This window comes from Olea europaea, chromosome 16 (assembly GCF_002742605.1).
Source record: "Olea europaea var. sylvestris chromosome 16, O_europaea_v1, whole genome shotgun sequence".
In the NCBI taxonomy this organism is placed as follows: Eukaryota; Viridiplantae; Streptophyta; class Magnoliopsida; order Lamiales; family Oleaceae; genus Olea; species Olea europaea.
Window position 1 is genome coordinate 13426518 of NC_036252.1, and position 66395 is coordinate 13492912.

The window sequence follows — 66395 nt, forward strand, 5'->3', positions numbered from 1 at the left end:
AGGCCTGGGTTCAATGCATCTACGTCCGACATTCATTTTCCTAATCCCCATCAAGATTTTAAGATGTAGCGAAATCATTGAATAGAATATACAATATTGTTTAGCAGCATGGAAGATTGTGTCACGAGATTGTAGATTTTGATGAAAAGATGTTTAGTCAAGAAATGTCTCATCACTGATGATTTTTAGCCAGGTTTTTGATAGTTTGAGTGCGACCATTGATTCCTTGTACGAACACAGGCAAACCATTTTTGACTGTAGCAGTCAGGCCCGGCGTGAACTTAAGAGTGTGACTTGGGTTAGCCATTTGGATATCAAACTGCCTAATGAAAGACAAAGCAACATTTTTCATTTCCACCAATGCCATTTCTTTACCCAAACAAACCCTAAACCCGGCCTGAAATACTGGGTACTTGAAAGGATTTACTTGCTTGAAAATCCCATCTTGTATCCATCTTTCAGGCTTGAATTCAAGGCAATCCGGGCCCCAAATTGTTTCCATTCTGCCCATTGCATAGGGATGGTATGTAACCCTAGTGCCTTTTGCTACAAACGTACCATCTGGGAGAATATCATCTTCTTGACAGAACTTTGAATCAAATTGAACTGGTGGAAATAGTCTCATGCTCTCATGTACTGCTGCTTGAAGATAATGCATTTCCTTCAATTGCTCAAAACTCGCAACATCTTGAGTTTTCGACCCCATTATTCGGTCTGATTCTTCTCGAATAGCCAGCATGACATGTGGATGATTTGACAATAGCCAGAAGAAAGTGGTTAAGGCTGAGGCAATGGTGTCTCGACCTGCCAGGACAAAGCTTATGACAATGTCCCGGAGGAATTTGTCGTCGTCTATATTCGCCATAAATCTCGACACTAGGTCTTCATGAGAGGAGACATCCATGTTTCTTTTGTGCTTGATCAGCTCCTCAGCTAGGACATTAACCAATTTAATGGTTTCTCTCAGTTTCTTCTCACTGCCTAAATTGAAAAATCTTTTCATTTTCCAGATCAATGGTGATACCGTCAATGCGCGCTCAGCTGATAATTTTGATGTAAGATCAAAGGCCACTGCAAATTCTGAATCCGGTAGTGACAATTTTAGGCAGCCGGGGTCTAGTCCGAATGAAAATTTGCAAATGCTATCGAATGAAAATCTTCGAAACACGTCTTGTAAATCAAGAACACCATTTTCTTTACCAGAAAAAGAGGAAAATAATGGAATTAGTCTGGAACGAATTTCAGACACTACAATCTCAAATGCATATGATTTTACAGAAAGATTGCTTAGTTCTAGACTTGCCATTTTCCTCTGGAACTTCCATAAATGGCCATCCACGTTGAAAATCCCTCTCCCCAGAAGATCACTCAAAATGGATGAAAATTGTTTGCCTTTTGGGTAATTATCAAACCTTTTTTTGAGCATGTACTCAACATTTTCTGGATTGGCAGTGATAATATTACCAAGAATGTGAACACGAATTGTTCCAGTTTTTGATTTTTTCAGAAGATGAGAGTACCAATCACACAAATTACTGAATTCCAAGGACCACCTTGAACTGACAAAACATTGACAGATTTCACAACTACACCATGGCTTCAATCTCAGAACAAAAACCGAGAGAGAGACAATACAGAAAGAGGCTATAGTAACGAAGAACAAGAACAAACGTAACCACGTGAAAGCTTCAAAAATCATTGTTACAGAATAATTTTAGAGAGAGAAGAAGCGGAAGGATCTGAGAAAGAGGCAAGAAAGAATGAGATTGATGGACATCAAAGGCTATGGTTTTATATTGTTGGAATGTAGCCTATTGTCATTTTCACTTTTCAGTGTAAAATTATACAGTTTTTTTCCGTGTATTCACGTAAAGAGCACCACTTTGGATTTGCTTTCAGAATTTGACACCAGTTCTTGGCACGAGGCCAACGGGAAAATCGGCATAAATAACGCGTGCGTTAAATAAATTAAAATGACGTGTAGCTTATGTCCGTAACTACACAGGAGTTAACGTGCATTAATTATGACCAAGTAGACTGCAATAATTAAAGGTTAAATATAAGTAAAATATATTTTAATTGCATGAACTGTCTTGTAAATTGTTATATTTATGTTTATACTTTTATTTATCGCATTTTTCATCAATCATCTATTATTTAATATATCTTCTTTCATACAACGATTTTTGTCCAAAATTATATCAAGAGAGTAAAAAAAATTATTTAGGGAGACGCTATATATATCTACTTTTTAAGAAGAAAAATATATTTTATTTTTAACTTTACGTAATTTACTTAAATACACACATATAAAATTATATATAAATATATCGCTCTAAATCCATCCACTAATATTTATTTTCATTAAATTCTTTTGAATGTTTTATATTCTTTTCAAATTTATGTTTAACCAAAAACTGTAATATTAATAAAATATCCTCTTCAAATAAAGCTAAAAAGATAACGAAAGAGACACCATTAAAGCAAGTAAATGCAACATAGCAATAGAGGCAAAGTTATGGAGCATTTTATCGTTTCTTTGAGGGTTCTGGTCACATATTATAAAGGAAGGTCCACAAGGAGGAGAATTACATCACAAATGTTTGATCCAAGTGTATATAAACTGTGACCGTATTCGCATTTACCTGAGTGGTGAATCAGAAGGAAAGACAACCACTCCTCAAGATTAGTCAGACGAAACTCGGACATCCGAGTTACAAAAAAATAAATATATGAAGAATGTGTAATTAAAATGATATTAGATAACTATTTAAAAATGTATTTTTTTGAAAGAATGAGAGTCAAATTGGGCCTAAATATAATACTCTCTAATTTAAAGAGTCAATCCTTAAAATTTTGTTCTATAAAACTTTTTAAATTAATATTTTAAAATAAAATGTATTTGGAGAGACAAACTTACTCTCTATAATGCACTCATTGGAAAGAAGTTGGAGAAAACAAAAGATAGAAAAAAATAAAAAATACTTTTTGAGAGTAGTAAAACTAAAAGAAAAATATAAAGCCTCTTGAAACATTTAAAATTTTTGGCTATCTAAAGTTATAGATGCTTTCTAAATTGCTAAATTTGCTTTTTAAAAATAGGGAATATCTTGGAGATATTCTTTAAATAAACACTTTTTAAATTAACATTTTAATTTAGAGAGTAGGTTTGGTGCTCCAAACTCACTCGTTATAATTAAATGCATTCAAAGTGTTTCAATTTTCAATGTAGAAAAATACTAAAATAATCTAAAGAAAAGGTAGTTAAAATAAAAGATAGAGAAAAATAATAAACATTTTTTGGGAGTAGTAACATTAAGGGTGTGTTTGATACACCCAAATTTTTCATAGAAAATGGAAAATCAATTCCAACTTCCACTTTTGCATTGTTTGAGAGCATTTTTTTCCTAGAATTCATTTTTCACTTTTTTTGCTACCTAAACTAAATTCCACATATTCCTTGAATTGGAATTCTCACCAATATATTTGGCAATAGAAACGAATTCTGAGAATTATTGTAAAAAACTATTTCCATTTAATTGACATTTTTCATGTAAAACAAAGTCAAACGAATATCAAAAGATAGATGATTTTCTTGAATTTTTTTTGGCAATGGAAACAAGTTTCATCTCCAATATCAGTAAATTCTATCCCCTTAATTGACAATTTTAATATAAAATAGGGCCAAACGAACACTAAAAAATACTTTCATTTCAACATTTTTCTCGTGAAAAATTACACCAATCAAACACAATAATTTACAATTCCTAGAAAACAATTTTTAGGTAATTCAATTCTCTGGAATTCGTTTTCAATTCAATTCAATTTCATCTTCGCAATCAAACGGACCCTAATTATTAAATATAAAGAGTTTGTTGGAATACTTCAAAATTTTAATTATCTAAATTTGTAGATATTCTTCAAATGATAATATATACTTTTTAAAAATAGAGTCTCTTAATGACACTCCTACTCCCTTTATATACTTTCAAACCTTTGAATCCAATATTCCTACTTTGGTTTTTACGAAATGAATTTTTAGGTGTCTGTCATTGCATCGAACTTTTTTTTTTTTAACTATTATTATGTTAATCTTCTACAACATATATGTCAAATTTCAAGGATAAATTACTGTTATTTATACTATGAAAATTGTCATACCTAATTTTTCTGCATTGAGAACAGCTTAGAAATTGTCACGCAACATTATCAAAAACAACTATTCACACCATATTTAAATTAAGGCCAAAACATCTTTTATTACTAACTTTAATCTTATTGAACACCAGATTATATTATATGCTACTAAACAAACAAAAACATAAAAATTTGTTTTGAAACTTATTCTGCATTTAGCTTACCATAGTTACGTTATAAATTTTAAGCCTCTCCGTATCTATTCTTTCATAACTGCTGCCTAACATCTACAATTTCTAAGGTATAATCTCACAAACTCGGCATTCAGGGTGGTGGTGATTGTTCATGCTTTATGGAGTTCTATCTTTTAATTTTTTGTCTATAGAATTAGTTATTAAATTGTGAGAAAGTTGATGTTATATATAATGGGGATGAATATAGTCTTTCTTTTTCTTTTTCTTTTTTTTTTATAAAGAAAAATTAATATTGTAATATGGATAAATTTAGAGTAGGATAAATATATATAAAAATAGTATGTATGTATAGTATTTGCGTGAATAAAATTAATAAGGGCAGTATTGAAATGTGATTTTTTTTTAAATTTTAATAGAAATAGAGTGGAATAGATATTTAACATGGTGAATTTAAATAGCGGCTCCCATTATTTATCCCTCAATTTAAAGCACGGACTAATAAATTTTTTGGACAAAAATAATAATTAAGAATAACATTTGTTAATTGATAAAAAACTAAAAATTAAAAATGTGATAGAAAAAGGTACTGGTTATATTCACACCATTTTTTTTATAAATATATTATATTTTAATTATATTGAAGGTCATTAATTTTTATTCATTATTAAATTTATATCCTTAATTTTTTCTTTATCACATTCTTTTTTTTTTTGACATTTTATTAATCAAAAAGTATTGTCCTTAATAATAATTGTCGTCCAAAAATATTGTTAACATGCTTTAAAATAATGGTCAAATATTTAATTGTATTATTATTATTATTATTATTATTATTATTATTATTATTATTATTTAAAAATACTATTGATAAATAACTCTATTTTACTCTATTTTAATGAAAAATTTGAAGAGAAATCAAAATCAGGAACAATTTATTTTAATTTATGAATAAGAATGCGATGAAAAAAAGTTTGAAACATAAATGTGATAATATGTAAAAAATCATATTAAAAACTGTGGTGTGACATACTTAGCAATATGGAAATACTAACCAACATGATTTTGGGCTAATTATCTTGACAAGTTTGACATTTTAAGATAGAATCGTAATACATAATATAATATGAGAGCCGATAATGTTTAAATGTGTGATTTGATTTGTTTAGAAGCTTAAATGACTATCAAATTTCAAGTTTAATATTTCAGAATAACCACCACCATACGAGGAGTATTTTAAGGATAAAATCTCACAAAAGTCATATAAAATCACTAACTAAAATATAATGACTTGAGTTAGTTAGAAATGTTAATGGTTAACCTTTTGAATTGGAACACAAATCTAAAATCCTTAAGTGAAAATAAAAAAAGTTACTTATGATGTTAAGAAGTTAATTTTAAATCTGTATGAATAATTTTTTGAAAGTACTTTGTGTGATTAGAAAAGTTTTTAGATAAAGTTTTTAGGTAACTTTTCTACTAGGACCAAAAGTATAAACATAAATGACGCCAACAGAATCCTTAATCTTCTAAATGACTTTTGAATTCCTCAACAAACAAATTATGAATACATATTATTCTTTTGACAAATGGAATAGGTCATATCTTTGATTAGACCAAAATACATTTTGGAATAGTACTTTGATAGATACTGTGTGAAAAAATAAGGAAAAATTTTGAATTTGTTTGTAAAGTTATTTTATTAAAAAATGTGTTATTGAAAATAAAAGAAAAAAATATATTTTAGAAATAATGGGATCAAATGAAGGTTTAGTATGATTAAATAAAGAGGAATTAATTTGAATTCCGCTAACGAGGAATGCGTATTAATACTCTTCTGTATGCAATGAACCAAATTTGCAGGCCACTCCAAAATTTCATGCACCAATAAACTATTATTGTTCATGTATTTAATCAAACGGTGTTTGGTGAGAATTAAAATTAGATTTTTAATATAAATTTTTAAAATGTGTGGTTAAAAACAAAACAGGCTCTAAATTTCTTCACACACACACGCACACCTCCAATCTTTGAAACAAGGTGGTCCAGCATTATACATTTAATAGATACACTACTACTCCAATGTCGTATTCAGAAAAACCAAATTCACAATATACGTACCATTTTAATGGTAAACAATTCAACCCTCGGAATATGCTAAAACTCCAAACGGCAGAGCCGACATCGAGGTGATTTTCCTTCTGTCCCACTTAAAAAGTCATCTTTTGGGGCAAGAAAGACAATCCGAATGGAAAGATATCTAGATAAAAAGACGATGGTGTGTAAAGGCAATTAACGATGTGTTTTTAAACTTATTAAAAAAAAGGAAAAAAAAAAACAAAAAAAAAAAAACTTATAACTGACTATAATGATCTTTTCTTCAGTCACCTCTTGTTGAACTCTTTTTTATCGTATATTAAAACTTTGCTAATCTTTGATTACTTTTAAGGATTGTGTTTAAATCCTCTTAACACTTTTCGCGTGGGGTAGTAAACTTTTCTACTGGAGTGGGCGGGGAGAAAAAACATGTTAATATGAATTTGAATATAACTTGTTCACAGCCACAATCCCAATTTCCACATAGTTCGTCTGATCTGTTGTTGTCGCAGTCGACCTAAGCACATTTTTCACATTTTCACCTCATTTTCGTATATATTGAATAATATTGAGTTTTGGCTGTTGAATGTTGTGGTTCTAAAATGTGCCAAAGCTGCGAATGGCGCCATCAGACAACTTAGGATTTTATTCTGTATGTCGGCCATGACTTCTTGTTTTTCTTTTTACTTTTTTATCGTCTTCTTTTGTCCATCATTAAAAAAATGAAAAGAAAAAAGAAGAAGAAGAAGAAGAAGAGGAGAAATCCTAATATTTGAATAAGCCTTCCGTATTTTTCTAGACACTGCTATCTTGCAATTAGGATATCACAATACTCAAATATAAAAAGTTGGAGTAATAAGTCTAGAAAAACATTTAGAATTTTGACTCAAAATTTTTCAGTGGTAAGATTTGTGCATGCTACACCTTGGTCTATATATTTGTCCTTCTTGAGAACGAACTGATTTATATTCAAGAATGCAACTTGCTAGAGATATTAGTTGATCGTCTTGAACTTCTAGTATATAGGCTTAAGATGAAACTCTTAAAAACATAAAATAGGTATTGAATTTTGCCGTTGATGAAAGTCCTCCGATACATTCACAGAACAAAGTGTCCAGCAAGTTTCACTTCACCATAATATAAAAGAGCCTAATTTTGGGCACTATTTATGTTGAATACGTATCGCAATTTCCTATTGTCAACATCTTTCTTTCACTTTTTTTTTTCCTTATAATCTCATTTTCCCTTATTTATACTTTACTATTAAGCCTCCGTTTGGTAGCAATTTTTCACTCCCAAAAAGTCAATTTTTTTTTTACAATTATTTCTCTATTCAAATCGTCATTTTAACTTCTTCACTCATGGGTGGGACCCATTTTTCTATCTAACTATCAAAAAATCAATTCTCATAATCCCCACTAAACAGACCCTAAATTTCATTTAATAAGAGAAAGGGTAATATGGCCTTCTTACTCATACTCACAATCTTCTTATTGTTGACTTGCTTAGCGTATAAGTTTACTTATTAAATTAATTAAATTCAGTAGCGGCTTCAAATTTTTTTTATCTTTATGATTTTAAGCTATTCTCCTACAAAAATATCTTTAATAGATAACTTACACTTAAAAAAGTTGGCAATGAAGTTGAGAAATAATTTTTGAAGTTCATTAACTCAAAAAATTATGACTCAATGTTTTTCTTTGCATAAGCACTATTCATATTGGACACATGTCAACACCTCCTATCGTCAACCTCTTTCTTTATTTTTTTTCTTCTATTCCCATTTTGCCGTTAGTCGTACATCACTATTAATTTTCATTTGGCAAAGGAAAGGATAATATGGCCTTCATATCATACCTATGATCTTCTCATTGTAGACTTGCCTTTTTTTACGTCCTCATTTTTTTATGAAAGTGTATGAGTTTGTTTATTAAATTAATTAAATTTATTAGCAACTTCAAATTTTTTTATCATTACGATTTAAGCCATTCTCCTACAAAAATATCTTTAATAGATAGATAACTTACAATTAAAGAAGTTGTTAAAATGAAGTTAAGAAATAATTTTTGGAGTTCATCGACTCAAAAAATTAAACTCAATGTTTTTCTTTTAATATTCTTTGCGTACAAAATTTGCATCATATTAATAATCTTGGTTCAGAACATTAATATGAATGGAAGTGCATACGTTATGCATATGCAAGATAGTAAAATCTATCACTAAATTATAAGTATTTTACACCCAATGCTGAAAATTTTACCTTCTAAACATTTTAATTTTTATCAAAAATAAATAGTAGCAGGTTCAATCTTGATCAATGGAGGAAAATGATCCCTTTTTTTTTTTTTCAATAAGATCCCAAAATAGATATTATATTATACGTTTGGCAAATGTTAACAATGAAAATAAGTACAATAATATATTTTATTTTATTTTTTATTCAATATTATTTGGCCATAATGTTTGATACAGATTACTTGAAATTTATATTTTTTCATTTTCAACCACACGTTCTATTCATTTTTTCTTACTTTTTAACAACGTAATCGTCAAATTTGGAGTTACATCCTAAAAGGTAAACTTTATTGAGAGGATTAGCCCAAACTTTTATAAGTTGGTCTATATATTTATCTTTACTTGATATGTGATTTATTCATTAACATATCTCGGAAGATAGTGGCTCTTTAAAGTAAATCAACTTCGAAATTTGTGTCTCATTTTTTAGTTTTAATAGGATCAAATTGCTCGTTGAAACTTTTTTTTTTTTTTAAATGTAACTTTTATTTATAAGCCTGCACTTATGGCGGAGGCAGACCGTGGTTGCAAATATCAATAATAATAAACTCAATACAATAAAATCAACGAATACGAAAGGAAGGACAATCACTATAGTCTAATACGAAACAACCTTTTGTAGTCTTAGGGAAGTCTCTAATATAGTAAGAAAATTGAGAGCGTCCATCTGTACCCAACTTAGCCAAAGAGTCAGCAACCGAATTTGCCTTTCTATAGACATGGGTGACATTTAAATCGATGAGGTCTGCCAGATCAACGATGTCATCCCAAACTTGCTGAAGAGACCAAGGAGTATTTCTCATCCCATTAAACCAATGACAAACCATTTGGGAATCAGTTTCAACCCATACCTTTGAAACCCCCAAAAGATAGCAATAATACAAACCCAATTTCAAAGCCATTGTTTCCGCCATGGAGTTAGTGGCTACCCCAAGAGAGTGGGAAAAGCCAAAAACAAATTTTCCTTTCCAATCCCTAAGCACCCCACCATAGCCAGCTCTACCAGGATTGCCACAGCTAGCACGATCAATGTTAAGTTTAAGAATATCACAAGGGGGACGATACCAACGAACAAGGAGAGGAGCCTTAGTTGTCAAAGGAGTTGGAGCCATACCAAGACAATGGAGAGTAGCATGAAAATGAGAGGGAGTAGCACGTGATGGTCGCAATAATGAATTTAATTCAACCATCTAGCATTTCACTTTGGAGCAAATTTTATGTCCATTGACCAAACCTTCATTAAATCTAGCCTCATTAAGTGCAATCCAAAGCTCCCAAGCAATTGGCGTAGGGGTCAAAAGAGCAAGTTGATGAAATTGCGAAGAACCATCAAATTGGTGCAACCAATTAATAAGTACGACACGCCATGAGCTAGCAAAAACAATTCGAGCTCCAACGATGTTGGCAAAATGAGTCCAAACATGAGTCGTTGCTTCGCTAGTATGAAATAGGTGCTCAACATCCTCCACTTTTGTATGAGAACAACAATAACACTTTGATACTAATGGGACACCACGACTTCTAATAACACTATCCACTGGTATTATACCAAACCAAACACGCCAAAAGAAGATTGAGATTTTTACCAGGAGCAATTTATTCCAAATCAATTTGAAGAGATGAAGTTTGTCCTTGGTCTCACGTAAAAGATTCCAAGTCGTATTAGTAGAGAACTCTCCTGTTGGAGTTGGACACCAAATCAGTTTGTCTGGCATTTGCTTCAAGCAGATAGCTAAAGTATGAATGTAAGCCATCAAATTGTCACTTCCCAGCTTATGAATAAGATCAGTATTCCAAGCATCCTTTGCACAAACATCTTTCAACTGTAACCTTGGTTCATTAACAATCCAGCCTTGGTCATATAAAGAGCCAAAACCTGTCCAGTTTGCATACCAAAATGAGATTTTTCCTTCCCCGATCATCCACTTGCTGTGGTCATGAATAAAAGGAAGGTGTTTACTTAAATTACACCAACATGGAGATGAACCAAGTCCAGGTGAGTAAGAGTTCATGTTAAAATTTACAATCAAATATTTCTGCCTTATGAATGCAGCCCATAAAAACTCACCTGTCAAAACTCTCCATAGCATTTTACATTGGAGTGAGTATAAAACATCAAATAAACTTCGGACACCCAATCCCCCTTCTTAAGAGGGGAAACAAATTTTCTTCCAAGAAATCCAATGATATTTATGCTTCCCTTCATAATCACCCCAGAAAAAATTAGCAAAGATCTATTGTAATTCATGAATCACTTTATCTGGAGAGCGTATCACTGACATTAAATGCATAGAGGTTAATACCGATCGAATGAGGGTGAGCTTACCTCCCCAAGAAAGTAGTTTACCTTTCCAGCCTGCAACCTTTTTACAAACTTTGTCGACCATCGGAGCAAATAACGAGGAAGTGCAGCGATCATAAAATAGTGGGGCCCCTAAGTAGCTGAAGGGTAGAAAGTTTCTTGAAAATTAGTAGCAGATGCAATAATCCTCCGACGAGAAAAGGCTGTTTTTCTACTATAACTTAAGAATTTAATTTTGTAAAATTTATTATGTTTTTAGAGCAAAGAAATTGGTAAAAAGAATGTATCATATTAGTAGTTAGAAAAACTACAATAAATGGAATATCAGCAGAATTAGATTGTATAAATTTATTTATGTTATCTGCATTATTTTAAAATGAACATGCTTATGGTATAAATGTAGGTTAAAAAATATGAAAAATGAAAATGAACACACACTTAATAATTTCTTCACAACTGGATATGCATAGCTAACAATTTTAACGAATCAAAGAAAGTACTATATTGACAAACTTTTTTACAAATGGTGGAAATTTGCTATCAAGAAATAGAAGCATTTGTCATCAATATATAGCCACAATTAGAAGCTCAGCAAACTAACTTCTAGTTTCTTTAACCCACTTCAAAACCTCCAAGTTGAATGTTTAAGAATCATCAATACCATCGCAATTAACCTACAAGTACACCACTGTCTATGTAAGACTACTTGAAAGTAAATACTATAGCAATAGTTAGTCATGCATTAAAAATCAAATATTAACATTTCACTCATAAATAGATTGCCAGATAATAAATCGAAAGTATTTGGTTGTACTTCAAATTTCAACTTTTCCCTAAACTAAGAGAATCACGAAATTAATATCCAACATTTTGATTTCCATTATTCATTTAAAAAAAGGCAAATTGTTAATAAAAACATTATGATACTCCCATGAGCTGAACATCAAAATGTGATCTCGTTGTGATATTTATGAGCTTCACAAAAAGGAACAAAAAATTGATATGGATGCTAAAGATTCTATAATACAGAATAAATAAAGGTTCAACTGGTTTTTTTTTTATTTTTATTTTTTTATCTATATTTGGAATAATTTGCTCTCATAGCTCATATTGTTGCTTGAAACAGCCTCTATAAATATTGATTCAACTTATATTAGAGGATAAGACTATAGCATGATATTATAAGAGTTTGCTAATAAAAATTTTTGAACACGAATATAAATTCTTTACCAGATAGAAGGAATATTGTACCAAGAAATATTACGCAGTGGGTTTGATATTACTTGCCTAGTGGTCCCAAGCCTAATATTATGTGGGAATATGGTGTAATTATAGACGTTGTTGTGTCCATGAATAGCATTAAACCCACAAATCATAGGAATCCCTAGATGTGTAAATAGAGACCTTCTCTAGACATTCACCATGTTAACCCAGTCTGCAGCGATTGCATGTGAAAATGGTGTACTTCCACCACTGCTTAATACATTCCCAGCATAAATGTGCTTTTATAAGAAGCATAAAATCTTAATTATCCTTTTACTTTTAATAGACACTGCCAAAGGATAACAATATCTTCAAGTCTTATACTCACGACAAGACAAATAGGGTTTTTCTAAACTATAATCAACAAGATGCACACATGATGAATTGTATCAAAACACATTTGATATTATGCAAGTAATATCACATGAACGTTCAAATTAGAGACAAACTGGAATCTGCACAAACTTGGTCAACATACTTTCATTCTCGACTTAATGAGCAAAAATATGAAATTTTGAAACTTATGTCCATTTCTTACATTCTAATAAATTACTAAATACAAAATGTGCATGTAAACAAAAATGTAGATCCTTTTCAAGTTTATAGAATACATTTACAAAGTCACAAGGTGGCAATAGAACGACAAATTTATGGGAGGTGTGAAAATGTATATGATACTTATTGTTTAGAAAAATAGTTAATATATAATAAAACAAAATAAATAAAACAAATGGAAGTTAGATTGAAAAGCTCTATCTGTCAATTCTTAATGAAGTTACTCTAACGACAACTTCAACAAAGATGAAGCCAAGTGCAAAATAATCCAAACCTTGTGTTACTTCGTAGTTTGAATTGCTACAAGAAATCATATTTATGTCTTGTTAACATATTAGGTTTGTCAAACTCCAAGTCAGGTTAACAAAAAAGAAAAATCTTTTATTATAATCTTACCATTTTAGGACTTCCCATCCCACCTTTCAAGATTAATAGCAGCAATATTTCCAACGTAAAAATGAAATACACCCTAGTTTTGTCCCTTCCTAAGAAAGCTACAATTTCAAGTGGATGAATAACTATATAATATAGAAACAATACTTTATTACTTGTGTAATCGTACATTTCCTTGCTAGGAATTGAACTCTAGTTATTTGAAATCATTTATTCATCAAAACAATACCCGTAGTTCAAACGTGCAAGATAATGTTCTACAAAAAGATTTCATTTGGCTAAGCAAAGACATTTTCATGTAACTATGAGAAAAGCAACTTCAAGAACCTATCCAACTGTTTGAAAATATGCAACTCTCAGTTTGAATCTGCAAACAAAAGCCACATTTTTAACCCCAACCACATCAGTGCCTAAGTTGACACAACATACACATAGATTCATGGAAAAACACAAACACAGTAATCTCATTTACTTTAGAGACAATAGTCCAATCAGATGTAGATTGATCATAATGAAAACAAAATGAGTTTATTGAGCAGCTAACAATACAACATATTGGATAAAGAAAATTGAATGAATGATCAAAAGATTAATACATAACACACTAGAAGCTGCTAGTCTTTGAATTAAATGCATGATAATTTTGAAATGATATTCCAAGGTATAACCATTATAAGAATGCCTGGTTTTTCACTTTTTCACTGATCAGTATAAATAAACTAAAAGAGTGCAAATAATTCATAAAAAAAAAAAGGACAAATAAGTAAAGTGGGGAAAAAAATATTTATGCGATAAAAAAAGTCTACCTAAAAGAATATATTTTTTAACTTTCTTTTTTCAATTAGGTTTTTTGTCAAATTCCTCTAACAAGATTCTGTTACCATATTTTCTAATAGCCCACAAGAGTGCCTCACCTACTTGTTTGGAATTCCACATGGAATCTAACTCAGCATCTGCCTATATGGTGCTGTGTAATTCAGGTATATTGGCGTGTATCATATCTAAAGCATCACCAAATCGGGTCTTTGTTACCAAATTGCAACTGTCATTGCCTCAAAAATTTGCTTCAGGTAAAATGCAACAAGTGTATTTTTGACAAAGAACCAACAATGAATATACAATTTCAGTAAACTCAATGTCATAACTTTGCATAAATATAATTGTCGAGATGTTAATCCAAAATACCACTTAATAGCTTATTAAAAGAATTTCATATAAAACTATTTAATCCCTCATGCCATATATGTAATCATATGCACACTTTTGAACGACAATGTTGTTCTCATTTAATTTTGACTTCATCGACTATACAGAAAGGCAATTGAATTTCACTTTCATACTCCTGTGACCTTGAGGAAAGTAAAAGAGCTTATCTCCAACATGCGGTATGTTAGGTATGGGATCGGCACGGTCGAGCAACAGTGGCACACAAATTGCTTCTTTCTTAATTAAATACATGAATCTCGATATTATTATAACGCATAAATAAAGGACTTGAAATTAGAATTTTTTGTCAATATAAAGACAATAAACAGCTAATATTTTGTACATTATAGTGTTATACTTGAGGTTCGGGATAACCTCCTTGAGGCCATTCAATGGGCCACTTAACATCCCTTTTGCAAAAGGCTGAGCTTTTGCTCAATACCATACCTTAAATGTGAAAAATATAAATTCAACGCATCAGAAATTCCAAATTTTTTTTGAAAGAAATCATATTACAATTCAATTCTCAAAAATTATTACCATGTTTTTCCAGTAGCAATATCGGGATTGCTAAAAATCTTGACTGAATTGTACTGCTTGTTTGTTGGAGTAGGATCACCAAATAGAGTGTAAGCATCATACATGACCTAATCGAGAGAAATAATCAAGTAAGGTATGATCTAAAAACATAAAATTAAACTTCAAACCGACATAATTAAATGCATAATCGATGATAATAAGAAGCAACTTACCAATGTATTATTTCCCCTGCAGGATCTTTGAAAATTGCTTGAGGATTTTATCATTCAATAATAGAATGAGTAAAAAGTTCAAAGAAGTGAGAGAAGTATACCTTGGATGAGTTGGATGCCATCTTAAATTCCAAACCATTCATCACAATGACGTTTTCCATAGACATGTATACAAAAGATTCATCAATATTGGCAAATTTACACATGTTTCTGCACGTGCATTACAAGCAACACCAGACAATGAAATCTATCAAATAAAATGTCATCAAACTAATGAAAATATTTACAGTTTCTTAAGCTCACGAAAAAAAAAATACAAGAATTATATGGCGCGTACCATCCAAATAAAATAGTTATGTCATATGAGATATTCCTACTATTGATGCTTTTTTCTCATCCTTTTAGACAGACCCTGTTAACAGTGGCTAAACCTTTTCTTATCTTTCATTCTAACAAGTAGACTGTCAAAATTTTCTATATTGTGCAACTTGAAAAATAATGATGATGCCACTTTGCAGATGACTCCTTTCTGTCACAAACAACATAGATAATCATTGTGTGGATAGTTTACAAAATTAGGTTTCATGGAATCTACCATAACATTATACTTTTCATTTCCATTATCCACAGACAAATGTTTCAATGAACATGTCCCATTAATGCCATATAAAACACATTTTTGTAAAGTCTCTATTTCATTGAAGAAGAGAAACTTTCAGTTTGCGAAAATGCTGACATAACCTAAAATAAATAGACCAAGGGGCATACAAACATAAAGATAGACCTTGATATAATTAGCGTGTATCTAAACCAAATTATAAATGATTACTAAAAGTAAGGAGTGTAAAGAAGAGGAAATGAAGGATACCTAGATCTGATTTGGAGTTAGGCTGGAGAGTTTCTCGATGAAGCTACTAAACATTGGCGTTTTTGGACTAAAAACAGCACAATTGTGGGAAGAAGCCGTGGAAAATTAACAACCCGAGACGTAAAATTAAATTAAACCTAAATTTTTAACCAACTGAAATCATATTTAAATTAATTATTGATAAAAACTAAAAAAAAATCGAACTTACTCTTTGAGGAAGATGATCCTGGGATGGGAGTTGAAGAGACGTAGGGTTGAGACTCGAATAGAAAATCAGAGTCGGGCCTTCCGTAATTGATGAAACCGTAACAAGAAATAGAAAAGAAGGACAAAATTGAACAAAAATAGAAAAGAGAGAAGAAGAAAGAAAAAAACCTATAAAATATGTTGTGTATAGAATAGAGCAATAAGCATGGGAGGTTGTGTGAAGAAATGGAGAAAGAGAGTGAGAAGGAAAAAACGTCATGCTTGAGAAAAAGAAAAGGTAAAATTGGTACAAAAATGATGTAAGCATGATGTCTTATGAATAGTGTTACAACTTTCCTACTTTATATATTGTAGTGATTTAAACTATGAGCATAGTTTCCATCCAAAATTTCATCAATTGATGAAAGTCATCGTTTGATCATAATTTGACCAATTTTAGAAAGCTAAGACAGTCTCTCTCTCTCTCTCTCTCTCTCTCTCTCTCTCTCTCTCACATTTACTAGTAGTAAGCACGTGTGTTGCATATCTTATGTATCGGGTGAATGATGCATGTAATATTGTTTAAGTACTAATAATATTTTTAAAAGTAGTTGATCAATCGATATTGCTAAAGAAAAAATTAAAATTGTTAAAAAGAATAAACACACTCACACATTCAGAAAATGAATATTTCAATAGATGTATTGAAAATTATTTTCTTTTAAATTTGAATCGACATCTTTCATCCTTTGCTAGAGTTAATGGGATGCGCAGAAGGAAAACTTGTTTTCCGGCATGTTGTCCAACAGTTATTTCTGAATGGATAATATGTCTTTTGAAATTACGAGAAATAATTCTTGTTCCATTGTAAAGATCGTTGGATGAGTTCAGATTCCTTAGAGCGTTACTGAACAATTTCTTTTCAACATTAACTTATTTGGTGGGATACCAATTGACAACAATATATTTAGGAATGCTTCATGGTAAAATTAATTTGTATTAGATTCCACACAAAAAATAAAAAAGGAGAATCACACAAGTCTATTGACTTCTCTCTGTTCTCTTCTCTTTTCTTCACTTTTATAACACGTTAACAGCACGATAGCTTAATTTTTCAAAGTTTAGTGAAAGTAATAATTTTTATAGGCATGAATATTTATCACGTAATCTGAACACATATTAATTCACGTTCCTTTTATTCATACACGATCATTTTTTCCACATATTAATCAGTATTAATTTTGTTTTTTAAATCTGTTACATATTAGTTTTACCTTTAGTTTTTCTATATATGTGAAATTCACATGCATGTTTAGTATCTTTTGCATATTGGTAAAAGATTTCGCCAATAAATGATTTAGCTTATTTTCTTAACTTCTATGTATAGAGATTCTTTTTCTTAATGCATGTTTGGTAATTAATTTTTATATATAAGTTCATATCATGTCTATAAGGTAATTATATATTTTTAGATATTATTCTGTGAATTTCAAATTAAGAATTTATCATCTTAATGTTTCAAAAGTAGCACAACATTATAATTAATATTCCGAAAGAATATTAATTGTATAACTATCTATTATGAATAGTTCGTTGTTGCTTCTTAAGTAGCACAACATTATTAATATTCCAGAAGAATATTACTTACTTATAAAGAGTATGATATTACAAGTTTAGTTTCCAAAAGAATATTGACTCAATGCTCCTGAAGAAGTGTAATTTAAATTATAGTTATTTTAAATGAATATAATGTTGATGTTCTCAAAGAAACACAAAACACGTTATATAAATATTCATGAAGAATATTTCATTGTTACTCATGTAGGACATAAATTTTATTATTTAGCCAAAAAGGTAGAATTAATCGTCAATGTCAATATTCCAAAAGAGTATTGTATTTATACTCTTAAAGATTATATGTCTCGTTGTGCTCCTAAAGAAAATATATTTTATATATATAAAAAATAATATTAAAAAAAAAGGTTGTGTTGGTGTTCCTGAAGAAACACAATGTTATTAATATTAAAAAAATAGAATATTAATTGCTTCAAAAGAGTATGATATTATAATTACAATATTCCTAAAAAATATTGATCGACTATATGTAAAGTCACGAATTAAATTACGCTATTTATTTACGTGTCCATTTTTCTGTATACATGTTTAGGTATTGATGCTCTGGTAAGATTTTATTGCTCTTAAAGAGCACAATGATATGAGATCTAACATAAAATTATGTTTTTATTCCTGAAGAGTAAATTTTTATATAATTATTACTGTAAACAATAATATTTTATTACTCCTGAAGAGCATGACATTAAAATTTTTCATATAATCCAAAAGAATATTAACATATTGCTTTTGAATGAGCAATAATAATAATAATAATAATAATAATAATAATAATAATAATAACATGCTTTTAAAGTAGCACATGTTTCAAAAAATATATTATCTTGAGTTCATGTTTATTCCTGAAGAAAAACATATAACTAATGTCGTTAGAACATTGATTAATTTGACTACTTGAATGATATATGATTATATAATATTTAATCATATTCTTCGAGATTAAATAATTGAATTATATATTATATTGAACTAGAAGTTCAATTTGATTTTATTATTTGGCATGACCAATTGGACCATCACTGGATCAATAATGATGCAAAATTAAATTTTTTTAATGGATATTAAATGAAGCATCAGAATATTTTTCAATCCAATGAATTCCTATATATTATTTATTTTCTTTATCGACAATTGATCATTAAACATCGCAAGCTAAAATAGGGATTGAATTCTCTATATTTTTGAAAATTAATTAGGGTGATATATGAGGCCCCGTCACCCACCATGTTAACTATCTAAATATTATTTGTATCTAATAGATTTGACATAAATATTAGATGATTACCTGGTGTTTGTAATTCAAAGTTTTGCGAAATTATTGCTCAAGTTGTGAGCATAATTTTCAAATTATATAATCAAGACTATGTCTTGTTAATGTTAGTGGGCATAAATCTTAACATTTTAATAATTGTTAATTGAGATGTCGATAAATGGTTCAACACTACTGTTTGTTAAATGCCTCTAATTAATTTAATTGAGAATAAAGTATTTCCCATTTTTATTTAGGGAATTCTATTACGCGTCATGTCAAAATCATAATTCTTCATATTATAATCAGTTTATGGTCAGATCCTAATTTTTCTATCTAATTATTTTTTATGGTGCAGTATATATAAAAATTGAACACCACAATACATTGAGATGAAAAATAAAGAATGGTGAGAATATGTATGTAGTTTGAACTATTATTTCAAATGGGCGATATTTTATAACACTGAAAAAATAATTGTCAATTTGATTGGACAATTCTCTCAGCGTTAGGGGAGGAATTAAAAAGTTGAAAATAATGTATAAATGCATCATCATCTGAATCCTCGCTAAATATCATTCGAACCGGAAGTTCGAAAGATAATTTATTTAGATGTATTTATTGATCAAAGAAATCAACAATATCTCACGCACCAATTTTTAATGCTCCAATACGAATCGATGTCTTAGGGGACAATTTGTTAGCATTATATTTGATACATCTATGGCACGCCTGAAGCATGATGATATTCGATTCTAATACATAAATCTTCAAATGAAAATGGAGCATGGTTTCGTTAAGGAGGTATATACTCTTAATGAGTATTTAGACACAACAAATTATAAAATTCCAGAAAAGGTTCAGGTACCTGATAAGTTGAAAATTGAGATATCTAAATAAGTTATGTCACTATAGGAAAAGAAAAAGTTGTCGACAACAATTTTGTACATGATATACAATGTCATATGTGAATCTCGAGGAATCGAAATAAATGCGTCGACATAAATCGATTGAAATAATGTTTGATTAAATAAAAGGAGATGCAATCTAAATTGAATTTATTAGATAAACACGAAATTTTTGGACATGTAGTCCGAAAATCTAAAGATATATACTTATACGAAAAGGAAATGAAAAAAATGAAGTCGTATTGTGTAATGCAAAACTCTCAACAAGTGAATTTCGCAAAGATCGTCATGGATGAAATCACTAGTCTATATCATGTTATCTTGACGATATATGAAATTTGAAATTTGTGATAGTCAACTGATCTGACATGTTTATTAATGTTATCTGTAAAAGATTTAATATGCAGAAGCATAACTCAAATGATAATGCCCGAGAACCATGTTCTTAGATCATTATATTGATTAAAACAATCTAGGTGCATGTGGTATAATTGCCTTAACGAATATTTGTTGAATGAATGCTATGAAAATGACCATGTCCGCCCATATGTTTTCATAAAGAAAACAGATCTTGGATTTGCAATTGTAACAATTTATGTTGATGATTAAATTTAATTGAAACTCCCGAAAAGTTCAAGAAAATTGCTCATTATTTGAAAAATGAATTTGAGATAAAGGATTTGGAAAAACCAAATTTCATCTCGAATTGCAGATTGAATATTTCGTAGATGGATTATTTGTTCACCAATCTACGTATATAGAAAAAAATTTAAAACATTGTTATATGGATAATGTACATCCATTGACATCACCTATGGTTGTTCGATTACTTGATGTGAAAAAAGATCTATTTCGTCCACTTGAAGATGGAGAAAATGTTCTTGGTCCTGAAGTACCATATCTTAATACAATTGGAGCATTAACTTATCTTATAAATTGCACTCGACTTGACATAACTTTTTCTGTAAATTTCTTTATAAGATATAGCTCTACACCAACTCAAAAATAATGTAATGGTGTTAACATATTTTTCATTACCTAAAGAGTACTATTGATTTGAGATTATTTTATTCTCAAAAGTTGGGGTCTGCTTTAGTGGGATATGCAGATACAGGTTATCTATCTGACTCACATAAAGCTAAATCGTAAACATGTTATATATTTACACGTGGAATAACAGCTATATTATGGAGATCTGTGAAGCAATCATTGACAGCTATATTTTCAAATCATTCTGAAATTATTGCAATCCATGAAGCAGGCCGAAAATCTGTGTGGTTGAGAAACATGAACATGACCCACATATCCAAGCATCATGCGGATTAACTTTAACAAATGATAGTCCAACAATTTTGCATAAAGACAATGCAGCTTGTATTGCACAACTTGGAGACTATATCAAAGGTGATAGAACGAAGCATATTTCTCTAAAATTCTTTCATACACATGAGTTTCAAAAAAATGGCGACATCGGTATCCAACAAATTCGCTCAAGTGACAAGGTAGACGATTTATTCACAAAAGCACTGCCAACATCTACATTCAAGAAATTAGTTCATGAGATTGGAGTCTGTTGACTCAAAGATTTTCAATGATCAATATCAGGGGGAGTAGCTGTACTCTTTTTCCTTCACATAGGTTTTGTCCTACTGGATTTTCCTAACAATGTTTTAATGAGGCAGCATTTATTTTTTAGTATTCCAAAATAACTATACTCGTTTTCCTTCGTTTTGATTTTTTTCCATTGAATTTTTATCAAACAAGGTTTTAATGAGGCATATATTTTGTAATGTGTCATTCAATGGGGAGTGTTGTAAAATGAAAGTTTATTAGGGTTTAGAGGTGAATGACAATTATACCCTTGTAGCCCTAAAAATTATTACTGTTGTATCCCTTATTCTGCCTTATAAATACAGGGCTTTGGTCCTTAATAAAATACACACAAGTCTATTGACTTCTCCCTATTTTCTTCTCTTTTCATAACATTTTTATCATTTCTGCTTTATTTTGAATAATAACTTCAAATATATTATAAAATTCTTACTATAATGTAACAAAGTTCTTATCTGATTCGTTTCAATATAAATATGTCAAATTAAATTTAAAAAGTAAAGTAGGTATACATTTGAATATTAAAATGCAAATATCGATGCATAATTTATATTCATTAAATATATCCGAAATCACAAATCATAAAACATTATACCTATTTTATTTGTCAAAAGTAGTGATACATTTAGTCTTTTGCTTTTGTTTGCCTAAATTCAAGTAAACATATTTGATTCATTTCGATTGGATTAGATTTTGTATCATTGATGACATGCACTTCTTTTCTAATAATCCTGTAAAGGTCAAAAGGAAATGATAATAATAAAAATTATAAAAATAATTGGTAAGAACTTAAAATCAAAAGCTCATTTTCCAAAAACGCTTTGCATATAATATATTACGACAAAAGAATTTATAATTTAAATAAAGTTATTGTGAGCTTGTGAACCTCATTTTTATTGAAGAATACATTTTGGAATAGCAGATTGATGGAAAATGTGTGAGTAAAAGATAAAGAAAAGCTTTGAAAATGTGATTGAAAAGAAGAGAGAGAAAAAATTAATGAAAATAATGGAGATCAAATAAGGTCTAAGTCAAATTTAAAATCTTACATTATTTAATAATATTATTACTTTTAGCAATTTTTATATAACTTTAATATTGATACTTACAATTATTTTATATCGAATACCGCAATTTTTACAAGACGGCATTAAAATTTAAAATATACACTTTTTAGTATGATAATATGACTAATGTTCTATTGTTATAATTGATAAAAAAAAAAAAGGCTTTGAAATGCCTACAAAATATTAAAATATCAAAATATTTAGACGAAAAATTGTGGGATGGGACATAAAACTTTAATTATTTAATAGTGCAATTAAATGATTTATGTAATTAATTTTTAACTATAATTTTGTGTCAAAACCAAATATTAAAAGAAAAAAGTTGCTAGGTTATGCACTCAAGAGCCTAGTGGTGTCAACAAGTCGAGCCGGCTGGCCGGCTCGAGTAAAATGGTTCGAACATTTTACGAGCCCAAGTCGAACTTTTGCTCTGTCAAGAAATCAAGGTTGGACCTGAGCTTTCGGCTCGAGCTTTACTGAACAGAGCCAAGCAAGCTCGATTTTAGTTTTGGTCTTGATTTTTTTTTTTTTTGTTTTAAATTAAGGTAGCAGGCTGTTGCTTTATTTCAATTAAGGCAGCAACTTGCTACCCATTTTAGGCAACAAAAGGTAGCGTGTTGCTGCTTTTATAATGTGTTTTTTTTAAAAATATAAGCTCGTGAGCCCAAGTCGGTCAGCTTGGGCTCAGCCTAACACCCCAAAACGGGGCTCGACCCAAGCCTTGCCTCGATTCTCCCGATCCTTGAGCCGGGGTAGCTCGAACTTTTTTCGGGCCGAGCCCGATTGCTATCCCTACAAGAGCCTTCTTAATGATTAGTAAGATCATAATTTAGTAAAAAAATAAATAAATAAAAAATAGATTTCTCCTATGACTTAAAAGGTAACAATACTTAGTGAATGTAAATTACGTGAATGACTATAACCGGTAAATTAATAACTTGAAAATCATTAATTATTCTATGGAAAAGTGTATTGCATCAAACTTGTAAGGGTTAAAAATTCCGAGAATATGATCACTCGAAAGTTGGGAGAATCTAATTTTAGATTACGATGATCTTTTCTTTTATTCAATGTTTAAGTGAAGAAAAAAAATGCAAATTTCAATAAACACCAAACTGCTTTCCAAGGCTAACAACTTGTACACAAATTCCTCGCAAGTGAAAATGTGGCATTGAAATTTTCGCTTTCTCAAAACTAACACTCGCACATTGTACAATTATAACAATAAGGAGAAAATATATGTCCATTAATTTATGAATATCGACAAAATATACAAAATTCAAGTTGAGTAAACAAAGAATTTATTTATTTATTTATTTATTTATTTTACTGAATTGAATAATCGGATGCAAGTAAATTTCTATTAAAAAATAGAGTATTGTTACAATTTTTATTTTATATCAGTTTTTTTATTAATCATACATTGATAATTAATAAAAGTGTTTAGTGGAAATTAATTAACTTAATCTTGAAAAATAATAAATAATTTTAATTTTAATAATAATTGAATTTAGTTAAATATACTTAATTTTAAGAGTATTGTTGACTCTAAACATAAAAAATGTAATGGTAAAATGGTAAATTAAAGATATAACGATAAATGAGGGTGTATTGGATCTATAGCCAAATTTGTAAGTGTAAAATTGATAATCAAAAGTTTCTCCTCAATCCTCACTTGAATATATTGTAGATTTATTAATTGAAAAGGATAATTTGCATGAAAGTCCCAAACCTTAAAAAAATATGCAATGGAGATCCTCAAATCTTTAATAAATGTGCCGGTAGGACCTCTAACGATTAACGTTAAAAAATATGTTAGTTCACAAAATATTCATATTCACTGATCTGCATAACTACTCAATTACAACACCTAATGACTAACAAACTCAATCCCACCAATTGGTGGGTGAGGGAGCCTTAGCTATCGTCACAACTATTGGCTATGAAAAGAAATTATCTATTTTTATTCATGTTTTATTAGCATTCTAAAGGTTCCTGTTAGGAATTATTAAATGCAATTATGGGGATGGGGATAATAGGGTCGACGGAGGCGAAGAAAATGAGGTGACGACGGTGGCAGACTAGTTGAAATTACTGGTGAATACACCAATATTGTTCATATTATATTCACAAAAAAATTTACCTTTTATGTTCATGAAATCAAAACGTAATTTCGACTTATCGAAATGGATTTGAAAAGCAAAACAATAATAGTTACCGAATCCGAATACATGTAAATGGATTCATCTCTTTCAATTCTTGAACAAAAGTAAGTCATTATTTGGATCAAACCTTGCACCATGAGCATATAAATAATGTTAAACATTTTCTGAAATCAAAGTATGATTAAAAGAAATCAGAAAATGAGGGAAGAAAATCCAAGTAATGGATTGGCCGAGGCAAATGCTTGATACTCTTTCCTTAAAATGAATTTGCCCCGCATCGGTGCTCACGGTTTTTCAACAATCGTCTCACAAAATACAACGATCACATTAAGCCATAGGAGCACTCCAAATGACTTCGACCAACAAACTTGAACGAAATTCCTCTCTACCATAACCATGATTTGGATACAAAATATAATCACTTTTACAAAGTATTTGATGCAACAGGACATGAAATGAATAATATAGAATTACAAATGAACGTCCAAGGAGTCTTATACATAGAAGTTGAAAGTTGTGGGTGAAAGGACATCCCAAATTTAGCAGTTTTCTTGAAAAGTTGCAATCCAATTGTCGCTAATTTTTCGCAATTCAGCATTTTTCATGAAAAGTTGCAACCAAATTATCGCTAACTTTTCTCTAACCCATCATTTGAGTAACGGTCTTACCTGCTGAATTTTGATTTCTTTCAAATATTGGACCAAATTTCTCATTCATAAAAATTAGTCTTCAACCAATTTCCAACAATCCCCCACATGAATGGATATTTCACATACGCAAATGATAATGCAGACACTAGTAGAGAGAGAGAGAGAGGGCAAAAAAACACTGCATCAAGGATGATAGCTTCTGGCCTTGAACCTCCCTTAGTAAAATACCACCGAACTTACTCGCTCAATTGGTGAACGTCACGTCTTAAACCATTCAGCCTTTAGTGTAAGCCTAGACAATGATACTCACACAATGTCTTCCCTAAACCGTTCATGGTTCTAATGACTTGGTTCATTTTGGCCCTGAACCCTTCTTGATTCTGCGAGTGTTTAGAGAATTCAAGCCTTGAATAATTCTCATTGAAGCGGCCCCACTTCGCCTCACATAGATGATCTCCTATTAAGAGTATTCTGTCTTACTCCACTTGACTTAATCAAGATATAGGAATTATTAAAAGATCATCTTAACCTTTTATAACTCTACATAAATCACTTTAATACCATACGAATGAATTAGGAAATTATTTTTCTTAGTGCTTCATGGAATCCTCATAACTTAGTTGTCCCTTTGAACGAAGATCTTGGGATCTCAGTCAATAAGGTATGATTACTATTACAAGGACTCTTACATAGTAGGTTTAATTTCATTCCCTTCGATATGCAATATACTTGATCTCTTGGTAAACATATATAAATGGATCCACAAGTTTACACCATTGAGATCAACTGGTTGTGGTATTATATCTACGACATACATGTCTAGACTTACATGTGACTTAGTATCTTATTAAATATAGTTAGCCAACAATCAATTCATTTAATAGATACATATTGTCACCACGAAGAAATCTTTTCATGAAGCTACATGCTTCTCATTAGCTTTATCAATTTCAAACAAGATTGAAGAATTTCTATCAATTATTACATTAGTCAATCATATTTACTAGTATATTTCATACATAGGTATTCATATCATCATTAAAGCATTGCAATGCATTCAAACTTTATGAATATTCTCCAATATTCCAATTGTTCTTACCGTTACAATTGGCTTCCGCCCATTTAATCCACTTTAAACCTAGTGTATATCATCTTTATAATTAGTATAAGGGTTTTCTATCTTTCCACCTTCATAGATATCTTTCTATGATTATAAGATAGAAGCAAATGTAACTGTTAAATTAAGTTACCCTCACGATTCCTAAATTAGGAATACATATGTAATCTAGTAATGTTGCATCCTCAAGTTTTGAACTTTTCATTCAAGTTCACGAGTATTTACGATAACCCCCTACATCTTTGGCTTACAATTGAAGTTCGAATTCAGCAACTCTTTCATAGTTCAATTCATTTCTCTCTTAGATAATATCTGTATCAAGTGCTTCATGAAAGTCTAAGTATTTTTAAAATAGTGGTCGTTGACTCACAATTTATTTCTATTAAAGTTGCATATAACGTGCTTCAATCCAATTATTTTAATTTGATCATCCAAATTAAATCAAGGCCATCATATAGACCAACAATACTTTACAAGCATAAACCAATTTAATTGGTCTCATGAATGAAGTCAATTTCAATAGTAAAGGGGGCTAAGCATCTTGATTCACACGAATTGCAATTTCTCCAAACATATGTAACTTATCACATTTGTAACATTTCATATGATAGTTTCATTTCATGTCAAATAATAAGGTATATATTCACTTTATTCACCATATTCAAACTTGAATGAACGAATGAACCATATGTTGAAAAGTTGTGTTCTCAAGGGACACAACTCTACAAAAGGACACACCTCTTGAATTAATCTTTATGAAGAGACACACCCATTAGAAATAATCATACCAAAAGCCATGATTATTCATATAAAAAGACACCTTTTCATTTAAATTGATTTTAGAATATTTCATAATATTCTACACAATCTTGCATAACACAGTTTTTATCCTTTCCAAGTGAATGTCGTTTTTCAATCATTATTTTCAAGGATAACCGGTACCACCGCCAACTATAGACACCGTCTGTGCTCCATAATTTCATATCACAATAATTTGGCAAACAATAAAAGGCCACATTTTGTCTTACTCTTATACAAATATAATTTTACATAAGATCAACTCACTTAATCTCATAAAATTAAATGAGGCTATCAATTTTAACTCAAGTTAATATGAGTTCAATCAAGACATGAAATCAATCAAACAAATTTATCATGTCATTTCCATATATTTCAATGAAATAATTGGCATACACCCCAATAACATTGGAGTCACCAGTGACCAACTATACTTTTTCAGATTATTCAAAGAAAATTGCATGAAATCCATCATCTAACAAAACTGCCTTAATGAGCCACATGGAACGACACGTATTGGGTTTGGCAGCCATGCATTTTAATTGACAATCCAAGCCACGTATGATACCTTTGTCACACACTGCACAAATGGCACAGCAAATAATGCGTGCATAAGTTCCATAAAGCCTATGCAAAATCAAATGTTTTCTCTTCATGGTGTCCAACTATTACCACAGTCAACGGTTGCCAAAACCACCATATGAATTTAATTGTCGGGACCGTTTCAACAGATCTAGAAAAGACGTGCACTTTAAGTTTAAAATCTTATCGACGAATTGCCAACGTTTATGACAATTCGACGAATGTGGAATCAATATATACCATTAATATGAGTGCACAAAATCAATTACAAATTTATAGATTTATGTTCTTGCATAATTTCCAGAATGTCGAGCATATGAGATGCACATAAAATAAAGACATCTGGTCGTTTAAATGGCGTTTACCTTTTTCCAGATCATGCAACAAATTATACATAATCAAATTTCCATGATTTATGTTACGCTCCGATCTGATACCCCTCGGAACGCTCACCACCATATATTCCGACCTGATAAAGACTCGTTCGAAGTGTTTCCGAAGTGATATCAACAATGCCTGCAACCTAGTAATATTGACCTGACCAAAAGTACCTCGCCCGAGGCTTGGGCCAAGTGGACCCCAGTTAGAAGATTCACTGCCAATTTCAGAAAGAGATTTGTGCCAAGATCTTTCCTGCACCTAAGGTTTAAATTGATTCAACGTCTCCATGAGGCTAGCTGATGTGACTTATCAACTTTATGTCAATTCAATTCAGAAGAAACAAGCTGTCTGCTAACTTTACAGACGCAGCTGATTGACGCTTATGAGCGGACGCCTCATACCGTCAGATGTATACACGCATCCCATATCTAACGGCTCATACCACCTATAAATACCCAAGGTTCGGCAAGAAGCAGAGGTAATGAAACTCTTACTACATAGCACTCCATAGCAAGCTTATATATTTTCTTCTCCCCCTTTATCATTGATTTGCACTGTTCCGATCACTTAAACCTGACTTGACCGTCGGAGTGTATACGGTCGCCACCACCCTCGCTGGTCCCGACCGTCTGCGTCTGACCATTCGCTGATTGTGCGCAGGGAGGAATACGTGGAGTAGCTCTCAGTTGGCCACGTGGAAGGACCAATTTTCGAGGTCAACAGATTGGCGCCATCTATGGGAAACAGTTCCCATTCGAAGTTTTGCATTCTCCATCGGAGAAGTTACTGGAAAACTAGCGACTAACCCTGAAAATGGGACGTTCTTGAAAAAGAATAAAGTCGAGTTACAATCCAAGTTCTCACCATCCTTGAAAAAGGAGGTAGGATGAGCTATAACCATGAAGACGACAACCCCATGAGAGAGGCCTCTGAAGAAGAGGTACTCCATAACAATGTTACTCATCAGAGACCACATCACGGACGTCGCCGAGGTGGAAGAACAGCCATACTCACTGAAGGAATGGCTCAGATAGCTGCAGGTATGAGAGACATCGCAGCTTAGAATATGGCAATGCATGAACTCCTCATGCAAGCCCAGGGTCATCAGGGCTATCAAATGCCCCAAGGATCTTATTCGGTGCGAGAAGCCCCTGTATCTCACTCCCGAGGCCACATTAGTCGACACACAGAACTTTCCCTCGAAAGGGAGATGAACGCCAAAGCCACATCTTATGTGCAAGGGAGTCAGCCATCAGAACCATGCTTGGGGGGGACAATTTCCCTCAAGAACATGAGGACCAAAGGTTGGTAAGCGTCTTCGACCGGATAGGGGAGGGTTCTAGTAATAGGGTCCGCCCAGCAAGAGGATCAGTTCGTCCAGATCATGAACAAAAACATGCTTCCCCTCCTCCTAGAAATAGGAGAGAAAGGAGAACCTAGTCGATTGGGGAAGTGGAGGAGAAACATCTCCACCTCCCCAGAACATCCAAGATGATGAAGGGTTAAATGGGCCCTGTCGATCTTATGAGATTGACGATGATGATGATAACCTCCATTTCTCAATGGAGATCCGAAGCTTCCCAATGCCAACAAATTTTATGCCCCCTAAGATCCCCAAGTATGAAGGAAAGGGGGATCCGGAGAAGCACCTCACCAAGTACATAACACAGATGAGCCTAAGGGGAGCCTCGCCTGCTTTAAAATGCAGAGCCTTCCATTTAACGCTAGGCGGGGCCGCTGAAGTATGGTACAACATGCTTCCTCCCCTAAGCATCAGAAGTTGGCCAGATTTGAAGAAAGCATTTTTGAACCAGTACCTCTCACGCAGGGAAGGAGAGGCACCAGTGCAATGCCTCTAAGTTATGAGGCAGGCCCCTGGGGAGACGCTAAAAAGCTATCTCGCCAGGTTTACAGACAAAATCACCTACTGCGAATAGGTCATTGACAGAGAAGCCCTTTCAGCCCTGAAAGGTGGGCTCAACATGAACACTTTGTTCTGGAGGGACGTGCGCAGTAAGAATCCCTCCACATATGACGAGCTGGTGGAAATGATGAGAGTGGAAATTGTCAGTGAAGAAATGATTGATCATCGCAATCGTGCCGCGCAGGGACTCCCTTCTCCTCAGAGGCAGGTAGGCCGAGGACCCGCAGCACACCTTGTTACTCAGCAATGGACCCAACCAGGTCATACAATAGTTCCCACATCCGGACAGCCCTAGCTTCCGTCACATTGAATGCAGTACCGGTGCTGGTATATGATAATGCCCCTGTCGAAGCGGGACCATCTGGAAGAGCTGATAACAAGAAGAAGAAGAAGAGGTCAAACAGACCCTTGGAAGGAGCAAGGTTTTGTACATTCCATCAACTCTATGGACATGACACTAGTGAGTGCCGTGACGTCAATCGACGCCTTGATCGAAGCAACTCGCACCCTTCTAGCAGGAACGAATACCCTCGCAGATCTACCTTTCCGAGGAGGGGAGGGAGAGGTCACATGGAACAATCCCCTCAGAGAAGAGAATCAAGGGATCGAGGTCAATCCAGACAGGGAAACTAAGCCCAATTTTTTGGAAGCCAGGTCATCAGGGAAATCGATACTATCATTGGGGGACCCCACGTCGGTGGCAACACTAGGAATGCCCAGAGAAACTACACAAGAGAAGCAAAGGACCCCTCAATGATCACTTACATTGTCAACGAATCGCAAGCAACAGATAGGATGGCCCCAATCACCTTCTCCCAAGAAGACTCAAAGGGGGTTCACCACCCCCATTGTGATGCATTGGTTGTAAGAGCCATAGTGGCTAGAAACGGATTAAAACGCATGCTCGTTGACAATGGCAATTCCGTGAACATATTGTTCGACTCCACTTTTGACAAAATGCAAATTGAACATGGGTTAATCCCTATGACCGACCCACTATTCGGATTCACTGGGGACAACATCATCCCACGAGGGCGGATCACCCTGCCTGTTGAAATGGGTTCGGCATCCCTAGTCGCCCAGCACTTCATGGAATTTCTGGTGGTAGATCACAGATCGGCTTATCATGGAGTATTGGGCAAACCCGCTCTGAAAGACCTTTGGGCTGTCACGTCCATCCACTACTTGTGCATGAAATTTCCAATCGAACATGGGATTGCTACGGTCCGAGGCGATCAGATGGGCTCCAGGGCATGCTACTTAAACTCGCTGCGAAAGTTCGAGCCCCGAATTGTTAATGTAATCCTAACTGAGGTACCCGCTGAAGTCAGTACGGACATGGAAATGCTCGACGCCCCTGAACAAGGGCATAACTCTGAATAAGGGGGAGACGTCGACATGGAAGAGGTCCCTGAACAAGGACACCCTCTTGATGAGTTAGATCCCCAAATAATTGATTATGAACCAAATGCGACCCCAATGGAAGAATTGGAGACTTTCCTTGTCAACCCAGAAGACCCCAGTCAGGTCTTACGTATAGGAAAATCATTGTTACCTGAAGCAAAAGCAGAGATGATACGCTTCCTGAAAGGGAACCTGGATGTCTTCGCATGGAAACATGAAGATATGGTGGGAATAGATCCTAGGATCAGTTGCCATCACCTTAACATCAACCCCTCCTATGCCCCCCATAGACAGAAGAGTCGTGCCCTCAATCCGAAAAGGTACGAGGCACTGAATGATGAAGTAAACAAACTTAGCTGCAGTGGTTTCATAAGAGAGGTCATCTATCCAAGGTGGATATCCAATGCGGTCATGGTGAAAAAGCCCAGCGAAAAGTGGAGGGTATGTGTGGACTTCACGAATCTAAATAAGGCATGTCCCAAAGACAGCTTCCCACTTCCAAGAACAGATCAACTTGTGGACTCTACTGCTAGACATGAACTACTGAGTTTCATGGATGCATACTCGGGGTATAACCAGATACCCATGTTCCGACCTAATGAGGAAGCTACATCGTTCATTACGGACAGGGGTCTGTATTGCTACAAAGTTATGCCCTTCGGATTGAAGAATGCCGGAGCTACATATTAGAGGTTGATCAACATGATGTTTGCCGTACTCATTGGCAAAACCATGGAGGTCTACGTGGATGACATGCTGGTCAAAAGCCTCCAGGCAGCCGAACACGTGAGTCAACTCGACCAAACTTTTCAGATACTTAGAAAGTATAATATGAAATTGAATCCCCTCAAGTGCACCTTTAGAGTGGCATCGGGCCAGTTCTTGGGGTATATTGTAAATTAGAGAGGAATTGAGGTGAATCCAGTGAAAGTAACGGCCTTGCTAGAAATGAGGTCACCTCAGAAACTGAAGGAGGTCCAAAGTCTCAACGGTCGGATAGCCGCACTCAGTCGCTTCATCTCCAGAGCCACAGATAAAAGCTTGCCTTTCTTCAATGTGCTGAAGCAAGGAAAGAAATTCCAATGGACTTCGGAGTGTGAATAAGCCTTCTCTGAAAAAGCACCTTGGAGAGGCGCCCCTCTTGTCAAAACCTCAACCGGATGAATCTCTACTGCTGTATCTAGCGATTTCGGACGTGGCGGTCAGCGCAGTCCTAATCAGGAAAGAAAATGAGCGCCAATTGCCAGTGTACTACATCAGCAAAGCACTTCTCCCAGCTGAAATAAGCTACCCAGACATGGAAAAACTGGCACCCGCCCGTATCACAGCCTTAAGAAAGCTGAGGCTATACTTCCAAGCCCACTCAATACAAGCTCTCACCAATTTCCCACTAAAGCAGGTGATGCAGAAAACAGACGCATTAGGACAGCTGCTAAAATGGGCAATCGAGCTCAGTGAGTTCGATCTAACGTTCCGACCTCGACACGCCATCAAGGGCCAGGCCCTTGCTGATTTTATGGTTGAATTTGCCAAAGTCCCAGAAATGGAGGCGATAATGGAACCAGCCAAGCCCCCCACATGGAAACTGTTCGTAGACGGGTCCTCAGGAGAGGCGGGCGCAGGGGCAGGGATCGTATTGAAAAGCTCGGAAGGCCACAAGCTAAATTGTGCAGTAAGGTTCGGCTTCAAAGCCTCGAACAACGCCGCCAAATACGAGGCCCTTCTGGCGGGTCTTAGACTCGCTAAGGAGATGCGGATCAGGAGGCTCCCGACAAGCAGTGACTCTCAGCTTATAGTAAATCAGGTCAATGGAAACTTCACAGCCAAAGATGGTAACATGATTGCGTACTTGAAGTTGGTTCTGGACATAATTCCTCATTTTGAAAGGTTCGAACTGACTCAAGTTCCCCATCTAGAGAATGCACATGCAGACGCCCTCTCAAAATTGGCCAGCAGCATGGACTCAGAGTTGCTAAACATCGTCCCTATTGAGCACTTATCAAAGCCCTCAACCTCCGAAGGTGAAGAGATATTATAGATAGAAGGCACCCCATTATGGATGCAGCCCATCATCGCCTACCTGAAGGAGCAAACACTGCTTGCTTCCAGAGGCTAGGTGAGGAAGTTAAGAAGAAGGGCTGCACACTTTGTCCTGCAAGAAGATACCCTTTACAAGAGAGGCTTCGCCTCGCCGCTTCTTTGATGCGTAGGAGGCGAAGAGGCCACATACATACTCAGGGAAATCCATGAAGGAATCTACGGAAATCACTCCGGAGGAACGGCTCTGGCACACAAGGTTCTCTGTCAAAGCTACTTCTGGCCGACCCTGAAAAGGGATGCTTGCTAGTTTGTCCAAAAATGTGACAAGTGCCAGCGCTTTTAGAACATACAAAGACAGCCTGCTCAGAGCCTCTCCGTAGTAACCAGCCCTTGGCCGTTTGCCAAGTGGGGCATTGACTTCATTGGTCCACTTCCAAAAGGGAGAGGAAGTGCAACTTTCGCCATTGTCGCCATTAACTACTTCACTAAGTAGGTCAAGGTTGAACCCCTTGCCAGAATTATCGAGGCTAATACTACCAAATTCGTTTGGAAAAACATCATTTGTAGATTCGGCATTCCCCACTCTTTAGTGCCTGATAATGGAAGACAGTTCGACATCAGGAAGATGCAAGACTTATGCCACGAACTGGGCATAAAGAAGGACTTCTTGACACCTCATCACCCCCAAGCGAATGGGCAAGTTGAAGCAGTGAACAAGACTATCAAACACACCCTGAAAAGGAAACTTGATACCTCAAAGGGGGCCTAGGTTGACGAACTCTCCCACGTCCTCTAGGCTATCAGGACTTCTTGCTAGACTGCAACCGGTGAAACCCCATTTTCCATGACCTACGGAGCCAAGGCCATGAGTCCGATCGAAGTCGAGGTCCCATCACATCGACATATACATTTCAATGAGATCAGAAACGACAAAGCTCGAATAAGCGAACTACACCTCCTCAAGGAAAGGAGAGATACCTCCCAAGTGAACTTGGCAAAATATCATCGAAAGATGACCCGCTATTACAACTCCAAAGTCAGAAACAGAACTCTTCGCCTAGGCGACCTCGTCCTCAGAAGAGTCTTCCAATCTTCAAAACCAATCGGGTTAGGAGTGTTTTGCCCGAACTGGGAAGGCCCTTACTGCATCCGCAGGGAATCCAATACTGGTACCTTCGAAATGGAAGATATGGCAGGAAAGGCGCTGCCTCATCAGTGGAACATCGAACACTTGAGGAAGTACTATCAATGATGAGACTTTGTTCCGATCTGATCTCAGTATGTTATAATGAATCGATTGTTCTGATCTGATCTCAATTTTAAAATTCCCTAAGTGCTGGAATTGCCTTAGTAAAGGGTGGTGTAATTTATCTTAAGTAATGAAGCTTCGTTTTTGAGTCACATCAGTTAGTAAATAGTTTCCTCAGTCCTTCAGTAGGTTCATTTAAGCGATCCGATCTTCAATTATTAGCTGATTAACGTTAAGGGGCTCTTCATGTTTGCTTAAGTGTTCCGCTTCATATTAACTTAAGTGGTCCGATCTCAAATTGTTAACAGTTATTAACTGGTTATTCTCATGAGACAATTAGTCTGACGCTTGTCATTCATACAAGTATGAACAGATAGAAAAGATAAAAAAGCAGAAGCGCAAATACTTAGCAAAAATTTCATTTCATTGAATAAATTTAAGTACAAGGAAGCCAAAGCCATTACAAAAGGTAACCCTACTCTGCTGGAGGGACTTCTACATTAGCCGCCTCCGGGGCCTCCGGAGCCTCCTCGCCAAGCCTATCAGGCCTACCTCCAGTTGGCCCCCCGAACTCTGCCTCCAATGAAGAGATGTCCAGAGTGGGGTGCACCTCCTTCAACTCCTCCCTCAAAGAGGCAATCTCCTCTGACTGAGCCTCTGCCTTCTGCCTCAGCTCCGCCTTCTCTTTGTTGAAGGCCTCTAGAGCCTTGGTGGCGAGCTTGTGGTGCTCATTGGCGTGATCAAGCCATCGAGTCACAGCAGCCACTTGGCACTCCACCTCATACAACTCCTTCTTCAGCCATTCCACTTCTGCTTTAGCGACAGTTAGCTGGGCCCTCTTTCGCCTGTGTGGCCTTGGCCTAGGCCACTCGTACAGCATCCCCATAGTGCATCGCCTTCTCGAGGCGCTTGGCGAGGTCCTCCCTCTTAAAGTTTAGATCCTTCACCAAGCCCTCAAGCTGGATGCTTGTACTCAGGGCCCGAGCCACGCAGGCACTATTCGCAGCCACCAAATCCTCAGTCGTGTAGGAGGCGGTGTGATCCCTCCACTCTTCTGTCTAGTATTTGCTGTGGACCACCACCACCATAGCTGTTTCTGGAGGAAGAGCATCCAACACTTCCCTTACGAGCTCGTCATGATTGGTGCCCAGAAAGTCGACCTCCTTAGAGGGATGGGGCTTCTTCCTCTTCTGCTGCCCCGGCACTTGATCAATTGGCACTGCAGCGAGGGGTATTGTGGTTGGGGCAGTGGCAGGCTCAGTTGGGGTGGGCCTCTTCTCCCGAATGGCCACCCCGGTGGGAATTGTGGTCTGCCTCAGAGCAGGGGGTGGCCTCGCCACAGTTAGGCGTTTTGGAGGGGCGGTACTCTTCTTGCCCTTCCTCCGAAGGTCAGCCTCCGGGTTCTCTGGTACCTTCTCCTCCGTCAGAGGCTGAAGCCTCTTACTAGCTTCCACCAAATCCTCCATTCGCTTTTTGTACGTGGAGGAGGAGGCCTTCAATGTCTGTGCCTCTGCTATCATCTTCTGGATGGTCTTAAAGTCAGGGCGCACCGGCATCTTCTTATTAAAGTTGTCTGCAAAGAGCGAATAAGGAATTAGTACAAGTCTTGAGAGTTCGGAATAAAAAGCAAAGACTTTGGTCCAGTTACCTTGGGATGCCATCAGATCGTGAGTAATGAAGTGGATGTTCTTTCGGATCAGCCTATGGTGAGACCTCTTCTTTTGAGGCAGCTGATAAATGATGCAGATGGTTTCAAAGTCCTCAGATGACAGCTCGCACCAAGGAAGAGCACCTACAAAGGAAATGTAAATGTTAGGCACAATTCGAACCGAAGAGAAATACAAGGAAAAATAACTACTATACTCATTAAGTGTTGAATACTTCGTCAGGACCATAAGAGGCGCCAGGGGGTCCCCCTCCATCGTGTCCCATCGCCTTGCGGTCCAGCACCACGAGCTCTTCCATTTTTTGATGGAGCTCGACAAATCGACCACGAATGGAGTGTGGGAACCCCATGAAGTAAGGTAATACCATCCCCGGGTCTTATCCCCTCGACATTAACCTAAGGTATATAAAGGGTCTGGAAGACGGAGAGGGGCATCTCCACCCCTAATGACGCCTCTTTCCACAACATCCAGGAGCCCACCATTTGGATCCAAGAGTTCGGATTGAGCTACGTCGGGGCTAGCCCATAGGATCTAAGCACCACCCTAAAGAATAGGTGAACTGGCAGCCTAAGTCTGGCCCTAAGGATCGCCTCGCTAATGGCCACACAGCCCGGTCTAGGGTAGCAGGCTCTCTCTTCCAGCCCGGGGAGGATCAAATCTATGCTATCAGGGATCCTATACTCTGTCCTAAGTCTCCCCAGGTCGGCCTCTCTTAATTTAGATGGGTAGTTCGATGCCCCCAATGCACAGACGTATCTGCTAGGCTATCCGGTCGCTTCCATATATTTTCCCCCCTATTGTTGCCCCAGCTATTTCTGAGGAGGTCGCCACAACGGGCTCGTCCACCCTCACTAGTCCTAACCCCCTCCCCGAAACCAAAACTTCCCTCCGAGGCCATTCTTTCAAAATTTAAAAGCTCTAAAAGGTATTGAAACTTACGAGTTTGAAGGTTTTCCTAGTCGGAAATGGTGTAAGGTCGCCGGAAGTTCAATTTTCTTGCCGAAATTGCTTAGAAAACGCTGGAAATCGCCAAATGATTTGAGAGCAAAGTGACTTGTTTGTTTCGCAAAGGTAGAAAGCCTGAGAAAACCTCAAAGTCCTCCTTTTATAGAAAGACAAATCCGATCTCCACCGTCGAATTCAAATGCGATCAATCTAAGCCGTTCATCGCATCTTTAATCTAGGCCGTTGAAATGAAACGCCAGATTTGATCTACGCCCAAGATGTCGCTATGACTTTCACGCTTGCTTAAAACGCATCACCTTGCTTACAACCAGCCGTCAATAATAATAAGTAGCCGCAGCAGCCTTTTAAGAGAATGGGCATGGCACCCAACTATCACCTTGAAAACACGCAACAGTTGTTAAATCATTTGACGTTTGAATCGCCTCGGATAGAGCTCCTCACTCAACTTTACAAAGCTTGGACGCACCTGACGCGAAGCCCCCTGTGGGTCCTCACCTCGGATGCTGCATTCCCTCCCATGCTTTACAAAGTTTTAGCCATCTTCGAACGCGTCGACCCTGTGGGTCAGCGCACTAGTGGCAGATGAGCTCCTCACTCAACTTTACAAAGTTTGGACGCACCTGACGCAAAGCCCCCTGTGGATCCTCACCTCGGATGCTGCGTTTCCTCCCATGCTTTACAAAGTTTTAGCCATCTCCCAGCACGTCGGTCTTGTGGGCCAACGCACCATATTTACGAAGCTTCGACGTACCTGACGCAAAGTCCCATGTGAGTTTACCGCCTCGGACACTGCGCACAGTAACGAAACTTTGGCACATTTGCCTAGGATCATAACCTTGATTGCTGTAAAAGATCAACCCCCAAGCTCTCACAAGTCGAAGTCGCGGTCGGGGTCAGGAAAGCAAGTTCACCCATAATATAAATATTCATACCTGGACTTGGGGGACCACTGTTACGCTCCAATCTGATACGCCTCGAAACGCTCACCACCATATATTCTGACCTGATAAAGACCCGTCCGAAGTGTTTCCGAAGTGATATCAGCAATGCCTGCAACCTAGTAATACTGAACTGACCAAAAGTACCTTGCCCGAGGTCAAGGCCAAGTGGACCCCAGTTAGAAGATCCGCCGCCAATTTTAGAAAGTGATTTGTGCCAAGATCTTTCCTGCACCTAAGGTTTAAATTGATTCGACGTCTCCATGAGGCTAGTTGATGTGACTTATCAACTTTATGTCAATTCAACTCAGAAGAAACAAGTTGTCTGCCCACTCTACAGACGCGGCTGATTGACGCCTATGAGCGGACGCCTCATACCGTCAGATGTATACACGCATCCTACATCCAACGGCTCATACCACCTATAAATACCCCAAGGTTTGGCAAGAGGCAGAGGTAATGAAACTCTTACTACATAGCACTCCATAGCAAGCTTATATATTTTCTCCTCCCCCTTTATCATTGATTTGCACAGCCCCAGGGTACTGTTCTGATCACTTAAACCTGACTTGAACGTCGGAATGTATACGGCCGCTACCACCCTCGCTGGTCCCGGCCGTGTGCGTCTGACCATTCGCTGATTGTGCGCAGGGAGGAATACGTGGAGTAGCTCTCGGTTGGCCACGTGGAAGGACCAATTTTCTAGGTCAACAATTTCCTTTATCATCACAAGAATAAAATTGTTGGCATCGATTCAACAATTCAATGCAAGTGTCTAAGAAAAATAGATCACTAAGAAATAACTTATGACAAACAATTCAATTGTTTATTTTTTGAATAAACTGATTTTCACGTCCACATTCATAAAATGTCCAATACCGAAGAGTCCAGTTTTGCATTATCTCAATATGCACAAGGATTAATTAATATGCAAATTATGGACCATTTAGTCAATAAGACTGCGACTTAATTCTGCACAAACAATAGAATACCCGTGTCTTCCTTTTTCTGATGTAAAATCCCAGTAACTTTGATAATAAGTTCTAAACAATAGTTAGAGTATAAGATGCACAACGAACACTAAAATTCATCTTAAGATTGTTGAAAAATTATACCGATATTGTGCATATTATATTCATAAAAAAAATTTACCGTTTATGTTCACAAAATCGAAATGTAATTTCAATTTACCGAAATGGATTTGAAGAGCAAAACAATAATCGTTACTGAATCCAAATGCATGGATATGAATTCATCCCTTTTGATTTTTGAATGAAAGTAAGTTATTCTTTGGATCGAATCTTGCACCATGAACATAAAAATAATGTTAAACATTTTCTGAAATCAAAGCATGATTAAAAGAAATCAGAAAATGAGGAAAGAAAATGCAAGTAATAGATTGGCCGAGGCAAATGTTTCATACTTTTTTCTTAAGATAAATTTGCCTTGTATCGGTGCTGACAATTTTTCGGCAACCATCTCCCAAAATACAACGATCACGTCAAGCTATAGGAGCACTCCAAATGACTTTGACTAACAAACTCGAAAAGAATTCCCTCTCTAACATAATCATGATTTGGATGCAAGATATAATCAATTCTACAAAGTATTTGATGCAATATGACATGTAATGAATAATATGGAGTTACAAATGAACATCCAAGAAGGTCCTATATAAAGAAGTGAAGGGACACACCCTAAATTCAGCATTTTTCATGAAAAGTTGCGACCCAATTGTCGCTAGCTTTTCGTAATTCAGCATTTTTATGAAAAATTGCAACCCAATTGTCGCTAACTTTTTGTTGACCCATCGCTTGAGCGACGGTCTTACCTGTTGAATTTCGATTTCCTTCAAATATTGGACCAAATTTCTCATTCATACAAATTCTTCTTCAATCAATTTCCAACAAAAATAACTTAAAATCCGATCAATGTCCCCTAATTGCTTGCTCAAATATGCAATGAACAATTAATTCAAAATAAATAAGCATCATCTATTAATAAGCACAAAAAATGTCATAAAATGTAGTTATGTTCTAACACTATAGGGCGCCTATTCCAACAAAAATTCCACATCGGTTGAATATCGAAATATAGATTAATATATAAGTTGGACTATTCATTTTAAAAAGAAGATCTTTTAAGATGGAATCCTAAATCTTAATAGTTAAGAACATATTTCCTCTCTCTATGTACATTAATGGAAAACTAAGAGTATTATATACGGTGCATTTTACATGGTTTTCTTCATCAAAGACGAAGTATCATCAATTCCAAACTTGCCAATATTTCATTGTTCAAAAAAAAAAAAAAATCATAAAGTAGACGATTGTTAATTCTTCCTATTGTTGAAGTTATTATAAACATACTTTATTCTTCGGAAAAATACTAACACACAAACCCATCTTAAAGTGTGAGATCACTTCAATGCGTACTTTGTGATTCCTGGAAAATGTGTGTTCATAAAGTACTCATCCCATTGAATGCACTTTGGATCAAAATTGAACACCTCGCTTCCTCTAATTGTTGTTCGTAGATTTTCAGTTGTAGTATCATCAAAACTGCAAATAAAATGGAACAATAAAATCGTCTTCAGAAAGTTGCACCACAAAATGCTATATTAAGATCAACGATGAGCTCAAGATGTTAATGGAAACAAGAAAAATGTAATTTCCTTCAAATTGATTTCTTAAAATTTGTCAATCCACTAGTTGCTCAAAGTTTAATACTTGTTTTGTAATAATTACTTCTAGTTTGCATCACATTTCAAAATTTGAGCAACCAAGTGTTGATTGACTTATATAGAAAGAAATTACCAAAAAAAGAACGTAGATACGTACGTTCCGTGAAAGAACAAGTATGGTTTGTATAGTTCTGCTAAACGTATCGAATAATCGATTCTTCGTCTTGCATTGGCATGTAAGTTTCTGAAATGGTTGCAAAGTATCATGTTCACCAACTTTAACATCTATGAGGCATCGGAAAAAAAATAGATAGTTATATATGGCATTATTATAATAACCTGTGTGTTGAAAACATAATTTAAACGAGTACGCGTAATTCCACCGCTTAAAACTTCAAGTGACATCCATTCTTGAATGAAAAACAAGAAAGCAATATATTGGTAACTAAAAAAATAATAATAATAATAATAATAATAATAATAATAATTCCAGAGTAATCTAAACTTGTTATCAGGACACAACAATAAATTCACCCAAAAGGCAATGGAAGCCCGCAATTGTTTCCTAAACTAGGAGCATCTTTATTGCATCCTTTGAATTACTATCCTGATGATACATAAGTTGAGAAACTTTGAATTTAATGACATTAATGTATCATGAATAGACATCAATGTTCAAAGTTACTTCAATAAAAGCATTTTCAAGAGATTCTCTATTTTTAAAGAGCATATTCTATTAGTTGAAGAGTATCTATAAACTTACTAAGTTAAAATTTTAAAATACTCAAACAAACTCTTCATATTTAATATTAATTTTACTACTTCAAAAAAATATTTATTATTTTTCTCGATCTTTTATATTAACTAGCTTTTTTTAGATTATTTTATTATTTTCCTACATTAAAAATTGAAACACTTTGAATACATCTAATTATAAAGAATGAGTTCAGAGAGTGCATTTGGAAATTAAAACTTAATTTAAAGAGTCTCTTCGAGGATGATTTTAAGATTGACTCTTTAAAATAGAAAGTATACATATTTATAAAATTTGTTAGAGATACTCTAAATTCCATCAACTAATTAATGATATCTAGGTGTCTTTGTTTTCTTAAAATAAAATAATTTACATTGAAATCTACATTAAACAAAAAATAAAAAAATAATAATAATAATCTACATAGTAAGCCTCATTATCAAAAATTTCATTTTTTTCTGAAATTTATTTTTAGTCATACATTATCTCAATAAAATAATTTTGCACATTACTCAAAAAATTCTTACTTTTTGACCACATGTCTTTCATAAAATCACTATTAAAAAATTTATTTTACCCTTGTAATGGGGCTAAAAAGGGGCTATATGAAAATTTTGGTGAGTCAACAATTCAAACAGAACTTTTGATTTTATACGAAGTTCTAGACAATGTTTGTTTTTTCCTTTGTCATGTTAGCTTGAGTCTCAAAATTAAAGATAATTCAAACTAATAAAGAGCTTATTGAAGATTATCTTTGTGAAAAAAAAAAACCTCTAATTTTTTTCATTAAATTTCTCATTGAATTAAATTATTTTTCAACTGTTTGCCCCCACTTTCTAAAAACTCCTTGTTTTTCTAAATTCATTTTCCACTATATATTCTTCATTAAAATGATGTTGCACGTAAATCTAAACTTTTTCATCATTTTTAATCACACATTCTTAAAAAATAAAAAAACTAGTTAGGTAATTAGTGATGAAAAAACCTGGCATTTAATTTTTTTAACTATGAAAAATCTGTGACAATTATAGTGACGGACTCCATGAGCTAACTTCAAGATTTAAAATTAATTTTCAAATTATTTATACTTAAATAAATTAAATTGAAAATTTTGTCTAATATTTTTTTGAGAAATTAATTTTATTTTTAATAATAAAATTGTAGCCGGGTTTTCCGAGTATCTATGGCTTAGAAAAGCTCATGCGTACAAAACCATCATCCCATAATATGTCGTAGCATGTCAATGTATAAATCACAGGATCTAACTATGCATAGATATTTCGCTAAATCATTACTTTAGGTATTATACTACTCAAACGAAAATTTCAAGTAATATCAAACTTGGATTTTAGTAGAAAAGATTAAAAAAAACTAACCTGTACAAATGGCAAGTAACGGATTGCAATATATCTGTGAAAGCTAGCCATAGTTTCCAATATTTTGCCTTTCTCAACTTTGATAGGCTTCCCGCCCGTGTCAAGCAAAGGATTCTCAGTTAAATAATTATACATAAGCCACCTCATATCTTCATATTTTAGTGGATTTCTTAGAGATGAACCAATATGATAAATTAACCTGTGAGATGGTTGATTTGTATGCACAGCCATTGCTACAAGCATAGAATTCACCACCATATCACCAGGTATCTGCAAAATTTCAAAATCCAAATGAGCAACACCAAGAAAAATCAATAATAATTTATGAAAAGAAATAAACAGGAAGATTGATTATGCATATATATATATACTATTAGCTTACCATGTCAAGTGTTGAGTTGGGATCACCAACGAAGAATTTTAGTTTTCCTTTGCCATAAGCAACGAAGATGCTGTCAAGAGTTCTGTATTTGGAAATTCGTGAATCAATTTTATAAATTTTCTTAAGCAATGAAGTGAGGAATTTGAAAATATATAATAGTTAATATCATGCCATTTAGCTTTAGATTTGCAAACAGAAAGAAGGAAAGTTGCCAACATCCTACCTTATACCCTCTGTCCAACCAGAGAAGGGCTCTTTATAAGTACTTGTTATAATTGTTGGGCGCACAATAATGAGCTTAACGTTTTCCTCCAACTTCTCCAAAAGCATTTCCCCAATAGCCTTTGTAAACACATACGTGTTTGGCCACCCATGCAACTTTGCTCTGGTAAATATAAATTTGTAAATTTTTTCGTTGTAAGGTGCTAGGAAATGTAGAATAGAAAAAGTAATAAATTTCACAGCGCTTGAAAAAATCATATACTTGGTCACTCAACATTTGGTCCCTCAAAATTTCCCTTCACATTGATCAACATATATGGAAATTTTTTATTCATATAATTAAAAGTGTTCTTAATCAACCTGTCAGTGCCCAAATTTCTCATAGCTGATGCAATTTCTAGTTCTGTTGCATTTTGAGCTTCAAGCCCTCTTAGTCTTTCTTCCACTATCCTTTTTTCTGTGTCGATGTCTAAATAGGAGATTTTAGCTCCATCAAGTGTCTCGCCCATATGAAATGGCTTTTCTGGTATGAGACCTACACTCAAGCCTTGTACGTAAGCTGTGAAAAACGAAGACATATCCAGAAGAGAGTGTTTTATGTACATTTTTCTGTATCATTAAGTTCCACACGAGAGGGAAGATTAAGACTTTCTGCTAGTTACCCGTGGATACATGGACAAACATCTCTATTTTTGAACAGTTACTGGCAAACTTTTGGACGTGCATGGCTCCTAAAGCATTGATCCCCATTGCAACATCATATCTATGAAAACACCAAGAAATACAGATTATTTATTTTTATCCACTAATATTATAGCCATAAATGTAGAGTTAAATGCTCTACAATTTAAAAGGTCACATGCATTATCAAAAGTTTAAACAAAATTAGGAATTCGTGTGCAAAATCAACCATGTATTTGATGGGAGCAACAATTTACATCCACATTGTTATATATCTATCCACTTCTTTAAAAATATATATATTATATTTTTAACCTTACATAAATTGACTTAAATAAAAATATATCACTTCAAAGGCAACGACTAATATTTATTTTCATGAAATTCTTTAATATTCATAAACTGTCATCTTCAACTAAAGCCCAAACAGTAATGGAAGAGATATCACTAGAGCAAATACATATAAACATAGCTATATGAAGAAAAATTTGAACAAGTAAGGATTGTTGTGGATATTGATTTCTATTTTGATAGAATTTATCTCATGTCCCTAATGGGTAAGATAAAAGCTTTTCACTATTAACGTGATAAGTGAATTTTAGTTATAATTTTTGTTGACCTTTTTTATTTTTTGTAGTGGTAACATGATCCATAGATCTCGGGTCTACATAAGCCTTTTCTCTTACACTCTTGGACAAATCGTAAGTTGTGCGTGGTCTTCTTCGAAGTGAAGGAAGGCGACTATATACACTCCAACAAGAAGTCAGTCAACGTATAAGTGAAGGGGTGTGGGACTTGCTAGATATGTAAGTCACTAAGTATAAAGTGGTTGGATCTGGAAGGGTATGAAGTAAATATATTGAGGGCGAACTTATAGATTTGAGAGTCTAAAATTGCATTACCTTCAAATGGCACAATGTCTAAGCTTTTATAATAGTAGATGAGAAATTATAACCATTGGATGGAGTGACATGTGGCCTTATCATGATTGCTGAGGACTTTTCCTAGATATCACTCCATCGGTTTTAGACTGACGGTATGTGAAGAGGCAATGTCCGTCAATTGGAAGGTTGATTGTTTCGAACTTCCAATGTAGTAGAAGTGACATCTCATCTCGACCCTGGAGGGTCTGCCCACCAAGGTACCTTGGAAGAAGTGATGCATCACATCGATATGGTTCACCTCGATCAAGTGGGATGCTGATGTGGAGTGTGGGTCGATTAACTTGCTGACAGGCTGCCACGTAGAGGCGATTTGGAGCCTCGTCAGAAGAGGCGTAATAATTCTTTGAATCTATGATCGTTTCATAGAACCATATTTCATAGAACTATTGGACATATATAGCGACCAGTTTGCTCTAAAGCTAATAAATATCGGTATGTAATGTCATATTATATTTATATTAACTTAAATAAGAAAATGCACGTATTTTTACTTGTTTTTAAAAAATACTCACTCTTACAAAAAATTTCAAATTACAACGAGCCATGTGGACGTGTGAAAGATTGTCTGAGTGATGCTTATGGGGTCGTCAAGTAAAAAATTTCTAGAAATGATAAATGCAAATTTATATTTGAAAAAATCCTTATGTTAAATTATATGCACGTTATTTAATAGTTTTCTTTTCTGTTCACACATTTGATGTTCAAAGTTAAATTTAAATTTATGGGTTGACATCTTAGTATTTCAAGATTTTATTTAATTTGAAATTTTCGCTTAAGTTGTAGAATAATTATTATGGAATTATCAACCAAAAAATTTCAAAAAAAAAAAAAGAAAAGAAAAGAATTTCCTCTTAAATTACATAAAGAAGATTATATTATTATTATTATTATTATTATTATTATTATTATTATTATGATTATTATTATTATTATTATTATTATTATTATTATTATTATTTTGATAACAACTCAAGTCTATTTTTATAAAATAAAATTGAAATAGATTTTGGGGCGTTAAAATTAAGGTTCTCTCATTACAATTTCATTCCAAATTATTATTGGGATTATCTTATCTTTTCTTGATGGCTATCTTTTTTGCTTGGATTATCCAAATAAAAATTTGAGTTTTGTACTGGGACTAATTTTATCCTTGAATTTAAAGCAATAGTGAATCTGTTGGGATTATAAAAACAAGTAAAGAAATAGTGCACAATGATTGCAATATTACGAAGGAATTATGATGGGATACATATAAAAAAATGGAGTGGATGTGTAAATTTATAAAAATGATATGAATAGATATATGAAAGGATTGAATGAATTACGATGGAATAGATATATAAAAATAGTGCGGACGTATAATATTTAAATGAATGAGTTTAATAAGGACAATATTGAAATGTGATGTGGATGAAAATAATATTTTTTTTAAAAAAAAATTTTAAGTTTAATAGATTTAAAGTGAAATAGATATATAACAGTAGATGCAAATAGTGGCTATTTGATTAGATTTTATTTAATAATAAGATTCAGATAAATGCTAGTCCGTATTAAAAGATAAGGCTTGAGTATACCTTTCATCAAATTTAGTTGTTGCGGCTGAGTTAACAATAATATCTACTTCTTGCCACATCTCATCTCTCAATTTTGAGTCATAGTTACCTAAGTTCTCATAAGAAACATCACCGCAAACAGGAATAACTTTTGATAGTAGAAAAGGAATTAAGTCAGCACCGTATTTCTCCTCAAGAACTCCAAACAATTCAGTGTTGAGCACCTGAAACATATACAAGTGTCAAATAAGAAGATAAACAGTATTTTTTTTTCAATACAGGAAAATTTTATGAATTTGATCATGATAAACAAATGGTTTAATTGAAATCGTAGTTCGACTACACATTTGAAATTGAAAATGAAATTACTGTAAACTTTAGCGGAGGTGTAATGTTGCAAGTCACTTATATGAACGTAAAGTAAAGAAAATATGCAAAAGAAATATATATTCAATTTTCAACTAATAAGCATTGTGATCCTATTTTTTTTACCAGTATATACTTCACTTGTATACCTCTTCATGTAAGCGTTGTTCAGCAGATCTCTTATCCACTGCTCTAATTAGAAGAAACAATTTTTTGATTTCGGGTTGAACTCTAAGTATTTTCTCCAAGAAAACTGCATGCAATTAGAAAAGAAAATGTATTATTAGAATGTTGGATCCATCTAACCAAGTGATAGCATACTTTTGAGAGAGAGAGAGAGAGAGAGAGAGAACTTTTTGCTAAAAATCCTGTGGCTCCAGTAATGAGAATTGTCTTCCCCTCAAAATATTGAAGAATTTTACTCTCTTCCATTGTAAGAGAATGCAAAAGAACTGTAACAACTCGATTTTAATCACTAATACAACGCATAACAATGTTCAGATGATGGTATATATATAGGCATGTGGATACTCAAGGTTTTACTTTGTGTCCTCCCCAACAATATGCCATTGGGTGAAGTGTCACTTTCTTTGTAGCATGATTATTTGTGGTGTGCAGAATAACGATGGTTAGTGGGGCCTCCTTATGTGAGGTGGCTGTCACCCAAACTGTGCTGGAAATTGTACCTACAACATGGTTGTAAAATTCATTACATTTATGGTATGTATCTTTATGCATACTTTGTTAAGCGATCCTCTAAAATATGGTAAAAAGAATTCATTTTTAAACTATTATTATAAAACCTGATTTTTATTTTAATTCCTGTGGTACGAAGCTAAGGAATTTCATGTTTGACAATTAGAATATGTTTGATTGTCAATATTTTTCATGAAAATGTATTTTTTCTATCCAAATTCCTACTTTTGTGCTGTTAGACTAACATTGTTTTCATGAAAGATATTTTTATACTTTTGGTCACGTGATTATATTTTTCTCAAATCCAGGAAAATATTTTCTTTAAAGAGAGTAGGATTTTATTTTCCATGGAATTCACTCTCTTTTTCTTTCTCTCTCATCTACAACTCTCCCTCATCTACCCACTAATAAAAACTAGGCCAGTATAATTTTTTTAGGTTGAAAATTAAATTAATCAAATACATTTAATTGACAATTTTCATGTAAATAAGTTCTAGACAATTGAATTACCTAATTTTTTTTTCTTTTCATGCATATTCCATGTTTGCAATCAAACGCACTCTTATTTTTCATTATTTATAGAAAGATTAACGGGGAAACCCTAGGTGGAGATACAAGGCTAATAGCATATGAATTTCATTTCAATAAAAAAAATTTAAAAAAAATCCAATTTGAACGTCACGAAGGACTCATTGGCCATTTCTTGGGCTATACTTCTCTTATCACCGTTAGCCTTCCTTTTGTTATCCTTTGAGTAGCTCTGTTAATCATTTGTTCATCTAATCACTACCGAAATTGAAATCATGTTTAAAAATTGAGATTTAAACTTTATTGAGCCCAAATGCTTCCGCAAATAGTAGTCTAATTCCGATATCATCCAAATGCTACCAAATTTGGTTTATGCAAAGATCAAATTCAGATTACAGGGGTGTTTGGGAGTATTTTTATCCCAAAAAATTGATTTTTGACCATTATTCATTATTCCAACCGTAAAGTTTGACTTATTGTCTCACAGGTAACATCCACTTTTCTCCTACTAGTCAAAAAATCAATTCTCAAAATTGCTCCCAAACGGGGCCTACATATCGATTCAGAAATTAACTATTTGATGATTTATAATGCAATATCGATTCCGATACTTGTCCAAAAGTATTAGAATTTTACTATAATAAGATAAATATTTCGATTTTTATTGAGTAAATAATTGAGTTCTATTTATTCTATAAAAGGGAATTGTATTATTTTGAGTATGTGTATAAGTTTCACAAATTAGTGAATGAAATATAAAATAAAATGATTACCACGGAAGACATTTATATTTTGATCAAAAAATCAACTGTCTATAATCGTAGAATAAGCGATTGGTGTTCTAATCTATTAAGGGCTATAATTGTTGCTTATCTACCAATTGTGATATGTACTATATTTGGTATATCTAGTATGCATTTGAAGAGAACCATTTCTTGTGAGAGTTAACTTCAAATGCATGATTGTACTAGAGAGAAGTAATTTTCACTTCGATTGCTTTATGGATTGAGTGAAGCTACACGTAAAAGGACCTGTTTCAGTGAAGCTACATGTACAAGTCCTATCAGGCAAGAAACAAGTGAGGGTAGGCCCCACAATTTTTTTTTTAAATACATGTGGGGCCACCGATGAGAGGCCAGAAAGGTCCCCTATGGAAATGCACCTATACGTGCAACTTTTTTTCCTTATGGATTAATAGTTGTTAATCACGATTCTAGAATTGTTGATGTACCAATGAGTGAGATTTAATTATCGGTCAAATATACCTCGATATGTTGGGAATCGAAAATGAGCGAAGTAGTAGACATTTATTTGAGCTCGAAATCCGTTGCCTGGATTAAAGGATAATAGAATTCGATTAAATATTTTCTTCTGATAATGTTTTAATCTGAGTACAGACTGCTCTGGAATAGGTTAATCGCTGGAGACAAGAACGAGTGAATCGAGTTTAGTATTTGGGGATGGTAAATTTGTTATTATGATTTGATCACAATGAAGTATTGAAGAAAATGTTAGTTTAAGTGAAAAATAATTTGTAGTGGTAAATTATCAATTTAGTAAAGCACTTACACTTGATATGTCGCAAGGGTAATGAATTAGAATAGTAATCAAGAGGATTTCATTGCAGGGAATTGAAATACAATTGCTCCTGTGATTTTATATATTTTGAGACACTGCAACAAAACGGACTTTTTGCGGCTTGCAATTAATTGCAGAGAATTGAAATAAAATTGTTCTTGTGATTTTATATATTTTGAGACATTACAACAAAAAGGACTTTTTGATGTGCAAAACACCCGCACGCCGTATAAAGCAATGCCGTCCACATTGTACGCCGTAAATGTGAATTTTTACTTTTAATGGCGTGCAAGCTAGCATGATAAACAATATTAAACTAATTAATTATTCTAGACTTAGGTGAAAAAATTAACCCAACGTTTATCATATAAATAAAATGTACCAACCAATGTAACAAATGCTTTCCATTCCCTCAACCAACGTATATAAATTCAACAAATGACGAGCTTGATTGATAACTAATGGATTCTCAACCAATAGTCATAAATTCAACCAACACTAATAAATTATTTTACAAACAAAAGAATGTTTTCCAACCACATGAGAGCTTGATTGATAACGATTGGCTTCTTTCTCTAAATATTTCAAGACAAGTATGAAGAATAAATCAGCAACTTAACCACTCAAGGAACTGACTTCCAACTAGGGAATTGCTCAAAGCCTTGCTGCAATGGTGTGCTCAAATTGAGATTAATTTAAAGGCTTAATTTCAAATAATTAGAAGGGCTAATTGATTGGTCAAGTTCTTGCTACTTATTATAACATCTGATTTACAATGCATTTCTCTTGTAACTTAGATTACACATAATATAATAGCAGCTGAGGTAAACACGGGCTTGAAAAGTATATTGTGAGGCTTTGAAAATATTTACTATTTTTCATTTTAATTGGGTCTCCCGCTCCAGCGGGATAAAAAAAGGTGTCAACCTAAATCTAGATTGTGAGTTCATATAAGCATGTTCAGTTAAAAGTAAGTCAAATTTACTTTAAGTAACTTTTAGCTTTCGAACATGTTTTAATTATTTTCTTCCTATAAGTTAAAAAAGGTACTTAATTAGCAGTAGTAGGTTACAGTTCCAAAATATTATTAATATGAAAATATACCTGTTTACTTACAAGTGGAGTGTTTAATATTTAGCCAAACGAATAATCCTAGCTGATTATATTTAAGGACGAGCTAGGAGTTCTTTACTAATAACAGAGGGAGTGTCTCTCTTTATATATATCATCAAAATAAGCTTTACTAAACTGGAGAAAACAAAAATAAAAAATCAGGTGGGCTGGTCACTCTTCAATGAAATGGTCTTGGGATGGTCCCAAACATGGAATTCAAGTGAGTCCGCTGTAGAACAGTGAAATAATAAATATAACCAATCAATATATATATAATAAATCACAAGTAACCATCAAATGAAGTTTCAAGACCATCAGAAACTACAGAATTCAGTAAACATACACAGCATCATAGCACAATTGCCGTCCAATAAAAATGTGGACAAGGAACTATGTACAGGAAATCATGAACATTAGATGGCAGAATTAATTTACATAAACAATAGATTGCTGAATTTTTTTCCCAGATAGGCTCTCAGTTTTCTCAGACAGATTATCAACAGTCTCTTCTTCTGCTGAATCTTGAATCGCGACCTTCTTCTTTATGGGTCGAAAGGAGCAATCTGCAATAACAAACAATTGATCTGAGTCCTTAGAATATTGAAATTTCATGGGGATAAAGGGATCTGTAGTTTTAACTACTATTCCAAGAACCTTTCTAGGAAAAATCAGTTTCTTCAGAAAACTGAACTGACAAGAAATCAAGCAAATCAAAGTGTCCAATACCTCTTTTACTTCACTTTATTGCAATCACTTATAAACTTTTGGATCCAAAAGAATCAAAGAAATGATATTATTTTCACTTCGCAACTTACATAATTTTATTCACACCATTTTCGTATTCTGGTGCTGCTTAACACACCTAGCACACAGAAGAATATTTTCGTACCCGTACGTATAAGGTTAATCACTTTATTCATTAATATACAAAAACATATACAATCAATACAGATAGCAAGCATATGAAACCCTCCACATTACGAACACAAATCTTGATAAGTATCGGCAGTAATTTACAAATAATGTCATTATAATACCCACCCTGAGTAAAAGAAATACAATTATACAAGTTCTAGTGTAAATAATCACAAGAAACAATGAGAAAGTTGCCGTACAACATCATAAAACTATAAGATGAGATAGAAACTTATATCCCCTACCTCCTCCTTAACCTCCTTAACTTCGTTTTGATTTTCCTCATGAGCCTATTAGGAATCCACTTAACATGCGCAGCGGAAATTAAAATAATTTTTTATTCCCATCAAGAATTGCCTTTGTGTTTAAATAGAAATTGTGATAAGATTATATCTTTTTCAGATCTGCAAACTTCTTTGCTATTCTTTTCATTCCAATAATCTTGATTCGCCACCCACAGCTGTCCAATTGTCCAGCCTCCAACGGTGATCCACACAGAGAACAAGATTGCAGTTACCAAGGTTTTCTTCTCTTGTGCTAGCAAGAATAATTATGAGAAAAACCACATGGATTGAAAACTCTTGTCATGTATTTATATAAATCCAAACGGGCCTGGTCTGGTCCGGTCCAATATTTAATTAATCCATTTAATTAAATCCGATCCGTGAATTAATTAATCCAATTAATTAATGCGGGCCTATAAATAACTAACCCAATTAATTAATTTATCTAACAATTGTTAAATTAATTAATTGACAAATTGCAATCTTCCAATTCTCTTTTGTGTGTGACCCATCAGGTTCCCAATCACGATACCTAACGATGTGAAATATTATTTTGATCTAATCAAAATTGATAAATTAAAACACCCTTTTAATTTATCACCAATCATACTTGCCGTCCCAGATTGACATCTAGCAATGTGTTAGGGCAATACATATAACGAGAAATGTCACGTGGTATGACAAAACCAAACTCGTTCGTTTACCGTAAAATTATGATCCCTTCATCAATATGATCCGATCAATTACGAGATATGAAAATATGTCAATCTCGATTATCAATCATATCTTTCACTTCACTATTAAGTCAATATAAGTCGAAAACTTATTTTCGACTTATGAGTATACCTTGGTCAAGGATTTCATCATCGACTTAATTGAATGAAACGTAGATCATAATCTTCTACTATCTAAGAGTGACGAATCATTTGTTGATCAATCACAACCCTTATATGATTCTTGACGTACCTGAATGATGTCGTATTAGTGGTCCTTTGCAGAGCAACATCCAACATCGTCAAAGTATGACTGTCCTCGTATAAGGTACCATGAAGACCTCAAGTCAAAGGACCAATTCCATTACCGAACATTAGAGATTAACCACTGACACTCAGATAGTTATCCATGTGAAATCTCTCGGTGGGTCTCCAATATTTTGTTCTATAACAAAACATCCACGTGTTCATTTAAGTGTTATCACACTTTAGTTTGTGAGATCAGCTACTTACTTCATAAGCAAGAAATGTCACATGTGATGGTCTATCCGTAATAATGATATCCGTATCTCGTTATTAATTATGACCACAGACGATTTAAGATTCAATCAAATATAATTTGTATCTCACAATCACAACTCCTTGTAATTAAGAAATTAAGAAGATTTGGATCTACGGACTCTATTATTTATTTAATTAGCTATTAATTAAATAATAGATCTGCCATTAAATTGCATTAATTATATATCAAAAGTACTTATATCCAAAGTTGATTGGACCTAGAGCATAACACTTACAGAGCCATGGTTGTACTTAGATCTGCAACATATATAAAAAACGCAAATCAAATTCAAAATCCCACAATAAAACATTATCAGAAGAATTTAATGCTGTTAAAAATCGAAGCCCAATCGCAAAGTAATATATGGATAGATACAAAAAAAATATTTCGATAATATGAGTATTTCTTTTAGATTTATAGATTCAGAAGCAAAAACCTAGAAAATGGAATGGATTGAATAGAATAGAAATTATGTTGACGAAAAATGGGATATTCTGATTATTTCGCTGTTCTGCGGGGGACTCGCTCGATATATATAATAAATCACAAATAACCAACCTGTTAATTTGTAAATCACCAATCAATCCATAAATGACCTAAAAGCTTAGGAAAAAAATAGAGAAGAGAGGGCTCACAAGTCACATGCGACAGCGGCACTCAAGCGGATACACGGTGGTGGAGACCCGGACAAATGGACGGCAGCGACTGGAGGTGAGAAAGCAGAACTGGGTTTTGAAAAAAAAAAAGCGAGATAAAAGAGAGGTAGACCACGGGATTTTGGAATTCAATTAGGGCAACATTCAATCAAGGATTAGTGGGCTCAAAGCTGGTGGCCGATTGAACAATTGTGGCCAATTGAAGGTGGTAATTTGGGAGAGAGCGGCGCGAAGACAGGAACGAAGACTCCAGCCTTGTTTGGTAAAAGATGGAAAACAATTGGGGATGAAACGAAATAAGGAAAAGAAAAGCGGGAGATAAGGGCATTTACGGCGTGCGAAACGAAATAAGGTAAAGAAAAGCGGGAAAAAAGGGCATTTACGACATGCATAATAAGTTCACTTTTTTAATAAATACGGCATGCCTTAAAAGAACGTCGTAAATACTCTCATTTTACAACGTGCACAAATGCACGTCGTAAATGCGTCAAATTATTGATTTTTTACGGCATACATATAGCGCATGTCGTAAATAGTCTTTTTTCATGGCATGTCGTAAATACACGGCGTAAATTCATGCCTTAAAAACCCACTTTTGTCAATTTGTAGCTCGATTTATGAAAATCTAATTAGATCCTAATAGTAGCTCTAAGAAGTTTGAGGGCTTAATTGTGCATATAATTAAAGCTTAAAGTTGAACATTACTTGGTCAAAGTTTCAGAGAAGTTAGGTGATTGCGCAGATGGCCAAACTCAAAATTTTAATTAAGTTCTTGTGTGAGAGTTAAAAGTGATTTTTTTAGGATCATGATTAAAAAGTAGTAAAAAATTGTGGAAACATGAAAAATGCTTCTTCTTCTTTTTATATTATTTTAAAGAATGTTTGATTGAAAATGAGTGCGAAGAAACTTTCACAAAAACACTAAATAAAAGTTAAAATTCATTTTGGACCCCAAAGCTAAGTTTGACCAAACACTTGAAAGGGTTTTAGCGAACTTAAAACTCAGGTTTTGTTTTCCTAGATACTAGAATGACCTAAGAGTCTGTTTGATTGCAAGAATGAAATTTGGGTGGAAAGAAAATGAATTTCAGAAAAATTGAATTGTCTAGAACTTGTTTCATTGGGAATTGTCAATTAAATATGGTTGATTGTTATAATTTTTTACCAGAAAAATGTTGAAATTTTGGATCTTTTGGTGTTCGTTCGGCTTTGTTTTTTATGAAAATTGTCAATTAAATGGATAGATTTTTTTACAATTTTGGATAAAATTTGTTTCCATTGCCAAAAAATAAAAAATAAAAAATAAAAAAAATAAAAATAGAAAAAATGAAAAAAAAAAAAAAAAAAACTTGTAAAATCCAATTCTCACCAAAACCAAAGGAAATTCCTTAAAAACCAAGAAAATGGCATCACGTGAGGGAGAAGTGGAAAAGTAATTTCATGGAAAATGGAGGTATCAAACAGGCCCTAAGACTTTTTGGACGAGTTATTAGACCCGTTAAAGTCTATTTAAAAATTTAATGACTTGTTTTCAGTGCAATTTTCCAATCTCTAAAAACTAACAAATCTTGGGTTTTTGAGTAGGTATTTGTCAAGGATTCTTGATTAGAATAAAGATTCAAGGATTGAAGCAATTCAAAAAGATCTAATTGCTGATCCTAAGCTAGAATTCAGGTTCTTCAACCCGGTGAAATTAATCGCTAGTCATATATTCAGCTATAAACACTTATATGATTAATTCGATTTGTAAAATGTAGTAAACTCGAAAAGATTCTTATTCCAAATTAAAGAAAACGAGACTAAATTTTTAACAATATCCATGAGACAATTTCTGATGAAAGAGGTTTAGGAAGTGATTTCATCGAAGACGTTGAATTTTTCACTATATAATGATTTTTTTAGCTGACGGGATCATGTCACGATAAATTCTAGAATGCTTCATTTGTCAATATTGAAGTTTTGTCTTGTTGACACGTCCGGTTATTAGGGTTATTCTTGGGGGATGTCCAGGGCCCCATTAATAAACTAGTACTGGTCGGGACCAATGATTAAGTCAATTTCAAGAAAATAGAACCACAAATGTCAAGATATACGTCTCTTATTACTAGACACACATTGCCTTGCACTGAAATTAATATTTTGTAACAACTAACAATGACCAAATTTGAAATTGTGAAGTCGTTTTCAATTCTGTGTCATCTTGAGCAAAATAACATACTATTATTTTTTAGTAATGCTATGCAGCCCCAATGGACTTGTAACTCCCATGACATTCGATAATAGGTTGAATGAAAGGTGAATTTAAATAACTCAATTTTACTTATCATTTAATATCACATTACTGCCACCTAGATTGAGATTATAACTACAGTGGAACTAAATAACATTATTCATTATTTTTCCATTTAAAATGATTAGAATTTGTGTTGGTGGGTGCGGTGAGAGTTATTTCCGTAGATAAAGTTATTATTGGTAGGTTTTGGTGGCCACTAGGGGTACCACTTCGTTCAATAGAGTGCTACATAAGTCCCTTTCCCATTTTACTGCTATTAATTGAGAAGTTGCCATGAGGTGTACAATTAATTCCTTAATTAACATGAGACTTGAGACGAAAAAAAAAAAAAAATCATTAGAGATCGAGATCGGCAAAATTTGCGATTTGTGAATTTTTTTTTACATTCATATTCAAATTAATTATGTTACATAAACTTGTGACAAATTTTCTTACAAAACTTGCGATAGAAGTCATTATATATTCATGTCAAAACTAACCTTTGTTCGAGCCACATTATTTTCATAAAAATACATTTTGGAATAGTGTATTGATGGGAATTGTGTGGTTAAAAAATAAAAAAAAAAGTTTGGAATTTGCGTGTTATATTATTTTATTAAAAATGTGTGATTGAAATTATGTCAAATCGCTATTCAAAAATATATTTATTTTGAATGAATGTGGGTAAAACTTCACGATATATAAAATATTTTATGGAAACAATCAAGAGGATATGGTTGAGGACTGGGTGGTTGGATAAAGGTGCACTTCTTTTATGAATCATAAATATACACTAATTCGGGTAGCAAGATTTTGAAAACGAAAGTAAGAAATGAAAATGACAAGTAAGAAAAGACTTTTTGAAAATTTTCTACGTAGATAACAATTAGGGTGGCAATTAATAAAATTAATTAAAAGTCCTGCTATGCAATTGTAGTAAGAATAAGAAAAAGTTTTGTAGATTTTGTAGTAAAAAAAAGTCTACATGTAGTAAATTCTGTTTGAAAAATATGTGGCAAAAAATTCTTATTTATTTATTTATGGTGAAGTTTTCTACGTAGAAGGAAAAATCTTTGTGAAAATTTGAAAAAGTCTTTAGTGAAGAAAAGTGTTGGAAAAATCTACCAAAAAGTCAACTAAGATAACAAAATCTAAAAAGAAAATTTTTTCTTTTAGAAATGAAATCTTACTATTTTTATCTTTATTTTCTCTTATAATTTTTATGTCTTTTTGCATTTTCTTACAAATTTCAGAATCTTTTATCAAGAAACTTCAACACTGAGAGATAGAAGGCTCAATGATTTGCTTCTTGATCTGTAAAGAGGAGTCACCTCTATTTCTATCTAATGCGGATAATATGTGACTTTCTATAACAATTATTCTACCAATTTCTTAATTTTCAAAACAAATATCAATAAATTCTTTAGAACTTTCTACTGAACAACAAAGCAAAGTAAATGATATATAATTGTCTAATGGCATAAAATATTAAAACTAAAGATCAATATGTTTGTAATGGCCTTAGAGTACTTTACCATTCAGCAAATTAATTTCTTCAATTTTTTTTTAACTGTCTCTTAACTTTTTTATTGACCTTCTAAGAAAGGCCTAAGACTATAAAAAAAAAATTAAAAAAAAAATAATAATAATAATAAATAAATAAATTCATCATATTTAAAGAGGCTTAAACACACTCCCAAAATTGGGATATAAAACAACCAGTTTAACTCAGATGATTACTTTATCTTTTTAATCATGGAATTCAGAATAAAGAGGTTAAGAGAGTTATAATATAGAAAAGACAAAAACATAATTTTTTCTAAATAAATTAATTGCTTCCTTAGCCCATGTTTGAGCCACATTATAGGGAGAAAAATGTATTATTTATGTCAAATCAATAGAAAATGTATAGTTAAAAAATAAGGAAAAATTTTAGATTTACGTATAATATTATTTTATTGAAGAATGTGTTCTTGAAATGATGTCAAATCACCGTTAAAGAATGTATTTTTTTGAAAATAGTGTGGCTCAAACAAGTCCTTGGTGTTTTCTCTGTTAGGCCTTGCTTAAAAAAATAAATAAAGTAGACGAAAATTATAAACAAGAGAATGTGTGAAAAGGAATTACTTTAATTCCAAAGTCTTTGAATTTACTAAAATACCTTTGAATTTACAAGAATTATGGAGAGACTTTTTTAGTACAAGTGTGAGATAATTGACTACTATTCTTTTCCTTCACGTTTTTTCATCTTTCTATCTTTATCTTTTCTTCATTCTCAATTATTGTACCTATCTGTTCATCATTTCAATGTAAGCTTCTTCTAACTTTGAACATTGTCTTTTTCATCGGGTATGTATTCTTCCTTTTCTTCTGTATTTGATTGGATTTCTGTAAATTCTCCATTAATTTCTTGAAACACCAAGAGATATAAATTCTCTTGCTCAATATTTGGTATTAGAATTTTTTGTGTGTTGATTTTTATAGCGAGATGCTCTTGGCAGAAAATAACTCCATTATTCCACTTTGCTACTAGTCTGAAATCATTATTTTGAACTTCCATCATTGCTACGGCTTCTAATATCCATCTTTCATAATCAATCAGTCTTTTATTTTAGGCCCTATTTGAGTCCGTTTATTTCCTCATTAAAATAAAAAATATGATTGTTGTTCATCATATTAAATCATCATATTTGACTTTTTATCTCTTGTGTGGAGCCTATAAACGACTATATTTTTCATTCTCATTTTTACAATAATGTGGCTCAAACGAGGACGTAGTATTAGTCTTTGAATAGGCCCTGAATCCTTTGGTTCCTTCATATATTAAATATGATGATAGGTTAGAATTACAATACCATTGTTAACAAAAGGGGTTTGGAAATAAACTGAATCATCAAGGGATATTTTTTAACTAATCAAGAATCTGTTTAAACTTTGGTGGAAAAAATCTGAAAGATTTATTTAATATATATACAGTATCTATCATACTAAACTGTAAAGCTGGATAAAAAAAAAATGCTCTTCTTCCTCAAAAATTGTATAATCAAAGGAAATTGTGAGATAAGGTTGAATTTTTGGTTGATTCGTATTTGGGACCATGTTTAAGGAAATATCTGTTTTCATTGTGATAATAACTTAAAATATGAGTAAAATCTATAATTTCTCGTACAACTAAATTCTTTATAGAATTTCAAATAATATTAGCGCAATCACCAATTTTTTATTTCAATTCATATAAAGTCTTTTCTTACCCTGCAACTGTAGAATTTTTTAGTTCAATTGGTCTTTCTATTTATCAAAATAATTTCTGCTTGTGGATGCAATGTCTTTAGAAATGGTTTTACAAAAGTATCTCTAGAACTAAGTCTTTCTAAGGTATCATGTAACTGTAGAATCTCATTTTGATATTTATTAGTAGTCCGTTGGGATAAAGAAATTTCATCTTCAAGGATCTGTCGTCTTTCTTCTAATGAATGCTTTCTAAAATTTAAATTTCTAACAATTTTAGTCATAGTTTCACAACTATCACAAAGTTGTATTGATAAAGATGATGATGACACTTGAGAAGTGGTTTGCATGGTCTGTCTAACTTTTTAGATATATAGAAGTTAAATCCTATCATTTCTCTACAAAAATTTAAAGTTTCTTTAAGTGTATAAAATCCTTTGCAAAAAGGGTCAAGAAATCTTTTTACTTGTTGTAGTACTTCTGGTCAATAATTATATATACTAGACTTTCTACCTTTAATTACTGTAAAGAAACTAAAATTTCTGCTTTCTACTTGATTATGAATCTGTCTAAAATGGTTAGCTAAGGCATTAATACTATCTAATTTTTGTTTAGAGTCACGTGACATCTAAAGATTATCCAATAGACAGCGCTCCCTTTCTAGTAGTCTTTCTAAATTATTTCTTGTGAATCAAAGATTAGATTCTTGAGGGGCCACTCTTAGAGTAGCATTTCCAAAGTTCATCATCCTTTAATCAATCTACACCATGACGATAATAAATTAGAAAATTAATAACATGTATACTTAAATTATTTGCTAAAATATTTTTTTTTTCCATCTATATGTTCCATATTAATTTTATAACTACTTAATATCTCATAAAATTTTAACCATCTTTTATGTCTTATTTTATCAAAATTTGTCTTTTTGATAGATTTTACTATACACAATCCGTTCTTATTGTAAACTCGGCATTTAGAAATAATTTAAAGTTTTCTATGCTATGTATGATGGTCATTATTTCATAATCTAAATTAGTCAAATATTTTCCTCTTATTTTATATTTTCCACTAGCATATCTACAAATTTTCTCTTCGTTTTCATCACTATATTTATTTGGTTTGGAATATTAAATTTTCTCTACATCCTAATTTTCATCCATCTGTTTCTATTATCTTATATTCACTATATAATAATGATTCAAATGGTGGTAAAATTTTAACTTCTTTTTTATTCTTTTAACAATTTTTATATCTGATTTATTAAAATATTTTTGTCCTTTATTAGATAATTTGCTATACAATGGTCCTACTTTCCTTCCTAAATCTTTGATAAATTTTCTAGCATAATTTAATATTCTAGAAAGGCCTGTAATTTCTTAGTTTATTCAATTTTATCTAAAAAATTGTAAAATTGTATGTACTATGGGTGGTTGTAGGCGAATATTTCAATTTTTTGTTTATTTATTTCCATTTTGTTTTTACTTATAATTAAATCGTATTCTATAAACTTATTTAAAGTTATCTCTAGATGTTCATACGTTCTATATAGTCTTTACTATGTATTAAATATCATCTATATATACATAAACAAATAGAAGAGAATTAAATGTATTATTCATCTTTCTTTGAAAAATAGAGGGTGTATTTTTTAATCCAAAAGGCATGATTAACAATTCAAACTGTTTTAGTAATGTAGTAAAGGTTGTCCAATGAAATGAATCTTTTGCCATTTTTATTTGTCAAAACTTAGACCTACAATCAAATTTATAAAATATCTTACTATTTTGTATTTTATTTATTAACATATTTTTATTTGGTTTCTTATATCCATCTTCTACAGTGTTATCATTTAATATTTTATAGTTTATAATCATTATTGCTTTTCCTCTTTTTATTTCACTATAATTTCTAATCATAAAGGCTACTTATCTATGTTGACTACTAGATGGTCTTATTACATTTAAATCTAATACTATTTAGTCTATAAATTAAAATCTTCTATATCTTGATTTGTATGTTTTATTTCAGTTGTTCTAATTTTTAGATTTTCATTTATGATTTCTAATTTAGTTTCTATTTTATTTTTATCCTAATTTTTTATAGGGTCTTCTCCTATATTTTGAATTCTTTCGGCTAATTCTAAAATCTTGTATATACTATCCTATCTTAGAAGATGTCTTATTAAAAATTATTAATTCTTTATTTCTTTGTATGAAATCAGTTTTTAAATTTTCCAAAGATAAATTATCTAAAAATTCTAAATTATCTTCATATTTTGGGTTGAGGGGCCACACCGCTTAGCTCGTAACTTCGATGATTCTATAGTATTAATAATATAAGCGCCTTTTTCAAAAATTATGACATCCGGAGTAATTCTTAAACTTCAATTTCTATTTAATAAAAATTTTATACCTATAACAACTTCATCTTTTATTAATGAGCTAAACTAATGTGGTTGTTAAAATACATTGTCTTTCTTGAAAATTAATCTTACAGTCATCAAAAAGTCTTTCCTCGAATCCCATTTTACTTTCTCTTATTTCATATTCGGATTTTTGTCTACAATCTTCTAGGACTAAATCTTTTCTAATTATATTAAATATGCAACATGTGTCTATTAAAGTTATCAAATTTAGTTTTATCATCTTATTTATTTGCATTTCTATGAGTATCCTGCGACTTTTTGTTGTCTTTACTCTAAATATTTGACAAATTATTTCTTCTTGATTTTCTTATTCTAAATAGTTTTTTTCATGTTACCTTCCATATGTTGTTTTCCTTTTGTTTCTAAATTTTTAATCCTATATTGTATTTTTCCTAATGCTTCATGTATCTTATCTATTCTATTATTTGTATCTATTATTTAATTTTTTGATTTTTCTATATTTTCACTATAGTCTTTATTTTTATTATTATTTATTTCTTCTTTGATTCCTAAACAATTTTTACATTGATTTCTATTTTTATGTCCTGGTTGTATTTTGCATATTTTACATTTATTCATCATTGATCATTGTCCTATAATCCATTCATGGATACATTCTTGTTATATATTAATCATATTTGTATCTAAAATTGAAAAATCTAGTTCTTCTAAATTATTATAACTGTCTTCAGAATTACTTGTTATTTCTAAATTATCTAACCTTTCATCTGTATAAATACTATATACTGAGCTACAAGATTCATTATCCGATAATTTTACAACATTACACGGTATTTCTTCTATTATAATAGATTTAGCTATAGTTTCTTTATTTTTATTTGAGAATTTGTTAGAAAAATGTCTAGGGCCTCCACAAATATAATATTTACAGTCTTTTTTAGATTTTGATTTTCTAACATATCTATTATAATTAGGTCTTTTATTTTTATAATATGTCCTATTTGGTCTAATATTATAATTCTTTTGATCTTGCATTTTATATTTTTTATACAATTTTTTTCTTCTTCTATAATGATATGTCTGTGGTGTATATAAATCTAAGAAAAAAGAATAATTTAATTTCTTTATTTTCTTTCTAGCAACTTCTTCTATACAATATTTTTGTAATTTATCGGTTATGAATTTTATGGTGATAATAATAGTTATTTCTCTTGTTGGGTTCGACTCTACATCTTTTCTAATCTTATAATTTCATAGTGGTTGTATCTTTTTATATAATCTTTCAAGTACAGAATAATCTAATGCTAATTCTGTTGCGCTTGCTAATCTTTCAAAGTCTAACAAAAATAGTTGTATATATTCATATTACTAATACTTAATTTTTCTAAGTCTTTATATTGTTCATAGATATTATCTCTATTAGGATCAGAACCTATAATTATTTCTCTAATAAAATTTGTAAAATTTCTTGGATTATCTCTACCAGTCATTCTTAATCTAATTTCGTCTCGTTTTAGCCTTTTTGCTGTAACATATACATCTAAAACTGTCTTTCCTAAATAAGTTTCTAAATCTATATTTGTTCTACAGTCATTTGTATAGATACACTATTATATGCCCTAATTACAGAATTTTTCCATTTAGTTATAGTAATTTGTTTGTCTTGTGGTTTACAATTATTTAATTCTAAAATTAATATGTCACTCGCTAATGATAAATTACATCCATATTCTGTTTGTCTTTTTCCTAGACTTTATATTTTTTATCAGTCCATTCAAAGTTTCTCGTAGAGAAAATGATATTTATCTCCTATGTCATATTCTGTATTTATGGGTTCTATTCTTTCCCCAAATTCTTGATCTATTATCATTTTAGCTCTTTTGCTAGTTTTTCTATCGTTGTTTCTATGTCTACTTGATCTTTTTCTATTAACATTCTAATTTCTATTTCTCTAGTTTTTCTAAGATTTTTGTAATATTCTATATATACAAATTCTTTTTCATCGTCCTCACTTTTGTCTTCTTCACTATTTTCTTCTAAAACATTAATCTCGTCTTCACTGTCATAGTCCTCTATTTCAAAATATCCACATTCTCCTTCATTTTCTTCTTCATTATACTTTATTTGTTCTGCGTGATAATTATAATTTTCAATTCTAATGCTTAAAGTTCCATTACTATTTTTGTACATGATATTATTTTTTGGTACTAATATTGGTTTTTCTAAAAAAAATTCTAAATTTCAATCTAATCCTGCATCTGTTTCTGAAGAGAATTTTTTTGTTGGGATAACTTTTATACATTTTTGTCCTAATAATGTAATTAATTGATTATTTTCTAATTTATAATTAGTTGTACTATTTTCACTAAGTCTTCATATGAATCTTGTGCAAATTAATAAATTATTCTCATATCTTTTCATATGATATCCTTTACCTTTTATTCTTATTTTAATATCTTTATAGAAATTCTTTGTTCTGACTCAATAGTTTGGTGTAAAATATACTATTCCGCATTTATTATTCGCATCTAATTCTATGCTTCCTAATAATCCATGTATTATGTATGTGAATCTGCTATCATATAAACCTACGAAATACTTTTGCTCCTAAATTTTCTCTATGAAGCCCTTTTACTCCTATTATTATTAATCCTAAATAAGTTTGTCGAAAATTTTTATTAATAATTTCTTTATAAAATTCTTTTTTATTAAATCTAGGGATATAAATTGATCTTCATTTGTACAAGAAGCATATCTTTCTCTATAATGCTGATATATTTAAGATTTGCTTAATAAATTTCCTTTTTTACATATGTCTAAAGCTTTTACTAATTTTAGTTTATTTTGTCTAAACATTTCTATCTGTTCTTCTATATCTATTAGAGATTCTAGTCTTGTTTCAGATTTTGTTTTTCTGCTTAATGTAGTTAGTAAAGGATTACCAACTAATTTACTGCTATTGGCTACAATTTGTTTTCTTTTATCCATTACATATAAATCCACTTAGTTTTCTTAAATTTATTAGGTCCTTTAGTTTTACCTAAATCTAGTTTTTCCGATTTATTTACTATATTATCTAAACTTGTCTAGTATCTATTGACTTTTCTTTTTTAAATATTTTAATTTTACTTTCCAATTTTTCTAAGTTATGACTAGTATATGTTTCTCATGTATTGTTAAATTTTCTTTTAGTATTTTAGTATTTTGATTTATAATATATAATAGATTACTTTTAAGAGTTTTTATATTTTCTAACAAAGTTTCTACACTTTTAGAGTTGGCTAGTTTTCATATGATACTTTCCATCCTTGGGTTCACCAAACTGTAAGTATTATGCCCTAGGTCCAATCGACTTTGGACATAAATACTTTTATATATAATTAATGCAATTAAATGGCAGATCTATTATTTAATTAATAGACAATTAAATAAATAATAGAGTCCGTAGATTCAAATATTTGTAATTTATTAATCACAAGGAGTTGTGATTGTGAGATACAAATTACATCTGATTGAATCTTAAATCATCCGTGGTCGTAAGTAATAACGAGATACGGATATCGTTATTACGGATAGACCATCACGTGTGGCATTTCTTACTTGTGAAGTAAGTGGCTGATCTCACAAGTTAAAGTGTGGTGACACTTAAATGAACACGTGGATGTTTGTTATAGAACAAAACATTGGAGACCCGTCGAGAGATTCCACATGGATAACTATCTGAGTGTCGGTGGTTAATCTCTAACGTTCGGTAGTGAAATTGGTCCTTTGACTTGAGGTCGTCATGGTACCTTATATGAGGACAGTCATACTTTGGCGGTGTTGGATGTTGCTCTGAAAAGGGCCGCTAATACGACATCGTTCGGGTACGTCAAGAATCGTATGAAGGTTGTGATTGATCAATAAA

General features: G+C 32.8%; 3 protein-coding genes and 2 long non-coding RNA genes across 6 annotated transcripts in view; all 5 read right to left on the minus strand.

The window, feature by feature from the left end:
• Nucleotides 1–1763, minus strand: part of LOC111412179 (cytochrome P450 94C1-like) — a 2041-nt gene extending 278 nt beyond the window's left edge. Inside the window, exon 1 of the mRNA XM_023042978.1 lies at nucleotides 1–1763. This exon is cut by the window's left edge and continues 278 nt beyond it. Within this exon, the coding sequence (XP_022898746.1) occupies nucleotides 173–1699 (1527 nt within the window). The 5' untranslated portion in view covers nucleotides 1700–1763 and the 3' untranslated portion in view covers nucleotides 1–172.
• A 12959-nt stretch (nucleotides 1764–14722) lies between these two features.
• LOC111412832 lies at nucleotides 14723–15334 on the minus strand. Its single transcript, XR_002706115.1, has 3 exons — nucleotides 15293–15334; nucleotides 14980–15086; nucleotides 14723–14886 (listed from the first exon to the last, which is right to left on the minus strand). It is a non-coding gene; the product is annotated as an uncharacterized LOC111412832 (long non-coding RNA).
• Nucleotides 15335–36058: 20724 nt separating this feature from the next.
• LOC111412651 lies at nucleotides 36059–36944 on the minus strand. The gene is made up of 2 exons (XM_023043580.1): nucleotides 36671–36944; nucleotides 36059–36595 (listed from the first exon to the last, which is right to left on the minus strand). The coding sequence occupies exons 1-2, from the start codon at nucleotides 36942–36944 to the stop codon at nucleotides 36081–36083; spliced, it is 789 nt and encodes a 262-aa protein (XP_022899348.1). The 3' UTR covers nucleotides 36059–36080.
• A 3840-nt stretch (nucleotides 36945–40784) lies between these two features.
• On the minus strand, nucleotides 40785–48021 carry LOC111412180 (probable fatty acyl-CoA reductase 4). Of its 2 annotated transcripts, none has more exons than XM_023042979.1 (10): nucleotides 47908–48021; nucleotides 47704–47807; nucleotides 47210–47412; nucleotides 44673–44773; nucleotides 44371–44569; nucleotides 44012–44173; nucleotides 43789–43870; nucleotides 43407–43676; nucleotides 41434–41561; nucleotides 40785–41154 (listed from the first exon to the last, which is right to left on the minus strand). In XM_023042979.1, the coding sequence occupies exons 1-10, from the start codon at nucleotides 47984–47986 to the stop codon at nucleotides 41013–41015; spliced, it is 1470 nt and encodes a 489-aa protein (XP_022898747.1). In that variant the 5' UTR covers nucleotides 47987–48021; the 3' UTR covers nucleotides 40785–41012. The 2 variants fall into 2 exon arrangements, with proteins under 2 accessions (XP_022898747.1, XP_022898748.1); XM_023042980.1 differs by lacking the exon at nucleotides 40785–41154 and adding an exon at nucleotides 41616–41686 and having other exon boundaries at nucleotides 41434–41520.
• A 3735-nt stretch (nucleotides 48022–51756) lies between these two features.
• LOC111412182 lies at nucleotides 51757–54926 on the minus strand. Its single transcript, XR_002705984.1, has 2 exons — nucleotides 54579–54926; nucleotides 51757–52032 (listed from the first exon to the last, which is right to left on the minus strand). It is a non-coding gene; the product is annotated as an uncharacterized LOC111412182 (long non-coding RNA).
• Between the last annotated feature and the right edge of the window lie 11469 nt (nucleotides 54927–66395).

Coding starts and splice junctions, on each gene's coding strand:
- LOC111412651 (XM_023043580.1), bottom strand. CDS start 36,944: ATGGAGGGGGACCCCCTGGCGCCTCTTATGGTCCTGACGAAGTATTCA. Junction 36,596..36,670: donor CGATCTGATGGCATCCCAAG/GTAACTGGACCA, acceptor CGCTCTTTGCAG/ACAACTTTAATAAGAAGATG.
- LOC111412180 (XM_023042979.1), bottom strand. CDS start 47,986: ATGGAAGAGAGTAAAATTCTTCAATATTTTGAGGGGAAGACAATTCTC. Junction 44,570..44,672: donor GTTTGTCCATGTATCCACGG/GTAACTAGCAGA, acceptor CGTTTTTCACAG/CTTACGTACAAGGCTTGAGT. Junction 41,155..41,433: donor TACTTGTTCTTTCACGGAAC/GTACGTATCTAC, acceptor TTTTATTTGCAG/TTTTGATGATACTACAACTG.